The 72,089-nt window shown below is 39.7% G+C and overlaps 2 protein-coding genes across 2 annotated transcripts; both read right to left on the bottom strand.

The window, feature by feature from the left end:
- Positions 1-25,459: 25,459 nt before the first annotated feature.
- On the bottom strand, positions 25,460-26,771 carry LOC145139395 (uncharacterized). Its single transcript, XM_079073233.1, has 6 exons — positions 26,614-26,771; positions 26,339-26,530; positions 26,155-26,262; positions 26,028-26,085; positions 25,830-25,916; positions 25,460-25,552 (listed from the first exon to the last, which is right to left on the bottom strand). Exons 1-6 carry the CDS (start codon positions 26,769-26,771, stop codon positions 25,460-25,462), a joined length of 696 nt encoding a protein of 231 aa, XP_078929359.1.
- A 14,074-nt stretch (positions 26,772-40,845) lies between these two features.
- On the bottom strand, positions 40,846-43,750 carry LOC145139394 (uncharacterized). The gene is made up of 7 exons (XM_079073232.1): positions 42,961-43,750; positions 42,699-42,822; positions 41,994-42,629; positions 41,874-41,913; positions 41,644-41,718; positions 41,339-41,529; positions 40,846-40,969 (listed from the first exon to the last, which is right to left on the bottom strand). Exons 1-7 carry the CDS (start codon positions 43,748-43,750, stop codon positions 40,846-40,848), a joined length of 1,980 nt encoding a protein of 659 aa, XP_078929358.1.
- Positions 43,751-72,089: the final 28,339 nt, after the last annotated feature.

The raw sequence follows: 72,089 nt of genomic DNA, 5'->3' as shown, positions 1-72,089 counted from the left end.
TACTTCAATCATTATAATATATTTTTTATAAAGATATTAAAAGTCTTTATTAATTTAATTCTAACTAAAATTTTACCTATCACGTGTTGTGGTTGCAGTAATATATTTTAAAAGTTATAGAAACTAAGTTGTTACATGTTGAATTAGAAAAACTTAAGTTGAGAAACTACAAAAGTCAGGGTCAAAGACATGCCAAACAAACATAATCAAAATCGTATTATATGTGACACATACATATAAATAAGTAAGTTAGATTTTTTTTTTAAGTTAACGAATCGGAAGTCCAAATAATCAAAAATGTATTATATATCAGACGAACTCAAATTTATACCGAAACTTACATAAAAAACAAATAACGTTTTTAAATCAATGAACGAAAGTTCTAAATTTACATCAAAATGTTGATTATCTCTAATTTATATCGACACATATAAAAGTTTAGAAAGTCAGGGTGGTAACTATAGGAAAATCAGATTATATATATTACAGAAGATAAAACAAACGTTTAGAAAACGAAAATGATGAAATTGATATTTTTCAAAGTTCAAACACGTAGTGAATATGACATTTTAAAAAATAAAGAGTTGAAAATGTCATTTTATAAAGTATAAAGACGATAACGATAGAAACTTAATAGAATGACTAAAATTGCCAAACCAAAGCCGGTTTTGCACCGACTTTAGTTTTTAATTTTTAGTACATATATAATATTAAAGTGTCTTGATACTATTTTCTAAAATAATAATTTTTTTCCCAAACGTAGTTTGTAATTTAAATAACAACACGAATAATAGATACATTGAAAATAATTTTAACTAAAAGCTATATAAAACTGACAATTATATTACATTGAAAATAATTCTTTGAAAAATCTATCATAATCGGAATTGAAAATGATTAAAATAATAGTTTTTAAATTATTGACAACCCACTTATATAAATTATTTTATTAATATAAATACTTTAATTTTCCATTTTCAACATTCTAATAATAGATATCTATTGAATCATATGGTCTACATAATATCTAATTTGTATAAATTTTTTTATTTTAGTACAAGAATTATTATCATAGTTAATAGCGATAAATTAGTTATTCTTTAAAAATATTTGTCTATTAATATTAATTTTACTCTAGCACAATACGCAGACATTCGGTTAGTCTTAATATATTAGCGAGCTAGTTTTGTACTTTTTTTTTGAATTTGTTTAAACAGTTTAGAGGACACTAAGTAATGTCGGTCCAATACACATGCCACATCTTCCAAAATCATTTGCAAATACCATAAAATATTTATAAGCACATACAACTTGTATATTTATGGCTCCATGTACATCACTATGTGGATCCCTAACATGTCATTAGCTATTTCACTTTGTCTAACAAACACTAAAACAAAACATACTTCCATGACAACACCATCCTTCAATAATTAGCGAGGAAGGATTTGTTAGCCTATATGTTATTAGCCCACTTGTTTATGGGTCTATTAAGGTTTTGTCTTAGCTAGTATTTACTCTCCCCTTTCTTCTTTGTAGCCTTTATGCTTTTTCATTGAGAACCTTGTAATTTCTTTCTTTTAATAATCATGTGGCAATATTATCATGGTATCAGAGCGAAAGTTTGATACGTCGTTAGAAGGTTTTGTAGCAGTCATCTAGGGTTACAGTAGCTGTTTCGTTTTCAATATGTTTGATGTTTCTTCGTTACTGATGTTTGTTTGTTTGTTGGCATTCGTTTGCTATTGTTGTTAGTTTGTTGTTGATGTTCGATCTCTTGATGTTCTATTGGTTGCTTCCGCTGGTTTGTTGATCTTCTCATTCTCAGATTGCTTATCTATTGTTGTGGTTATTTATCCATTGCCAACATGACTGGAAAGGATGATTCCCTTCAGTCAATCAGTACCCGACTAGATGGAAATAATTATATGTATTGGAGTTATGTTATGAAGAATTTCCTTCGTGGGAAGAATATGTGGGGCTATGTCACTGGAACTAAATCCAAACCCTCAGTGCCTCAAGTTGATAATTTCGATTTGTTGGTTGATGCTCAGGAGACTGATAACTCCAAGTTTATTACTTGGATTAACAATTCTGTTACACAGTCTATTGGTGTGTAGTTGGCTAAATATAACACAAAAAAGGAAGTTTGGAATCACTTGGAGAGACTGTATACTCAGTTAAAATTTGCTAAACAGTATTATTTAGAATATGATATTCATGCTCTTCAACAAAATGACCAGAGTATTCAAGATTTCTATGCTGCTATGTGTGATTTCTGGGATCAATTGGCTCTTACCGAATCTAAATAGTTAAAAGATTTTGAGCCTTATATTGCTAGGAGGGAAGAACAACATTTGGTCCAGTTTTGATGGCCTTGCGTTCTGATTTTGAAGGCCTACGTAAATTATTCTTCACCGCCCCCTTTCCCTCAGTGGATTATGTTTTTCATGAGATGATTGTTGAAGAGACTCGTATCAAGTCTCACGCGAATAAAGGGTTTAAAGCAACCTGCATTCCTACTTCCACTCCTACTATGCTTGTTGTTTCCTCTAATCAGTCTCGACAAACTCCAATGGTTGCTTATGATGAGTGTGCATTATGCAAACAAAAAAATCATTGGAAAGCTCAGTGTCTACTGTTAGTTAACAAGGGTAAATTTGGTCAGCCTCAGTCGGGACAATAAAATAGGTCTAGTCAACAGAAGTTTCAACCACGTTCCTCTGGTACTCCTCCAAGGACACCTCGTCCTCTACAGTTTGTTGCTACTACTACACCACCAGTTGACATAGAATCTGTTGGAAACATTCCACCATCTGCATTCGATCTAAGGTTTTTGAGAGTTTCAGACAATATTTGGCCTCTAATCACACTTCCATGTCTGCATCTATGTCTCATTCTGGTCCTACTTCATCCAGAACCTCAGGTATTCCCTAATCGTTGTGGATTTTAGATTCTGGTGCAACCCATCACATGACTCCTCATTTTCCATTATTTACTTCTTTGTCACATGTGTTATCTCTCTTTGTTATGTCTGCTAGTGATATATCTACGTTAGTCGAGGGTGTTGGGTTTGTCTCTATATCTCATATCACTCTCCCTGATGTTTATTACCTTCCCAAACTTACTTTGAATCTTGATTCAGTTAGTCAGTTGTGTAAGGATGGTAATTGGGTGTTCTTTTCTGATTCTGTCTGTGTTATATAGGATCAACACACCCAGGAGGTGATTGGGATCGACTGTAGGTTGGGGGAACTGTATGTCTTGGAGGTTCTCAAAGTATTTGTTGTTGTGCCACCAACATTGACTTGTCTTTTTTCGTTTGAGTCCTTTGTCTTCTGAGTTTTATCTTTGGGATTCTCGTTTGGGACATGTGTTTGTATCACGTTTGATCTTTATAGAATCTAGTGGTGTTTTTGGTCATTTGAACACTTGTGATATTTCTGATTTTAGTGGTTGTAATTTGGCAGAATTCTCTGATTTAGCTTTCAGTAAAAGTTTGTCTTGTTCTATTGCTCCTTTTGATATTATTCACTCTGATGTGTGGGGTCCTGCACCGGTATCCATAAAGGATAGGCCAACCTATTATGTATCTTTTATAGATGATTATAATTGATATACCTGGGTTTATCTTATGAAACGCAAATCTGATTTCCTTAGCATCTACAACAATTTTAGAGCTCTTATTAAAACTCAACATTCGGCTGTGATCAAGTGCTTCAGGTGTGCCATAGGGGGTGAATATACCTCTAATGATTTTATTCAGTTATTTGCTTCTGATGGTACCATACACCAGTCATCATGTACTGACACTCCTCAGCAAAACGGTGTGACAGAACGAAAACACCGTCATATTGTTGAGACAGCCCGCTCATTGCTCTTGTCTGCGTAGGTCCCTGGTGCCTTTTCGGGAGAAGCTGTCTTAACCGCTATTTATGTGATTAACCGTATCCCTACTTCATTAAAATCAGGAATGTATCCTTTTGAGAAGCTATATGGTCACCTACCAGACTACTCTTCCTTACGAGTTTTTGGATGTACTTGTTTTGTTCTTTGTCCTCATGTTGAGAGGAACAAGTTGGGGGAAAAATCTGCTATTTGTATTTTTGGGGTATGGTGTTGGATAGAAAGGATATCGTTGCTATGATCCTGTGAGTCAGAAGTTATATGTTTCTCGACATGTGACTTTTTTGGAACGTATTCCTTTCTACTCGATTCCTGCTACAACCCATAATGTAACAAACTTAAACCTTCTACATATTGATCCTTTCGATGAAGAGATAGAGGCTCGAGACCCATCTATGCCACCTGATCCTTTAGTTCATGACACACCCACTTCTTCAGAGAGTTCCTCGACTCATCCTGCTCCTGAGTCTTCTCCTTCGACTGTTGAAATTGAAGATCCATCTCCACCACCACCACCCTTCAGGATGTCTACTCGTCTTATCAAGTCAACCAAGCTTCCATATTTTTCTTAATCTACATACTTAAGACCATTTGCTTCATTTTTAGCAAATATCCATCATCTGTCTGAACTTGAATCATATAGAGAAACTGTATTATATCCTATTTGGCAGAATGCTATGGTTGAGGAACCCACTTCTCTTCATCAGACTCATACATGGGATTTGGTTTCCCTTCCTCCTTGGAAACATACGATTGGTTATCATTTGGTGTACAAGATAAAAACAAAAGTTGATGGGTATGTTGAGCGGTACAAGGCCAGACTTGTAGCAGAAGGGTATTCCCAACAGTACCGTTTTCATTATGAGGAGACCTTTTCCCCAGTGGCAAAGATAACGGCAGTCCGTACTATGATTGCATTTGCATCCATTCTACAATAGAATATTTTTCAAATGGATGTCAATAATTCCTTTTTGAATGGTGACCTCCATGAAGAGGTTTATATGTCTCCTCCCCTAGGAATTCGGCACCAACCAGGCGAGGTTTGTTGGCTTCGCAAAGCTTTGTATGATCTCAAGCAAGCACCTCATGCTTGGTTTGAGAAATTCTCCACATTTATTACCTCTCATTGATTTTTCCAGAGAAATCATGAGTCGACTTTGTTTGTTAGATGCTCGAGTTCTAGACGGATTCTTTATCCTTATATGTGATGACATGATTATTACTAGTGATAGCCATGGTGGTATTGAGTCTTTGAAGCATGATCTAGCTCATCGTTTTGCTATGAAGGATTTGGGGTTGTTGTGTTATTTCTTGGGTATTGAGGTTGCTCAGTCTAAGAAAGGGTACCAATTTCGTCCAGTGAAGAAGACCACCCTGAGGTGGATTTTCCGGTGAGCAATATAGGAAACAGCCTCCCATTTTCCTTCATGTTTTTCCTGTCAAAAAGAAACAACCTGTTTTTCTCTATTATTCCTCTTTTTTCCATCAAGAAACAATCACCAAAAACACGTCCTGCCTTCTTCGATGTTTCAACCAAGAACAAATACCCATTGGATCGTTTTTTCTACCTGCTTTCATTCTCCCTCATTTGTTTTTGTCAAAACAAAACAAAAAAAAAACAGAACAAGAAATGAAAAGGAGGCTACCAGAGCAACCCCCCTCACTGCCATCACCGACGGCGACAACAACCTTGCTGCCTTCGTCTTTCTTTCCATCAATCAAGTGAATCATTGGAGATGCTCCTCCCTCCCCTCGCAACCTTCTCTTCTTCTCCCGTCGAGCAAACACCACCAAAGCCACCACCTGCGACGTATTGTTGCCGATCGGACCCTTTCAGATCCACTTTCCTTTGCACCTCGCATCCAGAAGTGAAGAGCGCAACCTCGCTGCCTCTCCCTTCCTTCCCTTTGGAATTATCGACCCTTGTAGATGATCCTTCTCGCGATCAGTTAAAGAAACATCGCACATACAAGCCTTCGTGCTTCCCCCTCTTTGTTCGTCTGCCTTCGTGCATTTCCCCTTTGCTCAATCGATCAGTCAAATAACGAATGGGGCATAAGAAAAAAGCCCAAAGTTATTAAACTCTTATAAAAATGCCCAAACTACCCTCCCTATTAAACCATTTATTCAAAATAAGTCCCAAACCCCCAAACATTAAACCTATGTATTCAAAACAACCCCTCCTTTGGTATTTTTGTTACCAAAATAGTCACATTTATTTAATTTAGTATAGTTACAAAACAACCCCTATAGTGTAAATGCATTACAAAACGGTCCCGAAAGTATTTCGAAGTTCAAGAATTGTGGCTTTGTGGTTTCTCATGTGAAATTTCTCAAATAAACTGATTCCGTACAAATAGAAATCACGCATCAAGGGTGAGTGTTTATGACCCATTTTTAATAATTTTAATTATTTCAAAGGGGGGGGGGGATACATGTGCCTATATACTATGTTTATACAAATATATTATCTTTTATGCGAAAATACAATAAATCTTGTGACAACCCGATACTTTCCAAGTCAAACCCGATACATAAAATTTTGTGTTTTATTTACTTCGTTAAGCTCGTAAGGGTTATTAAATGATTTAAATTATATAAATAAAGTTCATATAATTTTTCGGAATGAAACACGCTAAAAATCATCATTTTTCTCCTTTTTGGAACCAAGGAGCCTCAGACCGAAAACTCCCTTTTCAGCCGAAAACCCTCGGACAGCAAACCCTCAGACTGAAAACGTGATTTCGGCCGATAACTCTCTTTCCGACCGAAAACACCCCTCGATATATATATTTCCACCCGAAGACTTAGTCATTTCTTCACTTTTTCACTTGAAAACACTATCTTTTCTCTCTCAAACATCATCCAAGAACATTCATATCTTCAAGATCAATCCTTTGAATCTTCATATTTTTCCTCATGAACACCAAGAACACCGAGAACAACCTTCATATCTTCAAAGGGCCGAAAACACCAGTAGAACCGAACACCTGATTTTGGCCGAAAACCTGTGTTCAGCCGAAAACCAGTTTTTGACCGAAAACACATCCAGACCGAGAACCTGGTTTTCGGATCTGGCCTTGACCGAAAACCTTCCCATTCACTCCAAATCATTTTTGGTAACTATTCCTAACACAAAACCAAGTGTTTTCTAACACTTTAATTAATGGTTTCACTAATTTAAATACAATTATGTGTTTAATTATCATTAGGATACCGTTAATTCTGCGCACTTCAACTCGAGGGTCATCTTTCCAGTTTCGCTGTCAAGCACGTGCACATAACCAACCGTGAGTTCATACCCCTACATTTTTACTGTTTTTAACGTTTTCAGGGGGGAATACAAGCAAAACACAAGAATTTTTGTGTTCTCATACAAAGGAATTCAAACGGATTTAAAAATTATGCAAATGATACAAACAAGGAATCACTACGTTTTATAAAATATTCAGATATTTTATCCCTTTTGTAACATGCTGAGCATAAAGGAAGTTTTCAACATATAACCATAATTATAAAGATTTTCAGTACAATACATAACATACATGCACACTATAATAAGTATAGTTTGGGATTCATTACATAGTTTTACCAATTCAAGAACTTTATACAGATACGAACATATAAAATATGGAAGATATAGTTTATGGTATACTATACTATCCTCCAAATACAAGAGTACAATACTAAATAATTATTTAAGTACAATTATTTTTACTCTACAAGTTATACATACAGTCTCAAGTACAAGAGAACACTACAACACTACACGTAAACTAGTTGATACAGGGTTGTGAGGCACTACTTCAATTGTACCCTTCAGGGTGTGGAACTAAATCCTACCACAGTATAACCAGAGTCTCGTGGAGGGAGAGCATGAGATTTGTGTATAGATCTATACGGGACTGACAATCCCACACCTAAACTGTTAGCTACAGTTAGAAAGGCATGCCTGGGGTGACAAATATCATACCGTTCCGACGCCTGAAGAACGTTGTAGAGGTCACTAGGTCATATCAAGCATGGTTATACCAAACTCACAACAGTATAAACTAACCATTTGTTTACGGGATTTCATTCTTCATTAGTTTTATTTTAATTAATAGAACTACTATACACTATAACTAGAGGATTCCAGGGGATACAAACACATGGTTTTATTTTAAGTAATAAGACTACTATACATTACTGGTGGTAGCCAGGTTTTTCATACAGAACATAATATACATTACTGGTGGTAGCCAGGGTCTTTATACAGAACATACTATACATTACTGGTGGTAGCCAGGGTTTTCCTAAAGAACAATTCTATACATTGCTGGTGGTATCCAGGGTTTTCATACAAAACAACACTATACAATACAGCTGGTGATAACCAGGCATACAAACTAACTCTTTCATATACCATTATAGAATATAGTAACGAACATACATTTTGGTCTTAAGGCTTAAGACTGCTTTACACTACTAAAAAAATATTGGATTTTCTTGGGAAACTTACAAACATTTTCACAGATTTCAAAGACCAGTTTGCAGTACAAAAACATTCTTATGAACTCACTAACTTAAATGTTGATACACTTTCAAAATCGCTTGTATTCTCAGGGAACCAGTAGATAGGTACACCCGCAAGCTTTTGAGAAGACGGAGCTTATAGAGTCGCATCTTTTATAATTTTGTTACACTTTTGTTGTTATACAAACTATGTATCGAACAATTGTAAATACCTTATATATTCAATGTAATGGTTGTGTTTACTTTAATTACTATGATGCAGTTGTTATGATACTGTACATGACGTCCTCCACCCCCGAACGTTTTCGCCGTCTCGATTTGGGGGTGTGACAGATTGGTATCAGAGCATTATTTATAGTGAACTAAGTATATCAAACCTTACATGATATACAACTATAAACTCTAAGGGGCCGAAGCGCTCTGAACTTTTTAGTTATACTTTTAAAAATCTAAGTATTTTATAAGAAGTATACAAGTATACATACATACCAGAAGCAGTATCACAAGAAGAACAAAACAAAAGTATTTAGATATTGGACACTGCTGTTAAACCTGGACAGTTATGTAATCATATCCGGGATAAATATAGCCTGATCAACTATATTTATTTGAGATACGACCAACATGTGTTTAGGAGTGATAATGGTGTTGCAGCAAGTCTAAAACTTACCAAAACTCTATACAAAAGGGAACAATAGAACATAACATACAAACTAAAATACTATAGGAGTATTTTATCGCATTATAATACTAGAGCCAAACACATTGTAAAGATTTCATTCCAAGTGTTGCTATTTATTTTCTGGTGATTGTTTACTTGTATTAGTAGACTTCCACTGTAAATCGCTTAATAGAACACTATATCTGTCAGGATGAGATGTATCTTGTTCAATATCATCTGACTCAAAATCATCATAGGATACTTACCATCCTTTTATCTTAATTTATCTTAGAGAAAGATTCCTCCGAAAAAGAAGTCCAACAGAATGAACAACAATCCTCCAACAGATCCGCCGCCACCACCTCCTTAGTACGATCCTGCTGTCTTTCAAGCAGCAGTAACAGCCGCCATGGCTACCGCCATGTCCCAGATTAACGCAAGTGGCACTAGCGGGGCGGGTAGTGATGCCCACCCATCTAACCTCGGTGACAGTCATGGACACACGAAGGAGTGTTCGTACAAGGACTTCACAAACGCTAAACCTCGGTATTTTGATGGCACTGGAGGTGTCATTGCCCTAACCCGTTGGTTCGAGAAGACCGAATCAATCTTCGAGATCTGTGCATGCCCCGAATCCAACAAGGTGAAGTTTGCCGCATGCACCTTCACTGACAAAGCACTAACTTGGTGGAATAGCCAAGTCAAATCCCTAACTCTTCCGGTGGCTAACGCCATGATTTGGGACGATCTGAAGGAGTTGATGCTCGCCGAATACTGCCCGCGGGGCAAGATGCAAAAGCTGGAGCAGGAGCTCTGGAGCCTAAAGATGAAGGGATCCGATATTGGTGCTTACACTGAGAGGTTCAGTGATCTTGCTCTTCTATGTTCCGATATGGTTCCCTCGGAGAGCAAGAAGGTAGAGAGATTCATATGGGGATTAACTCCCCCAACACAAGGGAACGTTCTGGCTGCCAACCCGCTTACGTTTGATAGTGCTAAACGATTGGCGCAGACATTGATAGACCATGGGGATCGTCAAGACCCCGTGCCAGCCGCTCATGAACCACCCAAGGAGAGTGGTGGAAAGAAAAAGTTCTGGAATAAGCGCAAGGGAAAATCTTCGCAAGATCCCTCCAAGAAGCAACAAATAGTGGTAGTTCACGGTGCTACCATTCCTGGTGATGTTCCCACAACTCAAGCACCTTCCAGTATATATGCTGGAACTCTTCCAAGGTGCGACAAGTGTAACTTCCATCATCACGGATCCTGCCATGACATGCAATGCACGAATTATGGCAGAAAGGGGCACACAAACTGTTTTTGCAAAGCACAAGTCCAACCAACCAATCAGGCTCTTGGAGCTGGTGTAAGCCAATCCTGCTATGGTTGTGGTGAAACCGGGCACTTCAAGAGAAATTGCCCTAAAGCAACGACTACTGGTAACACATGGAGATTGCTAGCTATGGGCTAGGAGGAGGCAGTCGCTGATCCCACCGTAGTTACGGATACGTTCCTCCTTGACAACTCTTATGCATGCATTCTTTTTGATAGTGGTGCGGAGAGGAGTTTTGTCAGCCACAAATTCAAGTATTTACTCAAGCATAAATCCCAACCTCTAACAGAAACATTCACCGTCGAGATGGCTAACGGAAAGAAAGAGAGCACTAACGATGTATTCATAGGCTGTACCCTTACCCTAAACGATTATTCCTTTCCCATTGATCTTATGCCTGTCTCCATAAAAAGTTTCGATGTCATCATCGACATGGACTGGCTAAGTCTTCATTTTGAGGATATTCTTTGTTTCGAGAAAGCCATTCGCCTCAATCTGCCAAATGGATAAGCCCTCATTATATATGACGATAAACTCAACACAAACCTTCGTATCATTTCGTGCATCAAAGCCCAGAAATATCTACGAAAGGAGTGTCTTGCATTCCTAGCCCATGTCATAAACGAAAAGCAGGAAGTTAAAGACCTCGAGAGCATCCCCGAAGTCTGCAACTTTCCTGATATCTTCCCCGAAGGTATTCCAGGAGTTCCTCCCGAGCGTTAAGTCGAGTTCCGAATCGACTTACTCTGGAGCTACCCCCGTAGCCAAATCCCCTTACCGTCTAGCGACGACAGAAATGCAGGAGTTATCCAACCAGCTGAATGAACTGCTCAATAAGGGATTCATCAGGCCAAGCTTCTCACCCTGGGGAGCACCGGTCTTATTCGTGAAGAAGAAGGATGGATCCTTCCGAATGTGCATAGATTATCGTGAACTGAACAAGCTCACCCTTAAAAATTTCTACCCTCTACCCAGAATCGACGACCTCTTCGATCAACTCCAAAGAGCCAACTACTTCTCAAAGATAGACCTGAGATCAGGGTACCATCAATTACGAGTCCATGAGGGCGATATTCCTAATACAGTGTTTCAGACTCGATATGGTCACTACGAGTTTGTAGTGATGCCCTTTGGTCTAACCAACGCACCCGCGGTATTCACGTATGTGATGAACCGGGTGTGCCGCCCCTTCCTAGACAAGTTCGTGATAGTATTCATAGATGATATCCTCGTCTATTCATGAAGTGAGGAAGAATATAGACGTCACTTGAGGCAAGTGCTAGGAACTTTAAGGGCGGAGAAACTATACATAAAATTCTCAAAGTGCGAATTTTGGATTAGAAAGGTAACTTTCCTTGGTCACGTGGTTAGCGAAGAAGGCATACATGTGGACCCCTCCAAAATTAAGGCAATTGAGAATTGGTCAGCACCGAAGACGCCCACAGAAATCCGTCAATTCTTGGGTCTTGCTGGCTACTATCATAGGTTCATTCAAAACTTCTCCAGGATTGCTAAGTGTGACAACCCGAAACGTTTTCCGTTAACATTAACCGATTCCGTTAAATAAATTTTGAATTTTTATTTAGTTCCATCAAATTCTTATGGTTTGGAAAATCATTTAGGTTATATAATCAAATTTTATATAAGAGTCGGAACCAAAATCACGCGAAAACCCGAGTTTCCTTCGAAAATCAGCAGATTCCGGCCTGAGTGGTGTTCATGGCCGTGAACCCGATCACGGTCGTAAACTGTTCACGGTTGGTGGACCCCACCACCGACCATACACCCAACCTTTAAATATGTGCTCCTACCCCTCATTTACACTTTTCTGGCCGAAAACTCCCCCATTCTCTCTCTAAACCTCTGAACCGCAAACACAAAAATACCCTCTTTTCTTTCGAAATTCATGAAGAATCACCTTTGGGTGTTGTTGTGGAGCATCTAAAACACGTTTTTCATTGAATCCAATATTGTTGTTCTTGAGTTCACGACCGTGAACCCTTCAAATCTTCATATTTCACAAAGAATAGGCCGTGAACCCTTCAAACCTTCAAAGACCGTAAGCTCTTCAAAGGCAGTAAATTGTTCACGGCCGAGAACAGTTCACGGCTGGAAACCCTTCACGGCCGCAAACCTTCCCAAGTCGTGAACTTGGCTGAAATCCTGTTTTTTTCTGATTCATTCGAGTCCCGGTAACATTCCTAAACCGAAAGCAAGTGTTTTTCCAACTCTATAATTAATGGTTTCGCTAATAAAATGCATATATGTATTTAATTTTTATTAGGATCCCGTTAAGTGCCGCGTACATCAACCCGAGAGTCTTCATTCCCAGTTTTGTTTTCCGACACTTTCACGCAACTAACAGTGAGTTCATACCCTATGCTTTTACTAATTTAACGTTTTCAGGGGGGATACTAGCCAAACACAAATGATTTTGTGGATTTATACAAAATGGATTTCAACACACATAAAACTGATGCAATTGATACAACCATGCGATTTCCATATTTTATAAAATATTTAGATATTTTATCCCTTTTGTAACATGCTGAGCATAAGGGAAGTTTTCAACTCACAATTATAATTGCATAGTTTTTAGAACAATACTTGAACTGAGTACTTAATACACACGCAAACTATAATAGGTATAGTTTTGGATTTCAATACATAGTTTTATCATTCCAAAATTTTACATTAACTATCGTGTAAACTATGACAGATATAGTTTATGGTATACATTACTACTTTTTGAATACAAGAGTACCATACTAAATAATTATTTAAGTATAATTATTACTACTATGTAAAGCATATATACAATTTCAAGTAGAGAGAATGATACTAAACAACACGTAAACTAGTAATACAGGATTGTGAGACACTACTTCAATTTGTACCCTTTGGGGTACTGAACTAAATCCTAACATAGTAGAACTAGAGTCTCCTGGAGGGAGAGCATGAGATTTGTGAATAGATCTATTCGGGACTGACAAGCCCACACCTTAACTGCTAGCTACAGTTAGGCAGGCATGCCTGAGGTGACAAATGTCATATATCCGACACTTAAAGAACGTCGTAAAGGTCACTAGGTCATATCAAGCATGGTTATACGACTCACAATAGTATAAACTAATCTTTTGTTTACTGGATTTCATTCTTCATTAGTTTTATTTTAATTAATAGAACTACTATACATTATACTGGAGGATTCCAGCGGATAAAATACGTGGTTTTATTTTAAGTAATGAAACTACTATACATACTGGTGGCAACCAGGGTTTTCCAACATAACATTCTACTGATACTGGTGATAACCAGGGTTTTCATACAAAATGGGTTTTACATTCAAAACAGTATTATACAATTCATCTAGTGGTAAACAGGCATTCAAACTAATACTTATGGAACACTGTAACGATCTCATATGTTAGAAAATATTGGATTTTCTTGGAAACATACAAACATTTTCACTGATTCATTAACAGGTTTTCATTACAAAAACATGCTTATGAACTCACCAGCTTAATGATGATACTCTTTTCAAAACCGCTTGTATTCTTAGGAAATCAGTAGACAGGTACTCCTGTAGCTTTTGAGAAGACGGAGGATATAGAGAGTCACGTCTTTATATTTTGCTACTTTTGATGTATATAAATATGAATTAAATAGATGTAAATACCTTTTATATATTCCATGTAATGGTTGTGTTTACTTTGATAACTATGATGCAATTGTTATGATACTACACATGTCGTCCTCCACCCCCGAACGTTTCCGCCGTTTCGGTTTGGGGGTGTGATAGATTGGTATCAGAGCTATTGTTTATAGTGAACTAAGTATACCGAACCTTACATGGTATACAAATATAAACACTAAAAGGGCCGATGCGCTCTGAAACTAAAAGTATACTTTAAAATATAAGTATTTTATAAGAAGTATACAAGTATATATACATAAAAGAATCTGTAGCATAATAAGAACTACATAAAAGTATTTAGGGCGAATTGGGCACTACGGTTAAACCTGGATAGGTATGTAGTCATATGTGGGGCCAATATAACCTGATCAACTATATTTGTCCGAGATATGACCAACATGTGTTTGGGAGTGACTGTGGTGTTGCGACAAGTCTAAAACTCACCAAATCGTATACTAATGAAGCACATAGTTAAAATACTATATGAGTATTTTATAACACTGCACAGAATTGTTACAAGTAGTACTAATCCTCACAACTGAAAGACCTGCAATTCCTTGTTTATGTTAATAAACCTTTTTTTTGTAGATCTTTGTTACCGCTGTAGGGTTAAGATATATCTTGCTCGAAAATATCCGATTCATGATCAGTATAAGGCTGATCGTCATTTTCCCCTTGTATCTTTTAGAGAAAGATGCCTCCCAGGAAGAGACCCAACAGAAAGAGCAACAACCCTCCAAAAGATCCTCCGCCGCCACCTCCTCAGTTCGACCCAGCTATGTTCCAAGCAGCAGTTACGGCCGCTGTGGCTGCCACAATGTCGCAGATAAATTCTGGCGGATCTAGTGGGTCTGGAAGTGGTACCCATTCCTATAACCTTGATGGCGGTCAGGGAAACCAGAAGGAGTGTTCCTACAAAGATTTCATGAATGCGAAACCTAAATCCTTTGACGGCAATGGAGGTGTCATTGCCCTAACCCGCTGGTTCAAGAAAATCGAATCAAATTTTGAGATCTGTGCGTGCTCCGAGGCAAACAAGGTGAAGTTTGCCGCCTGCACCTTCACAGATAAAGCACTGACTTGGTGGAATAGTTGAGTCAAATCCCTAACTCTGCTGGTAGCCAATGCTATGAGTTGGGAAAGTCTGAAAGAACTAATTCTTGTTGAGTACTGCCCAAGGGGCTACATACAAAAGTTGGAACATGAGCTCTGGAACCTGAAGATGAAGGGTTTCGACATTGCTGCGTACACTGCTAGGTTCTGCGACCTAGATCTTCTGGGCCCAGGATGGTCACCCCAGAAAGCAAGAAAATTGAGAGGTACATTTGGGGATTGACACCCCCGACTCAAGGGAACGTCTTGGCTGCTAAACCTCTCACATTTGACAGCGCCAAGTGTCTAACGCAGATTCTTATAGATCACGGGGTTGATCATGAAACAGTGGCAGCCGTTCCTGAACCACCAAAGGCGAGTGGTGGGAAGAAAAAGTTTTGGAACAAGCGTAAGGGCCAGTCTTCGCAGGAGCCCTCCAAGAAACAACAAACAGTGGCAGTCCACGCTGCTACTACTCCTGCTGCTGTTCCAACCGCCCAAGCACCTGCTAGTAGATATGCTGGTTCTCTTCCAAGGTGCGAAAAGTGCAACTTTCATCATCATGGACCCTGCCGTGATTTGCAATGCAACAGATGTGGCAAGAAGGGACACACAACTCGTTTTTGCAAGACTCCAACACAACCAACCAATCAATGTCCCGGAGTAGGAGTAGGCCAATCCTGCTATGGTTGTGGAGAGACCGGGCATTTCAAGAGAAATTGCCCAAAAGCGATAGCTGGCAACACAGGGAGAGTGCTAGCTATGGGCCAAGAGGAAGCGGTCGCTGATCCCATCGTAGTTACGGGTACGTTCCTCCTCTACAACTCTTATGCATGCATTCGTTTCGATTCTGGTGCGGAGAGAAGTTTTGTTAGTCATGCATTTAAACATCTACTCAAGCGTAAATCCCAACTTTTAACCAAAACATTTACCATTGAGATGGCTAATGGAAAGAAAGAGAGCACTAACGACGTATTCATAGGCTGTACCCTTACCTTAAATGACGATTCTTTTCATCATTGGCATGGATTGGTTGAGCCCCAATCATGCTGATATCCTTTGTTATGAAAAAGCCATTCGCCTCAATCTGCCCTCTGGTGAAACTCTTATTATCTATGGTGATAAACTCAGCTCAAACCTTCGTATCATTTCATGCATCAAAGCCCATAAATATTTGCGAAAGGAGTGCCATGCATTGCTAGCCCATGTTGTTAATGAGAAACAGGAAGTTAAAGACCTCGAGAGCATCCCCGAAGTCTGCAACTTTCCTGATGTCTTCCCCGAAGATATTCATGGAATTCCTCCCGAGCGCCAAGTCGAGTTCCGAATCGACTTAATCCCCGGAGCTACCTCTGTAGCCAAATCCCCTTACCGTCTAGCGCCGGCAGAAATGCAAGAGTTATCCAGCCAGCTCAATGAACTATTCAACAAGGGATTCATCAGACCAAGTTCCTCACCTTAGGGAGCTCTGGTCTTGTTTGTGAAAAAGAAGGATGGGTCCTTTCGGATGTGCATAGATTATCGTGAACCGAAAAAGCTTACTATAAAAAACCGTTATCCCCTACCCAGAATCGACGACCTCTTCGATCAACTCCAAGGAGCCAGTTATTTCTCAAAGATAGACCTGAGATCAAGGTACCATCAGTTACGAGTCCATGAGAGTGATGTTCCTAAGACAACATTTCGGACTCGCTATGGTCACTACGAGTTTGTAGTTATGCCCTTTGGTCTAACCAACGCACCCGCGGTATTCATGGATCTGATGAATCGGGTGTGCCGCCCCTTCCTAGACAATTTCGTAATAGTATTCATTGATGATATACTTGTCTACTCTCGGAGGGAGGAAGATCACAGATAGCACTTGAGGCTAGTGCTAGAAACTTTAAGGGCGGAGAAACTATATGCAAAATTATCAAAGTGCAAATTTCGGATTAGAAAAGTAACTTTCCTCGGTCACGTGGTCAACAAAGAAGGCATACATATGGATCCTTCCAAAATCAAGGCGATTGAGCATTGGTCAGCACCGAAGACGCCCACAAAAATCCGTCAATTCTTGGGACTTGCTGGCTATTATCGTAGATTTATCCAGAATTTCTCCAGGATTGCTAAACCTCTAACCGTCCTGACTCAGAAAGGTGTAGCCTTTAGTTGGGGAGAAAACAAGAAACTGCGTTCCAAACATTGAAGCATGCTTTATGCAACGCACCTATCTTGTCTCTGCCATAAGGGACGGAGAACTTCGTTGTCTACTGCGATGCATCCAATCAAGGCCTAGGTTGTGTGCTCATGCAGAGAGGAAAGGTTATTGCCTATGCATCGAGACAACTGAAAGCACACGGAGTCAATTATAAAACTCATGATCTGGAGTTGGGAGCAATGGTCTTCGCATTAAAGATATGGAGACATTATCTCTACGGAACCAAGTGCGGCATCTTCACCGACCATAAGAGCCTACAACACATTTTCGATAAGAAAGAGTTGAACATGAGGCAACGACGATGGGTAGAGCTACTCAACGATTATGAGTGCGAAATACGCTATCATCTCGGCAAGGCCAATGTGGTAGCAGATGCCTTCAGCCGGAAGGAGTATTCAGGTCGCAGAGTGAAGGCGCTGATAATGATCATCCATTCCCATCTATCCGCCCAGATCAGAGAGGCTCAGCTGGAAGCCTTGAAACCAGAGAACATGTTGGATGAAGCTTTGAGGGGAATGGAAAAGAACTTAGAAATCAAGGGAGACGGAGTCTATCATTTCATGAACCGGATCTGGACCCCAAAGTTCGGAGGTTACTGAGAAGCTGTCATGAATGAAGCTCATCAGACTAGATACTCCGTTCACCCAGGTTCGGATAAGATGTATCTGGATCTCAAAAAGCTATATTGGTGGCCAAACATGAAAGCAGAGATCGCTACCTTCATGGGCAAGTGTCTGACTTGCGCCAAGGTGAAGGTGGAATATCAAAAGCCCTCAGGTCTACTTCAGCAGCCAGAAATACCTGAGTGGAAGTGGGAAAGGGTTGCAATGGATTTCATCACTAAGTTACCCAAGTCTCCGAGTGGGTACGATACCATCTTGGTAATTGTCGACCGATTGACTAAATCCGCCAACTTCCTGCCAATCAAAGAAACCTTCAAGATGGAGAGACTGACAAGAATCTACATTCAAGAGGTAGTCCGTCTGCATGGTTTTCCTGTGTCCATTATCTCCGATCGGGATAGCAGATTCACCTCAAGATTTTGGGAGTCACTACAGAAGGCTCTTGGAACTAAGATGGATATGAGCACAGCTTACCACCCACAAACCGATGGGCAGAGTGAGAGGACCATTCATACATTGGAAGATATTTTGAGAGCATGTAGTATTGACTTTGGAAAGTCGTGGGACACCCATTTTCCCTTGGTCGAGTTCTTCTACAACAACAGCTATCACACTAGCATCAAGGCTGCGCCGTTTGAAGCCCTTTATGGCCGTAAGTGCAGATCCCCTCTGTGCTGGGCTGAGGTGGGTGACATGCAGTTAATCAAAGGACAAGTCCCTGATAGCACTCTCATTGGCCCATAAATCATCCGAGAAACCATAGAAAAAATCGTACAAATCCGAGAGTGACTAAAGGCTTCAAGAGATAGAAAAAAGAGCTACGCTGATAAGAGACGAAAACCTTTGGAGTTCCAGGTTGGTGATCGTGTGTTGTTAAAGGTCTCACCGTGGAAGGGCATGATACGCTTTGCAAAGCGTGGAAAGCTGAATCTGAGATACATAGGACCATTCGAGATCCTCGCTAGGATCGGTCCCGTAGCTTACAAACTTCGTTTACCATAAGAGCTTAGCAATATTCATCTTGTCTTCCACATATCGAACCTTAAAAAGTGTCTATCCAATGAAACCCTTGTGATCCCTCTTGATGAGATCGAGATCTACGAGAACCTTAATTTCGTGGAAGAACCAGTCGAAATCATGGATCGGGAAGTCAAACGAACGAAACAAAGTCGCATACCAATAGTGAAGTTCCGCTGGAATGCCAAGCGGGGACCTGAATTCACTTGGGAGCGCGAAGATCAGATGAAACAGAAGTACCCGCATCTTTTTCCGAGTCCATGATTGTATTCTACGTTTAAATTTCGGGACGAAATTCCCTCTATCGGGGGGATGATGTGACAACCCGAAACTTTTTCCGTTAACGTTAGCCGATTCCGTTAAATAAATTTTGAATTTTTATTTAGTTCCGTAAAATTCTTATGGTTTGGAAAATCATTTAAGTTATATAATTGAATTTTATATTAGAGTCGGAACGAAAATCGCGCGAAAACCCGAGTTTCCTTCGAAAATCAGCAGATTCCGGCCTGAGTGGTGTTCACGGCCGTAAACTGTTCACGGTTGGTGGATCCCACCACTGACCATACACCCAGCCTATAAATATGTGCTCCTACCCCTCATTTACACTTTTCTGGCCGAAAACTCCCCCTTCTCTCTCTAAACCTCTCAACCGCAAACACAAAAATACCCTCTTTTCTTCTGAAAATCATCAAGAATCCCCTTTGGGTGTTGTTGTGGAGCATCTAAAACGCGTTTTTCATCGAATCCAGTATTGTTGTTCTTGAGTTCACGGTCGTGAACCCTTTAAACCTTCAAAGACCATAAACTCTTCAAAGGCAGTAAACTGTTCACGACCGAGAACAGTTCACGGCTGGAAACCCTTCACGGCCGCAAACCTTCCCAAGTCGTGAACTTGGCTGAAAACCTGCATTTTTCGATTCAATCGAGTCCCAGTAACATTCCTAAACCGAAAGCAAGTGTTTTTACAACACTATAATTAATGGTTTCACTAATAAAAAAATATATGTATTTAATTGTTATTAGGATCTCGTTAAGTGCCGCGTACATCAACCCGAGGGTCTTCATTCCCAGTTTCGTTGTCCGACACTTTCATGCAACTAACAGTGAGTTCATACCCCTATGCTTTTACTAATTTAACGTTTTCAGGGGGGATACAAGCGAAACACAAATGATTTTGTGGATTTATACAAAAAGGATTTCAACACACATAAAACTGATGCAATTGATACAACCATGAGATTTCCATATTTTATAAAATATTTAGATATTTTATCCCTTTTGTAACATGCTGAGCATAAGGGAAGTTTTCAACTCACAATTATAATTGCATAGTTTTTAGAAAAATACTTGAACCGAGTACTTAATACACACGCAAACTATAATAGGTATAGTTTGGGATTTCAATACATAGTTTTATCATTCCAGAATTTTACATTAACTATCATGTAAACTATGACATATATAGTTTATGGTATACATTACTACTTTCTGAATACAAGAGTACCATACTAAATAATTATTTAAGTATAATTATTACTACTCTGTAAAGTATATATACAATTTCAAGTAGAGAGAATGATACTAAACAACACGTAAACTAGTAATACAGGATTGTGAGACACTACTTCAATTTGTACCCTTTAGGGTACTGAACTAAATCCTAACATAGTATAACCAGAGTCTCCTAGAGGGAGAGCATGAGATTTGTGAATAGATATATTCGGGACTGATAATCCCACACCTGAACTGCTAGCTACAGTTAGGCAGGCATGCCTGAGGTGACAAATGTCATGTATCCGACACTTGAAGAACGTCGTAAATGTCAATAGGTCATATCAAGCATGGTTATACGAATCACAATAGTATAAACGGACCTTTTGTTTACTGGATTTCATTCTTCATTAGTTTTATTTTAATTAATAGAACTACTATACATTATACTGGAGGATTCTAGGGGATAAAATACATGGTTTTATTTTAGGTAATGAAACTACTATACATACTGGTGGCAACCAGGGCTTTCCAACAGAACATTCTACTCATACTGTTGATAGCCAGGGTTTTCACACAAAAGGGGTTTTACATTCAAAACAGTATTATACAATTCATTTAGTGGTAAACAGGCATTCGCACTAATACTTTATGGAACACTGTAACAATCTCATATGTTAGAAAATATTGGATTTTCTTGGAAACATACAAACATTTTCACTGATTCATTAACAGGTTTTCATTACAAAAACATGCTTATGAACTCACCAGCTTAATGCTGATACTCTTTTCAAAACCGCTTGTATTCTCAGGAAATCAGTAGACAGGTACTCCCGCAGCTTTTGAGAAGACGGAGTGTATAGAGAGTCACGTCTTTATATTTTGCTACTTTTGATGTATATAAATATGAATCAAACATATGTAAATACCTTTTATATATTCAATGTAATGGTTATGTTTACTTTGATTACTATGATGAAATTGTTGTGATATTGCACATGACGTCCTCCACCCCCCAACGTTTCCGCCGTTTCTGTAACACCCCGTTTTGGAAAGTACTTTGGTTGTGGATTTCAGAGGCCAAACTAGGGGCGTTTTGATCTTTTATGGGTCTTGAAGTTTTAGTCGGAAGATTTTTGGGCCGGGGTGTGTCGTTATAAGCGTAGGGATTCTCGCCACCTTTTCGTGGATATAAAGTTCGTTGGAAACGGGACCTCGAATAAGGAAGATATGACACTTGGAAGTTATTGACATTAATGGTCCCTAATGGAAAAAGTTGACAAGGAAGGACCATTCATGCAATGTGGAAGGCGCGTGGGTACGCCCATCGTAAGCTAGGTTACACCCAACGTATAAAGGGAAATGGTCGCGGGTTCCTTAGGCGTACGCCCAACGTACAGGAAGTACGCCCATCGTACGTCCAGTGTCCAGAAACCTTAACTTTAGGGCTAACCTCTATATAAAGAACATAATGGCTCAAACCCTAGCCTCCTTATCTGTCCCCCAACCTCAGAGAATCCCTAGAACGCCTCATCTCTTCATCCTTGGGTGATTTTTGACTTCAAGAAGCTCATTTTGGTGGTGTAAGCTTGGAAGAAGAAAAAAGGAAGTTGGCAAGGAAGAACTTGGGAAGTTGGAGCTTATAGATCTGGAATAGCATCATCATTTGGAACTCTTTAGAGGTATAAAGTTCATAACTTTACTTAAGAATGCTTAGATCTAGTGTAGTGTGGTTTTGGAGTTATTTTGATCCCAAGAATGGACCTTTATGATGAAATCTCATTTGTGAGCTTAGGGTTGCCACCCTCAGAGCTAAAAGGGTCCCATAAGCAATAAAGTCTCCATCTTGAATGACTTAGTGGGTTCATTCATGAGATCTAGCCCTCTTTATGGAAGAGGAATATCATTTTTGGGAGTTTAGGCTTGTTTGGGCCAAGTTAAGTCACCAAGTCAGTGACTTTATGGATTAAGACATGGAAAAGGACTTGGATCTGTGTTTGTAGCTTCTGGAGTAGAGTATTAAGCACTTAGTGGGAAAGTGACTTAACAGGGGGAGCACCCTGAGCGTACATGCAGGTACGCCAAACGTACACACCATTGGCTAGTACGCTTAGCGTACGTGAATGTACGCCCCTCATACTCTGTCAGTTTGGGCTTCGTGTTATTGGGCCTCAGATTGGGCCATGCTTTGGACTTTGGGCCTTAGTGGGCCAACAATGATGTGGGCCAAGAAGATGTTTGGGCTTAGGGTAAGGCCCATTAGAGGGATTGGGCCTGATTTAGCAAATTGGGCCATTAGTGGGCCACTAGTGGGTTTGGGAAGCTTACCTAGTATTGGGCCTTAGTTCTGGGCCTTACATATGGACCAACTTGGACTAGGGGTAGAATGGTCATTTTACCCTAAGAAGGATTACTGTATTGGACTAAGTGATGTTTGGTATTGGTAGTTCGGGAAGCCGAAGGGTCAGCAGTTCGGGAATTTCCAGTCAGCAACCAGAGGAGTATCAGCAGGGTTCAACAGTGCGAGGTGAGTCTCCTCACTGTGTGAATGGGTCTAAGGTCACAATGCCGCCCCATGTAGTTTATGAGTACGAAGACCCAGGGATTAGCCCTAGGAACTATATGCTATTATGTTATTCCGGACCAAGGTCCGATGTCGGGCGGGTGCTCGAGGAAGGGTTATATGTATGTGATTCCAGACAAAGGTCCGATGCCGGGCGGGTGCCCGGGGAATGTTTGTATGTTAGTTTATACTTGTTGTTTGTGTGATACTTGTATGTGCCTGGTAGGGAGATGAGTGTGGGCGAGGTCCCGTATCTCATCACTAGCTGAGTGTGGACGAGCTTCCATAACTCATTAGTAGCAGAGTAGAGGCGGGGCCCAAGATAGGCAGGGCCTTGAGAATAACAGTTATTGTATAGTGATTGTTTATTGTGTATTAGCATGATTATGTGATAGTGTTTGTACGTGTATAGCGGGCGGGGCCCGGAGACAGGCGAGGCCTAGTAGAAACAAATATGTTTACCGAGCGGGGCTCGAAGCCATGCGGGGCATGGGGTCAGGCGGGGCTTGATGCCAGATTCGTCCGGAGCCGGGCGGGGCCCGGTATAGCGGGCAAGGCCCAATTCTTGCAGTATGTAATTATGTATGGTATGTGGTAGGTTGGGGAACTCACTAAGCTTCGTGCTTACGGTTTTCAGTTTTGGTTCCAGGTACTTCCGGTAGCGGAGGGAAGAGCTCGAGATGATGGCATGGCACACACCAAGAAGAAAAGGGTGTGGTGCATGCAATTTTCAAAAGAAAATCATTTTTATAAAAACGAGCTTTGAGAAAAAGAAAAGGGTTTCGAAAAGAGAAAAAAACTTGAAAAAGAAGAAAAGGGTGTGGTGCATGCAATCAGCCGAGCTCAAGTAAGTTCTCCCAAATTACCCATACATGTTTTCTTAGATATTTATACTTATGAGAACTGCATGCTAGATTAGGACTAAGGATCTAGGAGGATGCCTTATGTGTCTGTTATGTGTATGAGCCTTATGAGTTGCATGCTAGTACAAATTCTTGAGTAGGGGATAGAACAATATGATTGGATTATGTGGTTAGATTTTCCTTTTTGTCTGAATGCTACTTGATTTGTGCTTTGTGGGACTCTGAGTGATGGGAGTTAGCCATTAGGTGAATACGCCAACTCACATGTGATCAGGGTTAAATAAGCTCAGAGTGCTGGGTTTGGCCATATTGCGCAGCTCTCGTCTGAGTCTAACCGTTGTAGGGACGAGTCCTTTACTCAAAGGATTATCTGAGCCTCGTCACATGTGATGATACTCAGGTAGTGGCTAATTGGCATTACGAAGATACCTTCAGTAGCTGAGGACTGGGTTTGAGTTGGAGGTTACCCTAGGACAAGCCTAGGATGAGAGTAGTGTTGGGAGCAGTAGTAGTAGTGAAGGGGACTTGGTGGAGTCGAGGCAATTCTTGAGGAAAGTACGGATAGATGTGATTATCTTATAAGAAAGAAGATTCTTACTTTGAGATGTTAGCTTAAATCTGAGAAGATTTTCATTCATGTATGTTTTCTCCCTTGAAAACTCACTTACTCTTTATAGTCAAACTATATCAATGAATATTAATCAAGCCCATACTTGATAATCATACATGAATCACTACTAGAAAAATAGCCTTTTACGACGCGCAATGCGTGTCATAAAACGCTCAGACGACGCGCAAATGCGCGTCAAGGAAGGCCCTGTCATAAAGATAGACAACACGCTTTTGCGCGTCGTCTATAGATGACACGCTTTTGCGCGTTGTCTATAGACGACGCACATTTACGACACGCATTTACGACGCGTAGTTATGACACGCAATGCTTATCAAGGAATGCCCTGTCATAAATGAAGACGCCACACATTTGCGTGTCGTAACCTTACAACGCCCGTGTTTATGACACGCAAAGCATATCAAGGAAGCCCATGTCATAAAGGAAGACGACACGCCGTTGCGTGTTGTAACATTACGACGCGCCTTTACAACTCGCAATGCGTATCATTAAATCTACTGTCATAAACGAAGATGACACGCATTTGCATGTCATAAATTCTAGCTGCCAGTGACTGTACACCTTTACGACGTGCATTTACGACACACATTTACAATGTGAATACACATAATAAAAAACAAACATATATACCAAAATATTCATTTTCATCGTCAAACAAGTTACCTAACAACATTACATATATGTCGAATTACCTAAGTTACACTACATGTCAAGTTACCTAAGTAACATTACTAAAAGGTAACAAAAACATGTACACATGGGTGTCAAAAGACTACCTAGCATTACACCACATGTCAAAAGACCATACCTAGCATTTCACTGTTAACCATAACATTGTTTTGCGGATACATTGTCAAAAGACCATACATATCATCGATAAATGAAGCCTGTAACAAACTCTAACCATTCTTCACGAATCTCATCTATATCATCAGTTGTGTACTCAACTTTGCCATCCCCGATCTGTGAAAAAATTTGCATATTGTTTTTATTAATAAAAAATAGCATATTAACATATTCTATAACAGTAAGTTGCTATATTTAACAAATAAGCATAAAATGTAAATTATTATTTCTTAATAGAGCATTGTACTTTCAAATGAATGAAAGCACATTGTTATTTTTGCATGTAACCTAATATTTCAATTATAATTGTGAGAGTAGGATGCCATAAAATGATCCTTTTTCAATTCCTTTCCTATTAAAGTATAGTAATGAAAGTAGAATGCTATATCCTTACATTGTCTTTGACCAACACTTCAATTCCTTCTTCCACTATCTCCTTCATGAACCTTAGCATGTAGTAGCCACATTCGGTAGATCCGGGCTAAACTGGACACTACACAATTACATATAAAATGATCATTGCAATTGATCCAAAAAATAAAGTCAAAACTGCAATTTCAATAAGGAATTAAGTATTGACCGTAACATTAACCCAATTTAGTTTAACCGTTTTGTTGGATCCACTTTGTGTAGCGTACATAACCTTTGCCCTATAAAACATTAACAAATGGGTGTTTATTGTATTCACATCAAATGTTTTGATAATTTATATTACTTACAAATCAATAATTTGCTTCAACTGCATATTGAAATTGCCAGAACTCAAGGAATCAAGATAATAGCAAGTATCCGATTTCATGTCTAGTACACCCAATAACCAATGTCTTCTACAAAAACCACAAACAAAATGAAGTCAAATAACATAATTGCAGTCATTTTCAAAATAAAATGTCAAAATCAAACATGGGATTGTAGGGCATAAAGATGATGTCGTTGCCCTTTCTAATAGACAACCGATCTGCTAAACCTCTGCTTGCATCGTCAATATTCTTAGATTTCCCTTTACGCGTACTTGGCGAGATTAATGCCGGGTTCACAAAGCAAATTCCATGATCTCTTTCTGGGGGGCCATACTTCATTTTGTTAAACAACACCCTGTTATCATACAAACACTAAATTCATTAAAAAAATTTTGTTTTAAGACACAATGTTATTTAAATTAAATTTCTTGTACTTACATCATATAAGACACAATGACAGAACCAGTCAGCTCATCCATTGTAAGAACCGCTTCAAAATCATCCCAAGTTAAGTACGTGTAACTATCGTACCCAAAAAGATCGTTCTCACTCTGCACTTTTATAGAATCAACCTTTTTAACTTGTCCATCAGCCATCATTGCAGTCATTTTCAAAATACTACTCTTCTCAATCCATATCCTTGTCTTCATCTGTGCTTTGGTCCACCTTCTTTACAAGGTCACATTTTGTTTCTCCTTCTTTTTAATCTTCTTTTCTATTCCATTCCCTTCTTCCATATCATCCCCTTCTTCCACATCACATGGTTCTTTTTGTCCACCAACCATTTTTCATGTCCCCTTTTATTTCTTACTACTTCCTATTTCTTCTTTTAAAGGTGTTGCACCTTCCTTCACTGGTGTTGCATCTTTCTTCACTGGTGTTGCATGTTTCTTCACTGGTGTTGCATGTTTTTTCACAGGTTTCGCCACCACTTTTCCCAACAAAAATTATCAAAAATACAGAATGAATATTGAATCATTTACTGAAGCTGAAAAAGAACTCACTCAAATATCAGAAAAAATAAGAAAACCAAGGGCAAATCTGTGAAAACTTTATATGTTTTAAATATGTGAAAATTACCAGGTCAGAGCATCGAATAACTAAATGTCTTGGCCAACTTAGTATGTGTCCCAGTTCATCTTTGACCTTCACAATGAACTCCTCTTCAAGTGGAATGGGTATTAAAGCTTCTCCTTGTAAAATTGTTTCCATCATAACTTGAATGTTTTCATCTATTACATAAACGTAAAAATAATTAAGATCCAATCTTCTAAAAAATGAAAATATATAAATAGTAACAATGCAAATATTTTTCAAAATACCCGATGCACTATACTTCATTATGGTTCCTTTAGCGACTACATTTGCATCAAATTCAACCGCAAGAAGACATGAATTATCCTACCGAAATATAGTATATTTGTTAGTTTGTAGAAAAAGAAAATACTTTAAATATATTTTTCATAATTGTCTTCAAGGACTTACAAGTGATTCATCACGTGGTTCTTTTTCAACATCTTCAATGACGCCCCCTACTTGGCAACTTGCGGCTTCATAAACATTAAGTGCACCTCTTTTTAGTTTCTCCAAGTCATCTTGAAGTTTGTTGATTCATTTATCCACCCTCTCGTTCTCAATCTCCAAGTAATACTTAACATTCTTGGGTAAATAAAAGTATTGTTGTGGCATTATAAATTTACCCATCCCTCGTACACGCCCACATTGTTCCTGAGTACCCAAGGCCTCTGTAAGCACATCATGTGTTCCACAAGTAACCTCTCAAAAGCTTCCCGATTTCTGCAACTCATCCTGTAGAAAAATTGGGACAAATGTTAGAAAAAAATGGGACAAATGTTATTTTTTTTTCTTATATATTTGGCATTCAATGAAACTTACAATTTTATCAACAATCATCTTGACATCTGATTCGTATCCTCCCGTCTTCAACTCCCTTGCTTTTTTCCACAACAGTGTCCTATCAATCTCCTCTTCCGTCTTGCAGGTTTCTTGTATCTAAATTATCAAGAATATCCAAGTCAATTAACGTAAATATATACAAATAAAATAATCAATACTTAGTGAGAATCATACAATGTCATTAATGAGTCCAACATATCCTTTTCTGCTCAAACGATGATTGTATTTATGATGTGCACGGGTATCTTTAGCTTTCGTACTTTTCTCCTGCATTAGAAACATTAAAATTGTAACTACAAACTGTTAATTTTCCACTTTTTTGTAATTCTATGAGATACAAATGCATATAAGAAAAGTTTAACAAACCTCCCACTTTTTTGTAACTCTATGGGATACAAAAACTTTCCAGTATTCTTTCTTTATAAACGGACAATCTTTCGGAGGTTTGAATAGATTTTCCTTGGGATCTTTACTTCGGTTCTTAATGAACTTAGCATATAGATAATGTTTGAAGTTTCTCCACTTCTTCCCGATCGATTGGAGAGTTTGCTTCCGGCTCTTTGGGTCAACTACAAACTTTTCCTGAAACATAAAAAGGGTTGTCCATAACCAGGGACAAAATCAGATCTGAATAGGGACACAAACAGATCTAAACAGGGACAAAAACAGGGACAAAAACAGAAACAGTGGATAATATAACTTGGTTCAAAAACTGGGACAAAAACAAGGACAAAAACAGATCTGAACAAAGGTAATAACAGGAAGAAACAGAGACTTACCAAAACATATTGCCATAACCCTTCCCTGACTTCATCACTAACTTCCAACCAAGACTCATAGGTTATGGGAACCATTTTTCTTGCAGCCAAATCCTCAAAAGTAGATAGTTTTGTGGCTTCCTTTCCAATCGGGACACCTTTTTTATTGTGTCACACCCCAAAACCGGAGCGGCGGAAACGTTCTGGGGTGGAGGACGTCATGTACAGTATCACAACAATGCATAATAGTAAAGACAAGCAACAACATCCATTGCATTAATATAATAATTGTAATACAAGCGTGTTCCGTATAGTTTGTAAGACACCAAAAGTATAATCAAAATAAAAGATGGGTCTTGCATATGCTCCATCTTCTCAAAAACTTCATCTGTACCTGTCTACTGATGACCTGAGAATACAAGTTATTTTGAAAGAGTTTATCAGCATAAAGCTGGTGAGTTCATAAGTCATTAGTGTCATTGCTTGTATAAAAATGTTTGTAACAACGTACTGTAGTAATTGATTTCAAATGGTTGTAAATAGTATACTCCCTAGAAAATCGTATATTTTCCAGTAAAATGTAGTCTTCTACTAAGACCCGATTGTTTGTATGTTTGTTCTTTCGTAAATGTAAGGTGATTACAAAATAAATGTGTTAGGGGAAAAATAGAGTTTTTCCTCAGCAGTGACACTGCTGGTCGTAAAGTGATAAAACACAGACTCCAGGCAATACTAAATGTACAGTACACCTCGGGGAGTCTAAGGAGATAAAAATGTAGACTTCAGGTGGTATTAAATGACAATACGCCTCGGAGAGTCTAATTTGTCTTTAATTCTTAATTGGTTAATTAAAGATTTGAATGTGAACTCGTATGTAACCATGCTGATCGACGGCTGAATAACTGATGACCCTCCAGGTCATATGTAGTGAGGTAACATTCTGTCACCCCTTGGCCTTTCGGCTGGGACTGTAGCTAGCAGTCGGGATGTGGGAGTGTTTGTCCCGTATAGATCTATACACACAATGCCCGCTCTCCCTCCAGGAGACTCTGGTTACAAAGTGATACCATGATGAAGTGTCGTATCGAGAAATAGTATGTCACATTCGGTTTATAGTATTCAAAAGGTTGTATAGAATGTCATAGTATATGATGTTTTCTCTTTACTAGTATATAGTATGTTCCCGTATAGTGTATAGTATGTTCTCTTGTATAGTGTATAGTATGTTCTCTTGTATAGTTTTCTCGATGTTATACTTATGAAGTGACTCGTAAATGTACTGAATCTTGTGTGTATCGTTGTAGCAGTAATAGTAAGTAGTAATCCCTTAACTATACCTATTATAGTTAAATAGTAATGTTGTTTGTATGCCTTCATTACACAAAGGCATTGAACTGAAGTGAAAGATTTTATATCTAACACCTATACATATGATATATAACTAAGAGTTCAACGACATTCGGACAAATAACAGGATACCCTAAGTCCACAACCAAACAAGGAACAGGAAATAAGGTGAGCTATCAGTCCTAAGTCCTTCAAGTCTTACTTATATAAATATGTTAGTGTAGATATGAGTTTGAAAATAATGCGAGTTTAAAAGGGTTTGGAAATATTTTTATAAAAAGTTTAACATGAAAATGAGTTTGATAACCTTTTTGAAGTAGTTTTGTTGACAAAGCAATTAAAAGTATAGAAAGTCCATTTGTTTGCAAGTTATAAATCACATGTGATTGATATTATAACTAGTTTGATTCAACTTGTATCCCCCCCATAAAAGCATTTTAAAAACATTTAAAAGGTTGATTAAGGGGTATGAACTCACCTGCAGTGAGTATCTCGAATGAAAGATCGCTATAGGATCGTTGGGTGTCAAATGGAGTCTCGAGCACAAACGAATCCTATTTAACATATAATTACACATATGTGAATACATTAATGTATATAACTACTAATGGTGATAGGGACATGCCTTAAGGACATAAAAACACTTAGAATTTAGTGATACCAACTCATATGGTTGCACATAAGGGGTGTATGGCCCTATATTGGAGTGTAAGGCCACAAAAGCATGGGTTTTATGTGTGTGCGGCCAGAGTGTGTGGCCAAGCCTATGTGCGGCTGTACACTTACTATGAAGTGTGTCAAAAACGTGTTTCCAAGCCTTAGGAATGTTCTAGTAAGGGTGCTTTGACCATTTCTTAGCCGGAATGGAAGTTTGTTGATATTTTGGACCCTTAAAAGGGTGTGTGCGGTTGCACATGGCGTGTGCGGCCAGGTGTGTGCGGCCAGACCTGTGTGCGGCCATACACTCCCATACAAATGTGTCCAAATCGATTTTCCAAGGCTTTGTGATGATCCTAAGAAGGTGATTTGGTCGATGCTATGCTTGGATGAGTGTGCGGTCACACATGATGTGTGTGCGGTCACACATGATGTGTGTGCAGCCGTACACACATGAAGATCATCTAGAATGATGATTTCATGGATCAAAATCGAGGAAAAGGATTTCTAATGTGTTATAGTAACGATCTAAGGATTTTTACTTACTTGTGTTGTCGATTGGAGGAGAAAACTTGAAGAACTCTTGAGAGAAAATGTTCCAGCTTTGAAGGAGTGTGAAAAGGGGTGTAAGGTTGACTTAGGGTCCTTTATATAGGCTAGAGTGTGAGGCTAGGAGGGTGTGCGGTCGGCTGTATGCGGCTGGCTGGCCGCACACTCGGGTGTGTGGCCGCACACACCTTGCTGGGTGTGTTTGGCTCGATTTGGTGATGCTACACACTTTCTCACCCTTCTTAAGACCCATATCTAGGTTATACTAAGCCTCAATCACTCATATAGACCCTAAACTTCATTGTAAAATAGCAAAATGAGGCTAACTTTGATAAAAAAAATGAAGAATGTACAAGTTAGAAATCTCGGGTTGTCACATCATCCCCCCGTTAGAGGGAATTTCGTCCCGAAATTAGAGTTTAAGCGACTAAGTTATTACAAATAATTAAGTAAAAAGATGAGGATATTTAAGTTTCATTTGATCCTCGCGCTCCCAAGTGAACTCCGGTCCTCGCTTGGCGTTCCAGCGAACCTTCACAATCGGGATACGACTTTGTTTCGTTCGCTTGACCTCTCGGTCCATGATCTCTACAGGTTCTTCCACGAAGTTGAGGCTCTCTTTGATCTCGATCTCGTCGAGTGGGATTACAAGAGTCTCGTCGGATAGACACTTTTTTCAAGTTCGAGACATGGAAGGTAGGATGTACGTTACTCAGCTCGTGGGGTAGGTTGAGTTTGTAAGCTACAGGGCCGATTCTAGCGAGAATCTCGAAAGGCCCTATGTATCTTGGATTTAGCTTTCCACGCTTACCGAAGCGTATCAAGCCCTTCTCAAGCCCTTCCAGGGCGAGACTTTCAAAAGGACTCAGTCTCCCACCTTGAATTCCAAAGGTTTCCTTCGTTTGTCAGCGTAGCTTTTCTGTCGGTCTCTAGAGGCTTTCAATCGTTCACGAATCTGAACGATCTTCTCTGTCGTTTCCCGAATGATCTCCGGACCCGTGAGAGTGCTGTCAGGAATTCGTCCTTTAGCTAACTGAGTGTCACCCACCTCAGCGTAGCACAGAGGAGATCTGCACTTCCGGCCATAGAGGGCTTCAGATGGAGCAACCTTTATGCTCGTGTGATAACTGTTGTTGTAGGAGAATTCAACAAGGGGTAAGTGGGTATCCCATGCCTTCCCAAAGTCGATCACACAGGCTCGCAACATATCTTCCAAGGTTTGGATAGTTCTCTCACTTTGTCAGTCGGTATGTGGATGGTAGGCTGTACTCATGTCCAACCTCGTTCCTAAGGAGCTTTGTAGTGTCTGCCAGAACCTCGAAGTGAATCTGCTATCTCTATCGGAGATAATAGATATAGGAACACCATGCAGTCGTACTATCTCCCGAATGTATGTTCTTGTGAGCTTCTCCATCTTTTCGGTCTCTTTGATGGGTAGGAAGTGCGCGGATTTGGTCAATCTGTCGACGATGACCCAAATGGTATCAAGCCCACCCGTTGTCTTGGGTAGCTTGGTTATGAAGTCCATAGTGATCCGCTCCCACTTCCATTCAGGTATCTCCGGTTGGTGGAGTAGACCTGATGGTTTCTAGTATTCGACCTTGACCTTGGCGCAAGTAAGGCATTTACTTACGAAGGTAGCGATCTCTGCTTTCATGTTAGGCCACCAGTATAACTTTTTGAGATCCAGATACATCTTATCTGAACCTGGGTGGACGGAATATCGAGTGTTGTGCGCTTCATTCATGACCAAGTCTCTGAAGCCACCGTGTCTCGGTGTCTAGATCCGGTCCATGAGATATAAGGCTCCGTCACCCTTGACTTCTAAGTTCTTATCCATTCCTCTCAGGGATTCACCCGCCACATTTTCAGGTTTCAAGGCCTCGAGTTGTGCCTCCTTAATTTGTGTGGACAGATGTGAATGAATAGTCATGGTTAATGACTTGACTTTTCGACCAGAATATGCTTTCCGACTTAGGGCGTCTGCTACTACGTTGGCTTTACCCGGATGATAACGAATTTCACATTTGTAGTCATTGAGTAGTTCGACCCACCGTCGTTGCCTCATATTGAGTTCTTTCTGGTTAAATATGTGTTGTAGGCTTTTGTGGTCTGTAAAGATAGTGCTCTTCGTACCATACAGGTAGTGTCTCCAGATCTTCAGAGCAAACACAACTGCTCCTAGTTCAAGATCGTGGGTGGTGTAGTTGACCTCGTGTGTCTTCAGCTTTCTTGAGGTGTAGGCGATGACCTTACCTCGTTGCATCAGAACACATCCGAGCCCCTGATTGGATGCATCGCAGTATACCACGAAGTCGTCTATCCCTTCGGGGAGGGATAGTATCGGTGCGGTGCATAAGGCTCGCTTCAGCGTTTAAAACGCCTTCTCCTGTTTCTCTTCCCAGTCAAAGGCCACGCCCTTCTAGGTCAATGTCGTAAGAGGTTTCGCAATTCGAGAGAAGTTCTATATGAATCTGCGGTAGTAGCCAGCGAGGCCTAGAAATTGACGAATTTCTGTAGGCGTCTTCGGTGCTGACCAGTTCTCGATGGCTATAATTTTGGAAGGGTCCACGTGGATTCCTTCTTCGCTAACCACGTGTCCTAAGAATTCGACTCTTCGGATCCAAAATTCGCATTTAGAGAACTTCGCATAGAGCTTCTCCGATCGTAAGGTTCCTAGGACTTGTCGTAGATGATCGCTATGTTCCTCCTTACTTCGAGAGTAGATAAGTATATCATCGATGAAGACAATGACGAACTGATCCAAGTAAGGACGGAACACCCTATTGATCAAGTCCATGAATACTGCGGGCGCGTTAGTCAATCCGAAGGGCATCACTACGAACTCGTAGTGTCCGTAATGAGTTCGGAAGGCCGTCTTCGGAACATCCTCCTCAAGCACTCGTATTTGGTGATACCCTGATCTCAGATCAATCTTAGAAAAGTAGCTCGCCCCTTGCAGTTGGTCAAATAAATCGTCTATGCGCGGAAGAGGGTAACGATTTTTGACCGTAAGCTTGTTGAGTTCCCTATAGTCGATGCACATACGGAACGATCCGTCTTTTTATTGACGAACAAGACTGGAGCTCCCCAGGGTGAGAAGCTTGGTCTTATAAAGCCCCTTCTGAGCAGTTCGTTAAGTTGACCAGACAGTTCTTGCATCTCAGCAGGTGCTAGACGATAGGGCGATTTGGCTACGGGGGTAGCCCCTGGAATTAAGTTGATCCTGAATTCGACTTGACGTTGGGGAGGTAAGCCCGGTAGTTCTTCTGGAAAGACGTCGGGGAAGTCGCGTACTACGGGGAGGTCTTTTAGGTCTTTTGTTTTCTGGTTCACATCGACCACGTGTGCAAGGAATGCGTGATATTCCTTACGCAAGTACTTCTGGGCTTGAATACTTGAGATGATACGAAGGCTCGTACTGGGTTTGTCTCCGTAGATCAACAGGGTTTCATTATTTGGTAGTTTCAGGCGGACTGCTTTTTCGAAGCACAGAATGTCGGCACGATAAAGACTCAGCCAGTCCATGCCTATAATGACGTCGAAACTCTGGATAGCTACTGGTATGAGGTCGATTGGGAATGAATGATTATCTAGCGTGAGGGTACAACCTATGTAAATCTCATTAGAACTTTCTGTCTTGCCGTTAGTCATTTCTACGACGAGCGTTTCTTTTAGTGTTTGCGGTGATTGTTTAAGTAAATGCTAAAATTTTTGGTTTACAAAGCTTCTTTCTGCCCCACTATCGAATAGGACACAAGCATAAGAGTTATCGAGAAGGAACGTACCCGTGACCACTGTGGGGTCGGCCACGGCTTCATTGTGGCCAATAGCAAGTAGTCTTCCTGCTCCTCCCGCATTCCCAGCTTTCGGACAGTTTCTTTTGAAGTGCCCTGTCTCGTCGCACCCGTAGCAGGCTTGACTCACTCCGGTACCGGGAACCTGGGTGATGGGTTTGGGTTGTGTTCTGCAAAACCGGGCGGTATGGCCCTTCCGGTCGCAGTTAGTGCAGTGCATTTCACGGCAGGGGCCGTTATGATGGAAGGAGCACTTGGCGCACTTGGGTAGGTTCCCTGCATAAGGTTTGGCTGGTACAGGGGCAGCAGGAGTAGTGGCAGCATGGACAGCCACAATCTGCTGGTTCTTGGAAGAGGGTTGAGCTGATTTGCCCTTCTTCCGGTCCCAACGCTTCCTCTTGTTGTCAGCAGTTTTGGTTGATGCGGGGGCAGTCGTTGTAGTTGTTGATGGAGTAGAAGGAACCTCGTGATCGATGAGCCTTTGGGCCAATTCCTTGGCACTATCAAAGGTCATAGGGTGTGATGCTAGAACATTCCCTCGATACGGGGGTACCAAACCCCAGATGTATCTCTCGACTTTCTTGCTTTCAGTGGGGACCAGGTTAGGACATAGAGTCACCAGGTCGCAGAACCTGGCTGTATAAGCCACTATGTCGGAACCCTTCATTTTGAGGTTCCACAACTCCTCCTCGAGTTTCTGAATTTCGACCCTCGGGCAGTACTCCCTTGTCATAAGGTCCTTCAGTGTATCCCAACCCGTGGCGTTAGCTGCTACCAGTGAGAGGGATTTGACATGGCCATTCCACCACGTCAAGGCCCTTTCGGTGAAGGTGCAATCAGCGAACTTAATCTTGCTTCCTTCGGGGCATGAGCACATCTCGAAGATTGCTTCTGTTCTCTCGATCCATTGGGACAGCGCAATGATCCCTCCGGTTCCATTGAAGTACGTAGGTTTGCAGCTGATGAAATCTTTATAGGTGCACTCCCATGCATGCGGGTGGATTTCACCATGGCTAGAGTTGGTGTCAGTCCCCGTTCCACTAACACCACTAGAATTTACTTGAGCCATGGCGGCTGTCATAGCTGCGGTCACAGCTGCCTAAAACATCACCGCGTCGAACTGCGGAGGGGGTGGTGGTGGTGGAGTTTGATTTGCAGGTCTGCCCTTGGTCGGACGAGGACGAGGCGACATCTTTTACTAAAAGCTGATAGGGATGATAACCATAGTAAGAATCAATTGTAAGTATGATGAGAGTGTTTCATAGACTAAATCACCATAGTCTAATTATTAGATAGAGGTATGACACTAGAGTAGGGAAACGCAAGGGAAAAGACTTTCCCATAGATTAGATAACTGCCTAGATTACTGGTTTTACTGATGTAAAATGAGTTTGGGAAAAATGACCTAACAGTAGGTCTTACATCAAACCATAAGGGAAAATGTTGGCAGTTTAGTAGTCTAGTTAGAGTACTTTTAAAAGTTAGGAATATTTTACAGACAAGTGTTCCATAGAGCACAAAAAAGAAAGGCTATTCCTTATCCCAAAAGTAAAGATGAGTCGACATCTTCTACCGGCGACGGGCACCCGTTGGGCAAACCCTTAAGTCAGCCAGTTGGCGTTCCATGTCGAGTAGGCGCCGTTCGTACACTCGTTGGCGTACGCGATGCTCTATGACTTCCGCCCTAGTTTTAGCTAGCGCCTGAAGTAGAGACTCGCGGTCACTTCGAGTCCTTTCGTTAGCATCTTCCAAACGGCGGATGTTGATGTTACTCATCCTTGCGTTGGTGACTAGCTCCGGGATTCAGTTAAGGGCGGTTCTCCCCTGGATCTCGTTTCGAGCAACCCTGCGGACTAGAATAGGCAGGACTCTGTTCTCAGTGCTTCCTTCACTCACATTGTAGAAATCTTGGTCTCCATTGTAGGGGATGGGTTGGTCTAGTTCCTGACTCCAAGCTTCCAAACTCTCCACCCACAGAGGTGTCGGGCCTTGAAAAGTTGGGCGTTGGTTAGGGTTTGGAGCTACTGGGGGTAGGTTCTTGACCTTTGGTTTGGAGTCAGAGCTATCCGAAAAGCCTTCTGCACGGTGATCATCCAAAGGGATTGGGTGATCGTCTTCTGGCTCATTACCGAGCCACCCACCATTTCCTTGGTTGGGATAGTACGGATCGTCGGGGAGATGGAAGCCAGCCATGCTATCTACGCGAGAATAGGGGAAAGAATAGTTAATAGACGTACTAATCTAAGATAATTATAAGATGATCGTTATTAGTTAAGTCAATACTTGCATCGTGCATACCAATTACATGCAACCAAAACAGGATAGACCTTCGAATGAGTGACCCTAACTCTAAATCCACAACCAAACAAGGAACAGGAAATAAAGCAAAGATCACAAGTTCTAAGTCTATAGCGCCTTAGTCACACGTAACCTTAGAGTATCCACCTAGCAACTATTGCCCTACTAGTAACGACCTTTTTAGTTCTCACATATGTAATTTATAGTAACACAAAATACTCCTATAGTATTTTAAGTTTATGTTCTGTTCTAATGTTCTCGTTGTAGTGGTGTTGGTAAGTTTTTAGACTTGTTGCAACACCACGATCACTCTTAGGCACATGCTAGTCACTCCTCTGAAAATATAGTTGATCAGGCTATATCCCCCTAGATTTGACTATATATCTCTAAGACTAATCGTGTTGTTCAACAATCGTAATACTTTTGTTCTGATCTAGTATGATACTGACCCTGGCATGTATAGATGTATGTATATACTTAGTTAAATATTTAATTATTTAAAAGTATATATTCTTGGTCAGTGTTTTTTAATCCCGATGCGTTTATAGTTTGTATATCTTTTATGGGTTGATATACTCGATTCACTATAAACAATGCTCTGATACCAATCTGTCACACCCCAAAACCGGAGCGGCGGAAACGTTCTGGGGTGGAGGACGTCATGTACAGTATCACAACAAAGCATAATAGTAAAGACAAGCAACAACATCCATTGCATTAATATAATAATTGTAATACAAGCGTGTTCCATATAGTTTGTAAGACACCAAAAGTATAATCAAAATAAAAGATGGGTCTTGCATATGCTCCATCTTCTCAAAAACTTCATCTGTACCTGTGTACTGAGGACCTGAGAATACAAGTTATTTTGAAAGAGTTTATCAGCATAAAGCTGGTGAGTTCATAAGTAATTAGTGTCATTGCTTGTATAAAAATGTTTGTAACAACGTACTGTAGTAATTGATTTCAAATGGTTGTAAATAGTATACTCCCTAGAAAATCGTATATTTTCCAGTAAAATGTAGTCTTCTACCAAGACCCGATTGTTTGTATGTTTGTTCTTTCGTAAATGTAAGGTGATTACAAAATAAATGTGTTAGGGGAAAAATAGTGTTTTTCCTCAGCAGTGACACTGCTGGTCGTAAAGTGATAAAACACAGACTCCAGGCAATACTAAATGTACAGTACACCTCGGGGAGTCTAAGGAGATAAAAATGTAGACTCCAGGTGGTATTAAATGACAATACGCCTCGGAGAGTCTAATTTGTCTTTAATTCTTAATTGGTTAATTAAAGATTTGAATGTGAACTCGTATGTAACCATGTTGATCGACGACTGAATAACTGATGACCCTCCAGGTCATATGTAGTGAGGTAACATTCTGTCACCCCTTGGCCTTTCGGCTGGGACTGTAGCTAGCAGTCGGGATGTGGGAGTGTCTGTCCTGTATAGATCTATACACACAATGCCCACTCTCCCTCCAGGAGACTCTGGTTACAAAGTGATACCACGATGAAGTGTCGTATCGAGAAATAGTATGTCATATTCGGTTTATAGTATTCAAAAGGTTGTATAGAATGTCATAGTATACGATGTTTTCTCTTTACTAGTATATAGTATGTTACCGTATAGTGTATAATATGTTCTCTTGTATAGTGTATAGTATGTTCTCTTGTATAGTTTTCTCGATGTAGTACTTATGTAGTGACTCGTAAATGTACTGAATCTTGTATGTATCGTTGTAGCAGTAATAGTAAGTAGTAATCCCTTAACTATACCTATTATAGTTAAATAGTAATGTTGTTTGTATGCCTTCATTACACAAAGGCATTGAATTGAAGTGAAAGCTTTGATATCTAACACCTATACATATGATATATAACTAAGAGTTCAACGACATTCGGACAAATAACAGGATACCCTAAGTCCACAACCAAACAAGGAACAGTAAATAAGGTGAGCTATTAGTCCTAAGTCCTTCAAGTCTTACTTATATAAATATATTAGTGTAGATATGAGTTTGAAAATAATGCGAGTTTAAAAGGGATTGGAAATAGTTTTATAAACAGTTTAACATGAAAATGAGTTTGATAACCGTTTTGAAGTAGTTTTGTTGACAAAGCAGTTAAAAGTATAGAAAGTCCATTTGTTTGCAAGTTATAAATAACATGTGATTGATATTATAACTAGTTTGATTCAACTTGTATCCCCTATAAAATCATTTTAAAAACATTTAAAAGGTTGATTAAGGGGTATGAACTCACCTGCAGTGAGTATCTCGAATGAAAGATCGCTATAGGATCGTTGGGTGTCAAATGGAGTCTCGAGCACAAACGAATCCTATTTAACATATAATTACACATATGTGAATACATTAATGTATATAACCACTAATGGTGATAGGGACATGCCTTAAGGACATAAAAACACTTAGAATTTAGTGTTACCAACTCATATGGTTGCACATAAGGGGTGTATGGCCCTATATTGGAGTGTAAGGCCACAAAAGCATGGGTTTTGTGTGTGTGCGGCCAGAGTGTGTGGCCAAGCCTATGTGCGGTCGTACACTCACTATGAAGTGTGTCAAAAACGTGTTTCCAAGCCTTAGAAATGTTCTAGTGAAGGTGCTTTGACCATTTCTTAGCCGGAATGGAAGTTTGTTGCTATTTTGGACCCTTAAAAGGGTGTGTGCGGTTGCACATGGCGTGTGCGGCCAGGTGTGTGCGGCCAGACCTGTGTGCGGCCGTACACTCCCATACAAATGTGTCCAAATCGATTTTCCAAGGCTTTGTGATGATCCTAAGAAGGTGTTTTGGTCGATGCTATGCTTGGATGAGTGTTTAAGCCCATTTTAGGACCAAAAGATGTGTGTGCGGTTACACATGATGTGTGTGCGGCCGTACAGACATGAAGATCATCTAGAATGATGATTTCATGGATACTCGAGGAAAAGGCTTTCTAATGTATTGTAGTAACGATCTAAGGATGTTTACTTACTTGTATTGTCGATTGGAGGAGAAAACTTGAAGAACTCTTGAGAGAAAATGTTCCAGCTTTGAAGGAGTGTGAAAAGGGGTGTAAGGTTGACTTAGGGTCCTTTATATAGGCTAGAGTGTGAGGCTAGGAGGGTGTGCGGTCGGCTGAGTGTGCGGCCGCACACATCTTGCTGGGTGTGTTTGGCTCGATTTCGTGATGCTACACACTTTCTCACCCTTCTTAAGACCCATATCTAGGTTATACTAAGCCTCAATCACTAATATAGAACCAAAACTTCATTGTAAAATAGCAAAACGAGGCTAACTTTGATAAAAAAAATGAAGAATGTACAAGTTAGAAATCTCGGGTTGTCACATATTGTAAGGTACTACAAGTTTCACTTTATTAGCTTTTGCCTTTGTTGTCAGACCTCTTTGTTTGGAGTCCTCATCGTGATCAGAAGCAGAATCCGATTCCATGTCACAAAAACACAACCTGTTTCAACAAGATTCAAATAAAATTAAGTACATTGTTATTTGCTGCAGTTGGAAAAAAATTAATCACATTCAAAATCAGAAATAAAAACATACCAAAAACTTTATTATTCTGCAAAAAAATATTTAAACTATTATTCCCTCGCCATCCGGGCACGTACACAAAAAATCATCATCAAGGTCTAATAAAGCGGAGTCTTGTGTTAAATCAAAAGTAGCATCAAATTCCAACATATCATGAGTTTCACCATTTGATCCATAGTTGTAAATCCTATGTGGTGTGAATCCAACAACATGCAAATTCTCGTCTTGTTGATCTTGAACATAAAAAACCTATTTGGCTTGACTAGCTAATACGAAGGGTTCAGACTTCTGACCAAGCCTATCAAAGTTAACTACCGTGAATCCTAAATCATCCTTTTTTACTCCACGACTATCAACCCAATCACACATGAATACAGGAATAGTAAACATGTGATAATCAAGATCCCATATGTCCTTTATACGACCGAAGTAAGTAACAACACCATACACATGATTGGAGTCTTTTGCACTAGCAATCTGCATAGTATGTGCAAATAAAGATACTCCACTACATTGAGTTGTTCTAGACTCATCTCGAGATGTTGTATGAAAATGATATTCATTTATGGCAAAACCGCTATATTTACTAACAACAAAATTAGGCCCTTTGGCCAACCAACGAACATCTTCACAAATATCTTCCCCGTTAGCCAAACGTTTTCCAACCTATTAGAAAAATATCTAATTAATCTAATTCAAACAAAATAATTAAAAATATTGTAATTCTAACAATCTTATTTTAAAAATAAACCTCTTTCTTAAACCAACTAATAAATGTCCGACTATGTTGGCTCTGCAACCATGCATGTACTCTTGCGAACGTGACGGGGGTTGAGATCCTTCAATTCCAACATAGGTTGCCTGAAGTGTATTATAAGTTAGAAGAATGTTTTATATGATAGATAATGGTATAAGAGTATACAGTTTCATGTAATTCTTACTCTATATACGGCTCCACAACATCAGTGTTTCGTAATACATAAAGATGAGCTTGATCAAGTAACTGAGCATCTATAACTTCGATTGTAGCCTTTGATAAAGGCTTGCTGCTGCGGATTCTTTCATCAACACGTTCATGAGGATTGCCAATTGATTTCATGTTTTTTAAGTAGTTTGAACAAAATTCTAAGGCCTCCTCCGCCACATAACACTTTGCAATGCAACCCTCGGGTCGATGATGATTTTTTACATACCCTTTAAGTGTTTTCATGCATCTCTCAAATGGATACATCCACCTAAAATGAACCGGGCCACAGAACCTCACCTCTCTAACTAAATGCACCATCAAGTGAGTCATGACAACGAAAAATGAAGGAGGAATGTACTTCTCTAACAAACATAATGTTAATACAATGTCACTTTGCAACTTGCCTGGCTTACTAACATCAACAACTTTACTACACAACTTATTGAAAAAATGACACAGGCTTAGGATTGTTCTCTGCACCTTCACATCTAACACCCCTTTGATTGCAAAAGGGAGAAGTTGTTGCATTAGTACATGAAAATCATTAGACTTCAAACCATTCATCTTTGAAACATCATCCGACACGAGATTCTTGAAATTAGAGCAATACCTATAAGGAACTTTTATGTTAGATAGGGTATTATAAAATAGATGTTTCTCTATGGAATTCAATGTGTACTTGGCAGGCGGAAGCCAATGTCGATCCCCTTTTGGTTGAGGTCGTAATTCAGTCTTAATGGCCAACGCTTGAAAATCTTGTCGTGCTTTTAATCCATCCTTCGTCTTGTGAGGCAAATTCAAGGCTGTCCCATAAAGACTCTCGATCACATTTTTTTTCTATGTGCATGAGATCTAACTGATGGCGAACAGGCAACTTCTTCCAATATTCAAGTTTAAAAAAATCGATTTTTTATGCCAAAATTTAGATCTCTCGTCGATACTTTCTTTTTTCTTCTTTGACTTTTCCTTCTTTGGGGTTTCCATCTTTGACGCTCCCTTCTTTGACTTTATCTTCTTTAACTTTATCTTCTTTAACTTTATCTTCTTTGATCCTACCTTCTTTGACTTTATCTTCTTACCCCATGTAGTCTCAAATCCCGCCAGATAGTCATAAATATCTTCACCTGATGATGGTTGTGGCATAAAATCGTGCTCCTGTTGATTGTTGAAATGTTTTTTTCTTTTACGAAAAGGATGTTCAAGTGGTAGGAATCTTCTATGACCAAGGAAGCATACTTTTTTGGACTTTGGCAACCATTGTGAACAAGTATTCTTTGAACATATTGGACAAGCATAATAACCTTTGGTAAGATACCCCGAAAGATTACCATATGCGGGAAAGTCACTTATAGTCCAAAGTAATATTCCTCTTAGATTGAAGTATTCTTTCTTATAGGAATCAAAAGTCTCAACGCCAGTTTCCCACAAGAGCTTTAGATCTTCTATCAATGGTGCTAAGTAGACATCAATATTGTTACCAGGTTGGGTTGGCCCGGATATCAACAAAGTCAACATCATGAATTTTCTTGACATACACAAATAAGGGGGTAGATTATATGTTATTAGGATAACCGGCCAACAACTATGCTTGGAACATAATGAGTTGTGAGGATTGATACCATCAACAGACAAGGCTAATCTAAGTTTTCGTTTTTCTTGTCCGAATTCTTTCCACGTGTTATTAACAAGCTTCCAAGAAAGGGGTATCGCGAGGATGAGTAAGCTTCCCATTATTGACCCGACCTTGTCCATGCCAAGTTAAGTCATGTGCAATTTGTGGTATTGAAAACATTCTTCTAAATCTAGGGATGATAGGAAAATATCACAAAACTTTTGAAGGTACATTTTTGGTATTCTTCTTCCAAGGAGAAGTGCCACAAGTTGGACATTGAGAAGCATCTTTATGTTCTTTCCAGAATAGAACACAATCATTTTAACATGCATGAATCTTCTCATATTGTAGACCTACTCCTTTTAGCAACTTCTTGGACTCATATATCGAGCTAGGGATGGTATTGTTTGATGGTAAGATATCTTTTAGGACAGACAAAAAAGCATCAAAACTAGCATCAGACCATCCAAACTGACCCTTCAAATGTTGGAATTTAAATAATCCACTATGTGCATTATACTTTGACCCTACATAAAGTGGCTTATCACATTCTTCAAGAAGTGATTTCAATGAATCAGGTTCTTCGTCTACATATTTGAAGGCATCATGTAGCATATCCTTTGTATAAATAGCATCAGGAGGAATGGAATTGTTAGGGCATCTAAAATCACTCTTGGGTTGTTTTTCTCCATGGAAAGACCAAATCTCATAATTCTCATCGAATCCGTGGGCAAACAAATGATAACGGACATTGTCAATTGAGTGGTGACACAAATTGATGCAATTTACACAAGGGCATGGAATAACATCTAACTTTGGATTATTACTTTGTGCAAACTCTAGAAAAGCATTCACACCTTCATCATATGCATTTGATAATCTACTAGAGGAAAGCCATGATTTATCCATTAAACATTTGTTTCCAACCTACATAATTATTTACCATTTAAAGCAACAATGATTACGCATGTTTAGGGACAAAAACTGTGCAAAAACAAAACTGTACTAGGGCCAAAACTGTACAAGGACGAAAAAACTGTATAGGGGCCAAAACTGTACAGGGACAAAAAAACTGTACATGCACCAATCTTGACAAAAAAACTATTCAGGGGCCAATCAGATGTCAAATACATGTTCAGGGGTCAATCCTTTACAAAATTTTATATTTGTATTTTGTTGTACATGTGCACGCTGATGCAAAAACTATGAAATTCATAGACAGGGTTTTTAAAACAGGGACAAAAAGGAGTAAATGATTTTTTTTGTCCTTATGTAACTATGTTATAATAATTAAATAACATCAATATTTAGTAGTACTAACAAGCGAAAACTGTACAGGGACAAAAAAACTATATAGTGGCCAAATCCCACAGAATCCGGCAAACCAAACACCTGAAATCCTGATGGAATATGCATTTTTCATGAACTTTGTTTGGATAAATTATCAAATTCATTAAGGTTAGGGGTAATCTGTTAGTTTCAATAAGCTTAGGGGTTTTTCATCTCTTTGAAGTAGTAGGGATTGACAAAGGAGTTTTTCTGTATGATAGGTAGTCTCAAGGATTGACTCATTCAATGAAACTGATGAAATCCTATCTGCTCTTGCTGTATAAGTACTATAAATGTTTCAAGAACATAATTATGCTAGTTGTTTGTCATCTTTTATACTATCGACTCATGATCTTGTGAAGGCATATATGTATGTTTGAGGATTCATGTCCATAATATTTAGAGTGAGAGATACTTTTAACCATTTTACTTGGTTTTAGCTTCCTTGTAAAAAGCCTAACATTAGTTCTATTTCTTGACCCTGTTTGTTGGTTCAACATTTGAATGATGTTGGTTCCATACCATTACAATTTACTTTAAAAGGTTGACATATGGGATCAAAGGAAGGCTTTTGGATCCCGTGGTCAGAATCTGAAAGATGAAATGCTTGGTAAAAGTCCTCCCACTCCATTGACTACCATCAAGATAGTGAAAAGGGATGCCAACTCACTGAGACTTGTGAGTTCTAGATTTCACTTATATATATATATATATATATATATATATATATATATATATATATATATATATATATATATATATATGTATTGTAACATCTGTCTGGCTTGATTTGATATGAGTATTTAATAATATTGGTAAAATAAAATGAATGAAATCTTGCAGAAATTGGCAGTGGGGGATATCCCAGAAAAGATAATGACTGTTATGCATGCGGTACATGATGATAATGGCATGGAAGATATGGCCTTAAACAACCGTGAAGCTGTTGCTGGTCGTTTTGGAAATTTGGAGAGAGATATTGAAACTCAAGGTAATACCTAGATAAGTTGCTATAGAATTTAAAATAGTGCTTGATGAGGGCGTTTACATCTTTTGCACATTTGAAATCCCACTGTGTTTAATCTTTTTGGGTGAGAGTGGACAAAAAGGACAGTACAACCATGGCTGTAGACATGATTGGTGTATTGTTCCTGATGTTTATTTATAAATATGTTTTTTGTTTTTAGGAGTTGCACTAGGACCTTGAATGATCTGATAAATGAGCAACTTGCATATCTTCTAAAAAGAGGGTATTATCATCATTTTGACTGTTATGCCCCTGAACCTCATTTTAGACATATTTCCAGGTGAGGCTGTCAAGTTGTCGCAACTGGTATGCCCTTGAACCTCATTTTAGACATATTTCCAGGGGTATTATCGTCATTTTGACTTGTTTTGCAGAACCTCATAGATCTAGCTGGCTTCGAGAGCTCTGAAGCTGAAACTATTAGTATTCGTAGAAAAGAAGGGGCCTACATAAATAAAAGTCTGCTAACTCTTGGAACTGTAAGTCCTCAATCATTCTCATTATTTTATCAGTATAGTCTCCAAGGGTAAAAAAGGAAACAAGATTTGTGATAAATAATAAATTGTCACAGATTATGTCAAAATAATCAGATGGAAGGGCTGCTGATATACCATACAGAGACTCAAAATTGACCAGACTTCTTCAGTCTTGTTTAAGTGGTCATAGAAGGGTATCTGTAAGTCTTTTATGCAACTTCCATATTTATTATTTAATGCCCATATATATTTTATTTATTTATTTATTTATTATTTTAGCTTATTTGCACTGCTACTCTCTCATCAAGCAATTCAGAGGTGACACACAACACATTAAAGTTTGCACATCATGCAAAACACATTGAAATTCAAGCAACACAGAATAAGGTTATGAGCATTTGAATTATTTTCACTTGAGAGTTAAATCTCTAATCAAGAGTTTTGAAAGTAAAACGTTATATTTTCAGATCAATTCAACAAAATCCCTTATCAAGGCTGGATCTCGGGTAGGATATAATATATTTATACTCCTTCAGAATAAAATATATATTCTCAATTTATATTTTAATAAATTCCAGAGGTCATTTCCTAATGGGAAGTTAATGAAAAGGATAGTGGTGCATCATCATCATGGTATCTGAATCTTTTTACATAATAAAGATTAAAAATGTAACATGTTTTAATGGGTATTAATGTTATTAAAACAGTATGTCCAAGGGATACTGGTGGGAAGGGTAGAAGTGGTAAAGAAAAGTCAACATATGTTCAGGTCCATAAACGTGATGATCAATAGCCTGTTTCTGGAAGTGTTGTACTGGAGGAAGGACGGGGTATATTATATATTGTTACTCATCACTGTTTTTTTCTCCAAAATTAATTTGTTAACATGTTTATAAATTTGTAAAGGTTCTTCTGGAACTCCTGATAGTGGGAAAAAGAAGATTCTGTTGTTGAAGGGAAAAGAAAAGGAAATACCCCTTGTAAGTTTTGAATGGCTAACTCTTTTATTAATTTAAAAAGAAAAAAGAATAGTAATAAGTAATTAAGTAATAACTACCATTTTCAGATAAGCAGTGGTTTGTCATCTGTGAAAAATTCCCATGGTTCTGGTGCTCCAAAACAAAGGGAGGGTCAGGGGAGTAGTGGAAGGTTTACTCTCTATTTGATTAGTATGGGTGGGGAGTTTCCCTCACTTTTTATAAAAATGTTAGATATATATATATATATATATATATATATATATATATATATATATATATATATATATATATATATCATAAGTTTTAGTTTTACAACTTTTACTTACTTGGATTGTTATTTGTGGTGTTAAAGTTATGTTGATTTAGTGATAAGTTGCTTGGGACTCCACTGGACAAATGATCTTCCTGGTGCAATGATACAGGTAATGATACTTATGTGAAAAGACGATTATGCCCTTCTCAATAGCAGCCTACATGAACTAATGTACTGATAATTGGCTACTTGCTCTATATGTGTGACATAGTAGGTTGGCATTGAAACCTAATGGCTTGTTTTTAGCACCTATTTTTTGTGGAGAATCACTAAAGTTAGTTTTATTTTTTGTTTTTCTTGCAAAATGGAAGTTTACACAAGACGAAACCATGAAAAGAGAAGCTATAATCGATAATCGGAGGAGAAAACCTAACTAAGCGCAAGCATATACATGAGGAGAAAACCCAACTAAGAGCATCAGTTTTATTGAAATGTTACCTTGTGTTCAACTTGAGAAGCTTCAGAAGGTGAGAAACCCTTGAATGTGTTCAATTTATCATCGATTTCATGGATACCAGGCGCTTCTTCCCCTCATTTTGCTCTTGCTCTTCTGTCACTTGGTTCTAGCAAATAGAGATGAAAGTTAGTTCTCTGGCCAACCGGGGAAGTTTCAGTAGGAACACCAAGCTCAAGTGACTTCTCCAATACCTTAATCGGACCTGGGGTACATAGAATTGAATAGTCTCTAATGATGGCAGGAGAGCCGAAGCTCGTCGGCGATGCGAAGTCAGCCGGAAGAGAAGGAACCTAACGTCGTCGGAGGGGATGTTGTCTGTAAGTCAAGTCGACGATCGATTGTAGAGAGTGTATTGAGTGATGACCAGTGAGTGTTTTGATCTTTGTTGAAAAGCCCTAGATATTTTAGCAGATACCTCGATTTTTGAAACAAGAGCGCGTCTCGTTAAAATTAAAAGGCGACGGTTATAGAGAAGCGATTTCTCTTTTAGTGTCCAGTTTCTTCCACAATATAGATATCTGAAGTCTTGTCCAAGTTAGACTTCTTCAGCTTAATGAGATTAGAGAAGCAATTTCTCTTTTAGTGTCCAGTTTCTTCCATAATAGAAACAACACTAATCATTTGGTCCTTTCTTGATTTATGGATTTATGCTGTATCTCCCTTAACTAAACTATAATTCTATTTGAGTACACAATCTCTTAGACTTCCGTTATTCAATTCTTGAATAGACTTGAAGCAATTTCTAGTGTTCTGATTGAATATCTGTTTTACTTGATGATACATTTGATATGTTTCATAATTATCCAAAACTTTCTGCAAGTCAAAGTTAATTATTCCAGTATGATGTGAGACACATCAACATCATCACAATAGTACTTTCATCAAAGTATCATGGTCAGACTGACTGGCTTGCAAAGGTTATTCAGGTATGGGATCTTTCGGTATATATAATTTCTATTTATCCTTAAGGTGGGACCTTAAGATATTATACCAGTTATTGAAATTATAACCATCAAATGTAACTGTCGCTTGAAACTCAACAAGAGTGAGATTTTGCAGGGCGTAATAGTATTAACAGAGTTTAACAAAGTTTCATTTAGTATTTTCAATATTTATTATTTAAAAATGAATACCTTTTATTGTTTCTTAGAATATTAATTTATTAAAGTCTAGGATCCAAGTAACGAAACAAGTAAATGGTTAGGTGACCTTTATCCCATAAACTTAATCAAACTTGATAGGTAGCGATTACCAATCACATACGATATGTAACTACTAGATTATGGGATCCTAAAAAAATATTGATTAGCTTGGCATGTTTATCTCATCTATGTGTTGGACCTCTCATTCTTGGGTGACCATTATCACACAAGATTCCGATCAAGTCATTATACTTGAAACAACTTGTAGTATTGTAACTAACCAATGACAAGGTGACCGTTTAGAAACCTGAAACTATAAAACATCCATGAACATCATAATCCTATCCTAATGACCAGGTGACCCTGTGACACTAAGACCATACAAATGATAACAAGTGTTCTTCAAAACGACGGCAATGACTTGCATTTTAGAAAAGGTTTTATATATGTTTTACACTTATAGTTTATAAAAACATATTGCACGCATCCAACAATTCATGCACCTTTTGTAAAATTCATATAACTTGTTATGAGGTTCTTTAGGTGCCAAATAAAACTTCATTTTATTTTCCATTAGCCGCGATCAATGATAAACTAAAATCCGATATTTTAACGTTTAGTCGTAGATCGGTTTTAAGAACCAATAATAGTATTAATAAAACTATATTTTATACTTAAGACTTGGAGTTTTGGATGAGTTATAAAGTCTCTATTTTAAATCTCATTTTAACAGTCCAAAACTTATGACTTCATGAATTTATAGAATAAACTCATTTTATTTTATATACTCAATTTTATGCATCTTATGATAAAAGCCATATTTTGATAAACCAAAACTTGAATGATGATACTTACGTTTTAAATCTCATTTGGCATGCATAAAACATAATATCAACATGTTGCGTTATGTTTAAAACACAAATTTCATATATTAAGTTTTGACGCAAAAATAATCACTAGTTTTATTATTTGTCGTTAATGCTATAAACCTATTTTTGTCTTTTTAATAAAACTCTTATTTATTATAAATACATGGAGTTTATATAATGTTTAAACATATTTGATACCATTTTAAATATTTTAAAGTTGGTTATTTATAAGTTTTACGATAAAACAATTTTCAACGAAAATCGATTTTTAACCGGTAACTGGTAAAAACGTTTTTATAAATATCCATTTATAAACATCTTATGTTATATTTTAAATATTTTTTACTCAAACTCCAAGTGATATTATCTTATGTTAAAATGTTGTTTGACATGTAAAATTCATTTTCATACCCAAAACATAACATACAATAACATAAAATAAACATCACATCCATGCATTATAATGTGTATAAACCAAGCCATGTCTAGTAATAATTTTTGTGAGTGATCACAAGAATTATTAAGTCTTTCCTAAAGGACTTAAGGGACTCTTCAAAAGGTGTTCAAGCTCCTACCTGCCAAGGCAAAAGGACTTCAAATCTTCACGTTGTGAAAGTTGGAACACTTAAACCATTAAGACTATAATTAAGCCCAAAACCAAAAGTATAAGATTTTGGTTGGGATTATGGTATTAATTGGTTAATTCATCTTCAAGAAGGTCATTTCTTCATCTTGTTACATTTAAATGGAATACAACTAGTCTATCTGTAATGCCTTGTTTCGCATTGTTACCCATTTGGGTGTGGATGATGAAATGTAGATGATTCGGGCATTTGGATTGGTTTTGGTGCCAAGGGGTATTTTGGTAAAATTGCAGTGAGCTTTTATGGAAATGGGATTTTATGTTCGGGAAACTTTATGAAATATACGAGTTGATAAAAGTGTAGAGCTTCTCATTACCTTTTCATGGATATAAGGATCGTCGGAATCAGAGTTGTAATGAAGAGGATATGGCCTTTGGAGTATTTTAGGGTTTGAGAAGAAAACCTAGTACACGGGGCGTACATAGGGAGTATGCAAGGCGTACTGATGCGAAGGGTGATACTGATGAGTTTTGAGCATAACTACAAATCCTATGTGTTCATGCAACCCTATAATTAAGGATCTAGGTTTTCACTAATTGAACATGCAAACTTGAATACAAAAGAGAAACCCTAATATGCATCCAAATAAATCGAATTTGATCTAATACTAGGGTTTAGATTCATACCTCAATTGTTATGTAATAATAACAATTAATCCTTGTAGATCTTTAGCTCTTGAAAGCAAGTGCCTCAAATATGACACCTCTAATGGCTTATAAACACTCTTTACAAGTGGATGATAAGGAGAGAGGAGGAGGCACACCAAAATTTCGGCTCTAATCGGGTTAGGATGAAGTGGCCAGAAATCTAAGGAGCTATGCTCTTTTTAGACTTGTGGTTGCTTAGTCCCAAAGCTAGGGTTTGTAGGTGGAAACCTTAATTTCCTGGTTAAGGCCTAAGCAGCCCATGGACTCCCTAATTAGAAGCCATGGACGAAAACTTATAGTTATTTCCTATAATTTTCATCCACTCCTATTCAAGGGGTCCAAGATCCTAATTTCACAAATATGAATTAATTGCAAAACAGCCCTTGTATATTTAATTCATTCTTTTAATCCCAAAATTAATTCAAAATTAATTTATCACTAAATATGAATTAAATAATATGATTTCTAATTAATATATTATTTTTATAACATATTAATAAATCATTTATATCAATTTATTATTCCAAATAATAAATTCCAACTTCTCTCCAAAAGTCATCCTATCAAGTTGCAAGAGTGAAGGCAACCCAAAAGGACTTGTGCTTTTATCAATTCAAATTTACACCAATTATAGTTATGGGTTTAGACACCTAATTCAGCAGTCTCCCACTTGGATAAGTCTAATAACTATAATTGCAAGTACAACTTCAAAAATTGACCAACACATTGTAGCTTTCAAAAGCCGTTGTCGAACTCTGACCTAGTCAGTTATGTGTCCTAAGATATGGGATCATATAATCCTCCGTTCGACAAGATATCATGTGGAAAAATAACATGGAACATAATCATTCTCATTGTCCAACAATATGTTTCCCGATTTCTGATGTGTAATGACATAGAACTTAATTGAACACATCAACTTAGTCCTGACCAGGCCTGACACATAAGTGAACACCAAGTCATCGAGGGGCCCAAGATATCGCTTTTCCCCTTAGGGAAAAAGGAACATATAAACTTTAACTTATATGCTTGTAGTATTTACTCATCAAATCGTACACAACAATACGTTTTATAACATCAAGTTACTGATGTGTTTACACATTATCAATACATAACCAACATGTAAACAACAAATCATATATCTCGGCTTAAATATTATACGATATAATCATCTCATAATTACTCGTGATAAATTCCATGAAGTAATTCTATGAGTGTGGGTTTAATCCAATACTTAAATCCCCATTTCGAAAGTACTCATGAACATTGCAGAAAACCATTGCTATGTCTAAGCACTTAGACAATCCAATTCATGACAGTCTTAATTCACTACTTACTTCCAAAGTATGATCAACTGTGGATGTTTTGAATAATCCAATTATTCAGGAAGTAAAACATGCAAAGTTGAAACACAAAGATAAACAATTGACAAAAGATAGTAAACAGTACTCATAAATAAATCTCCATTACTTAACCATCAAATATCAATTACATTTATTTGCTAAAAGTTTCTAAAATATCTATCTAATCACTAAAACTAATATCATCCTTTAGACCAATGTTCCTCGCATGCTGAACATGCTTAATCCTACTCAGACCCTTTGTGAGGGGATCTGTAGGATTCTCTTCTAATGATACCCTCTTAACGACAAGGAGTCCTTTTTCTACTCGAGGTCTGAAAAAATGATATATTATGCCGATATGCCTAGATCTTCCATGATCCCTTGGTTCCTTGGTCAAGGCAACCGTTTCTTCATTATCGTAGAAAATCTCCATCGGCTCCTTAATGGTTGGCACAACTCCAAGGTCTCCAATGAAGTTCTTCAACCATATAGCCTCCTTTGACGCTTCGTTCGTAACTATATACTCTGATTCACATGTTGAAACAACTACGGTCTTCTGCTTGAAACTTTTCCAAGTCACTGCTCCTCCATTAAGTGTAAACACCCAACCAGACTGAGAACGGAAGTTATATATGTCTGTCTAAAAACTGGCATCACTATAACCAGTAACTCTCAAGTCATCACTTCCACCAACCACAAGGACCCAATCCTTAGTTCTTTGCAGATACTTAAGAATATTTTTGACCGCTATCCAATGAGCTTTACCCGGAAATCCCTGATATCGACTAACCATGCTCAAGGCAAAAGCCTATGGGGTACTTAAATCCATAGATTGATTTCTCAAGCTTACACACTCTATTGGGGTACTTAGCATCCACAAAACCCTATGGCTGATTCATGTATACATCCTCAGCCAAATTTCCATTAAGGAAAGCGGTCTTGACATCCATCTGCCATATTTCATAATCATGAAATGCATCTATGGATAGCATAACCCAAATAGATTTGATCTTAGCCACCGGTGAGAATGTCTCACCATAGTCAACCCCCTGGGTTTGACTAAAGCCTTTCGCAACCAGTCGTGCCTGGAACGTATGCACCTTTCAATCGATGTCGTTCTTCTTCTTGAAGATCCATTTGAACCCAACTGTCTTTCGACCTGGTACATTGTCAACCAAGTTCCAAACTTGATTGTCATACATGGACTGGATCTCGCTGTCCATTGCCTCTTTCCACTTAGCTGACTCAGGGCCTGCCATAGCTTCCTTGTAGTTAGCAGGTTCATCCAAATTTACTAGTGTATTATCACTGATAAACATATCACCTTCTGCAGTTATATGGAAACCATATAATACAGGTGGAACAATGTAACACCCAGTTTTAAAAGTAATCGATTGTGGTTTCATAGGCCAAAGGTATAGGCGTAATGTGACGATCCAGTCTTTTATGCGTTTCAGGTCATATTCGAAAGGTTTTAGGTTTGGGGTGTAGCTAGGAGTGTAGGGTTTCCCGCCACCTTTTCGTGGATATAAGGTACGTCAGAAATAGACTTAGAATGAAGGAGTTATAGCACTTTGAAGTTATTGAAATATCGATCCCTAATGGAGAAAAGTGGCAAGAAGGTACAATGCATGCAAGGTGGCCAGCGCGGAAGTACGCCCAACGTAGAGGAGTAAGTGGACGTGGTTGTGGGAGGAGTACGCCCAGCGTACGCTTAGAGTTCCTAAACCCTAATTTTGGGGCTAAGCACTATATAAAGAACATAATGCCCTAGATATCAGCCTCCCTCTCATTCTTTGACAGCCATCACGAAACCATAATCCTTCCCTGAGTGTTCTTGGAGCTTAGAAGTCCATTAGAGAGCATTTTGGTGTTGTGAAGCCATTTTCCAAGCAAGTGAAGAGCAAAGTAAGGTGCGGGTTCAAAGGAGAAACTGTAGATCCAAGATTGTTGTTCCATTTAAATCATCTTGAGGTATAAAGCCTTGAACTTTCCTCAAGTATGCTTAGATCTAGTGTAGTGATCTTTTGGACCTTTTTGGTCCCAAGAATGGAGCTTTATGGTTCAAATCTAATTATTAGGCTTATAGTTGCCACTCTCAGTGCCAAATGATTCCCTAATACAGAAAGTTGTCATCTTGGATGTCTTTATGGGTTTATGCATGAGTTAAGATAACTTTCATGGAAATAGAATACCATTTTTGGAGTTGGACTTATTTGGGTCATGTAAAGTTTATAAGTCAGTGACTTTCTGGATTAAGACGGTTGAAGAGGACCTAGATCTGTGATTATAGCCTTTGGAATAGAGTATTAAGTGCTTAATGGAAAAAGTAACTTAACAGAGAAGTACGTCGGGCGTACATTCATGTACGCGCATCGTACATACCATGCAGCCTGTACGCCTAGAGTAAAGAGGAGTATGCACCGCGTACTCAGCAGAAGTGTGCTTTGCGTGTTTTGGGCCTTAGATTGGGCCATACTTCGTACTTTGGTTCTTTGGGCCTTAGTGGGCCATAAGAAGTCAGATAATTTGGGTCAAGAATAGTTTGCGCTTAGGGTAAGGCCCATTAGAGAGATTGGGCTCAATTTAGCAAATTGGGCCATTAGTGGGCCACTAGTGGGCTTGGGAAGTCTACATAGTATTGGGCCTTTCATATTATGGTTTTTGGGACATAGTTTTGGACCAATTTAGATAAGGGGCAAAATGGTCATTTTAACCTAAGGAGGATTGTTGGTTTGGACTAATTGTCATTTTGGTAATGGTAGCTCGGGGAGTCGAGAGATCAGCAGTTCGGAGATCTGTCAGCTAGTAATGAGAGGTTTATTCGCAGGATTCTATAGTCAGCTTGTGAGGTGAGTTTCCTTCAATAGGAACGGGTCTAAGGCACCAATGTCGGCCCATGTAGAGTAGTTAAGTGTGGGATGGGCCCGTATCTTAGAATGATTATGTTTAGTAGTTAAGTGTGGCTTGTGCCCGTATCTTAGAATTGTTATGATTAGTAGCTAAGTGTGGGTTGGGCTCGTATCTTAGTATTATCTGAGTATGTTATGGAACTGGTAAATTATAGTTATACTTGTTGTCTGTGACAACCTGAAATTTCCAAGCTTCTTTAATCAATTAAACCTATCAGTGTTAGACTCATTTTGCTTCCAGTTATCACTGTTTGGAACCTGATTTGAGTGTTCTAACCCTAGTACATCAAAGGAATAAGAGTTTGGAAATAGCAACTTAAGTTATTAACTGCCTGCAACTGTAAACCTCCTCAAAAAGGGAGTTTACGGTCAAGACCAATGAGTTTACGGTCAAGACCAATGAGTTTACGGTCATGGTGACCGAAAACACCCTCCTTGCCTTCAAAATCGTAAGTACCATCCTCTTTTACATCTATCTAGTTACAATCCTTCATTTTGGACTTAAGATCATCACTTTTTGCATGAGCAAAAGAGTTTACGATCTATGAATCTTCATAGACCGTAAACCCATATAAACGATGTTCTTATAGCCTTTACCCTTCCTAAGGCTAAGCATGGTCCCTAGAATCCGATGCCTTTGAATGAAGCCCTTGAAAACCTTCATTTGTGCAAGATTTGATGAGTTTACGGTTGAATCTCCTTAGACCGTGAACTCCATGACCGTAAGGTCATTGGACCGTAAACACCTAAGACCGTGAACACTTGGACCGTGAACTCCAATGGTCATATCTCTTTGACCGTAAACTCTATAGGGTGGCCATATACCCTAGTTATGCAATCATATGTGATTATATCCCATAAATATAAGAGTTTCCTAGCCAATAAGGGTGTTACCCTTCTTATTTAGTCGTCTATACACTAAATTCATACACATACATGTCTATATGTGTCTATTAGGATCATTGTGTGCTCAAGGTTACACCTGACACTCTGCAATCCTCTTCCAACCACACGTCAGAACCACTCACTACAGGTGAGTTCATACCCCTGAATCTACCTTTTAAATGATTTTAAATGCTTTTATGGGGGGGGGGGGGAATACAAGTTGAAACATTGTAGTTATTATATCAATCACATGTGATTAATAACTAGAACAAATAGATAGATCTTCTTATACTTTCAAACTGTGTTATCAAACATCTATTTCAAAAACATCTTTATCAAATTCTTTTCAAACTAAAACTACTTATTCAAACTCTTTTACTTATATTGTCAAAAATCATGTCTATATAGATATAGTTATATAAGTAAGTTTGAAAGGACTTAGGACTGATAACTCGCTCTATTTCCTGTTCCTTGTTTGGTTGTAGACTTAGAGTATTCGGTTGTTTGTCCGAGTGTCGTTTGAACCTTAGTTATATATTATGTATATGTATATAGATATAAAGGCTTTTATTTTAGTTCAATACGCAAGTAAGCATTTAAACAACATTACTAGTAAAATATAATAGGTATAGTTTAAGAGATTACTACTCACTATTGCTAGTACAATGAAACATACAAGAGTCAGTTCACTTATGAGTCGATATAAATTTACTATTATGAGAAACAGAAAGAACATACTATGATGAGAAACTAAGAGAACATACACTATACTGTACAAGAGAACATACTATACACTAGTACAGCGAGAACATTAATACGCTATAACTTATTATACAAACACTAGGATACGATAACTAGAATGTGAAAATACTATTTCATGATACAACAATACATTGTTGTATCACATTGTAACCAGAGTCTCCTGGAGGGAGAGCGGGCATCGTGTGTATAGATCTATACGGGACAGACACTCCCACACCCCGACTGCTAGCTACAGTCCCAGCCGGTAAGGCCAAGGGGTGACAAAATGTCACCTAACTATTTCATGACGCCAGAAGGTCGTCGGGTATTCAGTCGTCAATCAACATGGTTACAAACTAATTCACATCTAAACCTTTAATTAACCAACTAGAAATTAAAGGCAATAAGACTCACCAAGGAGTATGGTACATTTAATACGACCTTGAGTCTTCATTTTTATCATTTCATAGTCAGCAGTGTCACTGCTGAGGTAGACCACACTATCTTCCTAGTAGATGATATAAATAATTGGGAGGAAACATACTTTTGCACAGTAACGAAGTATTACTATATTTTCCCTACTATTACAAGTACATATGTAAACATTACATTTTTCATACAAAAACAAACATGTAGAACAGTCGAGCCTTGGGTTAGAGGCTACATTATTTTATAAGCAGGAAATATAGGATTTTATGGGGAAACTTTATAAACTTTTCACGGTTTCAATACAAACATTTCGAGGTCTTTAACTACTAAATGACACTAAATACTTATGAACTCACCAGCATTTTATGTTGATACTCTCTTTCAAAATAACTTGTATTCTCAGGGAACCAGTAAGACAGGTACACCCATGCAGCTTTTGAAGGACGAGTTGGATCCAAGACTCGTCTGTATTTTGATTGTACATTTTTGGTGTCATTTAAACCTTACAAAAGAAAACACATGTATTTAACTATTCTATTAATGCAATGGATGTGGTTGCTTGTTTTTACTATTATGCATTGTTATGATATTGTACATGACGTCCTCCACCCCCGAATGTTTCCGCCAATTCGGTTTGGGGGTGTGACATTGTCTTTGTGATACTTGTATGTGCTGGGTAGGGAGGTGAGTGTGGGCGGGGGCCCATATCTCATCACTAGCTGAGTGTGGGCGGGGTTCCATATCTCATTATTAGCATAGTAGGGGCGGGGCCCAAGATAGGCGGGGCCTTGCGACTAGTAGTTATAGTGTTGTGTTTGTCTGTTATGTACTAGTATGATTATGATTATATATTTGTATACATATAGCGGGCGGGGGCCAGAGACAGGCTGGGCCTGGTAGAAACAGATATGTATACCGAGCGGCGCTCGATGCCAGGCGGGGCCTGATGCCGGATTCGTCCGATATCAGGCGGGGCCCGAGGTAGCGGGTTAGGCCCAATGTATGTGGTTATGTGATTATGTGTATGGTATGTGGTAGTTTGGGGAGACTCACTAAACTTCATGCTTACGGTTTTCACTTTTGGTTTCCGGTACTTTGAGTAGCAAAAGGAAGAGCTCGGGATGACTGCATTGCACACACCATGATGATTTAGCCTGGGATGATTACTCTAATGTTTTGATACGATACTCTGATAATGTTTTGAAATGCTTGACTTATATTTTGATGAAATGATTGATAACTATGGTTTATTAAATGGTTTAAAACGAAATTTTTGGTCTAGAATTTTGGGATGTTTCAAGTTGGTATCAGAGCGTAGGTTTGAGGGATTCGGGCACACTCTCGGGTGTGTCTGGACTGAAACTGAGGACTTGGTATGAAATTTTTCAGAAGGAAATCACTTTTATAAAATGAATTTTGAAAAGCAATTTTAAAAGAGAAAAGAACTTTGAAAAAAGAAAAGGGTGTGGTGCATGCAATCAGACGAGCTCAAGTAAGTACTCTCAAATTACCCATACAAGTTTATGTTATGATATGCTTATGAGAACTGCATGCTAGATTAAGGTTCTAGGAAGGATGCCTTATGTTCCTGTTATATGTATATCAACTTTATGAACTGCATGCTAGTACAGATTAGTCAGTGATATGATGGTCTGATTAGAATATGCTTGATTATATTACTCAATGCTAGAATGCTGCTTGCTTTGTGCTTTTAGGAGTTCTAGTTATCTTTTACTAACTAGTAAATGAATATGTTAAGTTACATATTGCAAGGACTAAATAATTTTAGAAGGTTAAGTCTATCTCTATTTCACAGCTCTTGTCTGAGTCCAACCGTTGTAGTGTAGTATCTCTCATTCGAAGAATTATCTAGTCTTAGCGGTACGTAATGGTATTCACAAGCTATTTAGAGGGAGATAGCAGGGCTTTCTTATGCAGCTGATGGCGGAAAGTGGGATGGTGATTACCCTAGGGAAAGCCTAGGATGAGATTAGTGTTGGGAGCAGTAGTAGTGAGAAGGGACGTGGTGGAGTCAAGGCGGTTCTTGAGGAATGTACGGATAAATGTGGAAGGTAGTATGGGCCCGTACTACTGAAAGCAGAGGATCCGTACTCGAATCAAGGAAGGCTGAGATGAACCCATGAAACTTGTAGTGTGTGTATGATCCCTCCATAGTGATGAGTATTCTGATGGTTGTTATGATATGTTGCAGCATGGTGACGTTACGTGGCAGACCAGTAGGCAGTTCAGGTGCTGGTGAGGGATCAGGCTCAGGCTTTGGAGCCGGGTAGCTGGATAAGCATATGAGAGAGTTTATTTCCGTTGAGATTACATGCAGTATTTTAGACCAGACTCCTGTGATCTTTGATACGGTCAAGGAGGGAATTATGGAGATTTTGGACGAGAGATTGGGTGTGATCTGCACCGAGATGGTGGCCATGATGGGGGCGTGCACATTGACATTCAGGGAGTTCAGAGCCTGTGGAGCTCCATACTATCATGGGGCCATGGATCCCATTGCTAGCAGTCGGTGGTTGGCAGATGTCGCCAACGCCTTCCGTTCTAGCCGGTGTCCTGAGGGGGACAAGGTCTGAATCGCCTCTTATCTTCTGAAGTACAGAGCGCGTGATTGGTGGGAGGAGGTTGTACATGCTATTAGAGATGATGTCGCATTGGACGCGATGACATGGAGTGACTTCTCGGCCTGGTTCAAGGCCGAGTTTACACCCGTTATTGAGGTGTAACAGTTAGCGCGAGAGTTCCAGAACCTCTAGCAGACAATAGAGACAGTGGCAGAGATCACCGCCAAGTTCAGAGAGAGAGCCCTTCTTGTTCCGCAGTATGTGGCGGACGAGGAGATGAAGAAGGCTCAGTACCACGAGATGTTGTGGAGCGACATTAGATAGTCCATGAGCCAGTCTAGCTGCAAGTCGCTGGAGGATATGATCGCTCGAGCCAGGGAGAGGGAGATTGACTTAGAGGCGGATAGGAAGAGGAAAACAGACGATGTGTAGACATCCGCGGGATCGGGCAAGAGGCCCAAGACATCAGATTCTAGATCGAGAGGTCATTAGGACCGTAGCCGCTATGGAAAGTGCGGCAGGACACACGAGGGCGCGTGTAAGAGCGGTAGTGGTGGTGATTATGGTTGCTTCAAGTGTGGCCGAATGGGTCATTTTAGCAGGGATTGTACCGCTACCACCACACAGGGATTAGACCTGATCTGCTTCCATTGCAGTCAACGGGGCCACAAGAAGGCACAATGTCCAAGTTTGGCTGCAGCGGGACAGGTGATAGCACCTGCCCCTGCAACATTGACGATCATAGACGACCGTCAGGGCCGGGCAGAGGCGGCTGCGGCGAGGAGCATGGATTTCCAATTAACTACAGAAGAGATACAAGCAATTACCGATGTTGCAGGTGTTTAACTTTTGCTTTTCTAACAATTTTTATTTATGATTTTATTGCTATTTTCTCGCATCCATGTGTGTAGTTGTATCTTGGGATTATACTTCTTTTTTATGTTCAGATTATATGTCATCTGCATACCATGCATGGGTCTTAGGGTAGTAGTGTGGGGACGTCTCCGTATAAAATGGGTTTTCAGGATGCGGTAGCTGTAGCAAGTGTGATTGGAACCCGGGAAGTGTTCCGAAAGTCTTCAGGGGTCTTACTGCTTTAGTGTTGGTTAGTTTTTGGAACACTAACAATGGTTAGCGTTGGTTGCCAACAAGATTGATCACCGGATTATACGAAGGATAGGGGATCTTTCCAGTCGGGTATGCTGTAAGATGTTATTTGAACCAAAGTGGGGGAGGGTTCTCCAAGGGCTTAGGACCAGAAGGAAGTGTGGATTTAGGATGAGTTCGCATTCTCGTTAGGACGGAAGGCCGTCTAAGTGGCGGATTGGATCGAGGGGTATGTGAGCTTGGAGTTTGGGAAACTTTCCAACGTAGGGTTCACGTCCTTTTTGGTGTTCGATAGTTGTCTTTAGGGACCAGGTTGAGGAAATTCTTCTCAGGATGCAAGTTCAGCCAGGATGTTAGCCCGTATGCATGATCAACGTGGGAAGTGTTGTAAGACTGCGGGATAGCCGTAGCATTCATTAGCAGCCAGGCAGCATAGGAAATGTTGTAAGACTACGGGATAGCCGCACCATTTATTAGCAGCTACATAGCAGAGTGTGGGAGGGGGGGGGGCATTTCTCCTAGTTAGTAGAGTGTGGATGGGGGCCCGTATCTCCTAGTTATAGAGTGTGGACCGGGGCCTGTATCTCCTAGTTAGCGGAGTGTGGGCGGGGGCCCGTAACTCCTAGTCAGCGGAGTGTGGGCGAGGCCCGTATCTCCTAGTTAGCATGATCATAATCAGGATAGGATAGGTAGATAGGATTCGAGGTGAAGTGCTACCTACGTAGCCCCAGACAGGTGAGACCTGGGAGCAAGGTCACTCCATAGTATGATTTGGGTGAGACCCGTGGGCGAGGCCCATGCGATCATATCGAGGCAGGTGGGACCTGGCAGAGACTGAGGGGTCGAGATATAGGATCGAGGATTCTAGGATTTATAGAGCCAAGAGTGGCAATGTGGATAGAGCACTTTCGATAGCCTAAGTTTCGCCGGAAGTCGTTGGGAGTGACTGAGAGGGTGTTCATTGGTTCAGTAACCAGGTGGAATCCGGTATTCCAGATAGTGGACATATATGTTTGGACCTGGGAGGTCCTGGTTCATTCGGAAGGTAGATAAGAGACAGCGTGATGTTCGAGCAAGAGTAATGATTATGAGGTTTCTTGTGCGTAGGGTAGCTTACGGATTGGAAGAGCGAAGACTCTTACAGCTGGATTAAATAATCACAGAGTAATTGATTTGACTCTGTTGCACAGCTCTCGTCTGAGTCTAACCGTTGCAGGAATGAATCTTTTACTCGAAGGATTATCTAAGCCTTCTGTCAAGTATAATTGTCTTGCGGATGGTTATTCGGAGGCAGTCTGTCAAGGAGATAGATCAATATGGATTTGGACTTTGGAAGGTCAGAAGTGAGTTGCTGAAGCTTGAAGTTCGCTTTCTTCGGGATGGAAGTTCGACTGATTTTTCGGTTGTCTAGAGAAGAATGGATTACGTGTAGAACCATCAGTTGCGTTCCTTAGATCGTTAGTTGGATTCGGGTGTGAGTAAGGAGCGATTTCGAGGACGAAATCCAATTTAAGTGGGGGAGAGTTGTAACACCCAGTTTTAAATATACTCGGTTGTGGCTTCGGAGGCCAAGGGTATAGGCATAATGTGACGATTCGGTCTTTTATGGGTCTCGGGTATTATTCTGAAGGTTTTAGGTTTGGGGGTGTAGCTAGGAGTGTAGGGATTCCCGCCACCTTTTCGTGGATATAAAGTTCGTCAGAAACGGACATAGAATGAAGGAGTTATAGAACTTTGACGTTATTAGCAATATCGGTCCCTAATGGAGAAAAATGGCATGAAGGTACCATGCATGCAAGGTAGCCAGCGCTGAAGTACACCAAGCGTAAGTTCGGGGTACGCCCAACGTAGAGGAGTAAACAGACGCGGGTGTGGGAGGAGTACGCCCAACATACACTCAGAGTTCCTAAACCCTAATTTTGGGGCTAAGCACTATATAAAGAACATAATTCCCTAGATATCAGCCTCCCTCTCATTGATAGACAGCCACCACGAAACCATAATCCTTCTTTGAGTGTTATTGGAGCATATAAGGCCAGTAGAGAGCATTTTGGTGTTGTGAAGCCATTTTCCAAGCAAGTAAAGAGCAAAGCAAGGTGGTGGTTCAAAGGAGAAGTTGTAGATCCGATATTGTTGTTCCGTTTCAGATCATCTTGAGGTATAAAGCCTTGAACTTTCCTCAAGTATGCTTAGATCTAGTGTAGTGATGTTTTGGACCTTTTTGGCCCCAAGAATGGAGCTTTATGGTTCAAATCCGATTCCTAGGCTTATAGTTGCCACTCTCAGTGCCAAATGAGTCCCTAAGACAGAAAGTTGCCATCTTGGATGTCTTAATGGGTTCATGCATGAGTTAAGATAACTTTCATGGAAATAGAATACCATTTTTGGAGTTGGGCTTATTTGGGTCTTGTAAAGTCACTAAGTCAGTGACTATATGGATTAAGACATTGAAGAGGACCTAGATATGTGATTATAGCCTTTGGAATAGAGTGTTAAGTGCTTAATGGGAAAAGTAACTTAACAGAGAAGTACGCCGGGCGTACATGCATGTACGCGCCGCGTACACACCATGCAACCTATACGCCTAGTGTAAAGAAGAGTACGCCCCGCGTACTCAGCAGAAGTGGGTTTTGCGTTTTTTGTGCCTCGGATGGGGCCGTACTTTGGAATTCGGTTCTTTGGGCCTTAGTGGGCCATCAGAAGTCATATAATTTGGGCCAAGAATATGTTTGGGCTTAGAGTAAGGCCTATTAGAGGGATTGGGCTTAATTTAGCAAATTAGGCCATTAGTAGGCCACTAGTGGGCTTGGGAAGTCTACCTAGTATAGGGCCTTTCATATTATGGTTTTTGGGACATAGTTTTGGACAAATTTAGATAAGGGGTAAAATGGTCATTTTACCCTAAGGAGGATTGTTGGTTTGGACTAATTGTTATTTTGGTAATGGTAGCTCGGGGAGTTGAGAGATCAGCAGATCGGGGATCTGCCAGCTAGCAACGAGAGGTTTATTCACAAGATTCTACAGTCAGCTTGTGAGGTGAGTTTCCTTCAGTTGGAACGGGTCTAAGGCACCAATGCCCGCCCGTGTAGAGTAGCTAAGTGTGGGCTGGGACCGTATCTTAGAATAATTATGTTTAGTAGCTAAGTGTGGGTTGGGCCCATATCTTAGTGTTATATGAGTATGTTATGGAACTGGTAGATTATAGTTATACTTGTTGTCTTTGTGATACTCGTATGTGCCTAGTAGGGAGGTGAGTGTGGGCGGGGGCCTGTATCTCATCACTATCTGAGTGTGGATGGTGTTCCATATCTCATTATTAGCATAGTAGGGGGAGGCCCAAGATAGGCGGGGCCTTGAGACTAGTAGTTATAGTGTTATTTTTTTCTATTATGTACTAGTATGATTATGATTACATGTTTGTATGTGTATAGCGGGCGTGGCCTAGAGACAGGCGGGGCCTGTTAGAGACAGACCTGTATACCGAGCGGTGCTCGATGCCAGGCAGGGCCTGATGCCAGATACGTCCGATGCCGGGCGGGGCCCGAGGTAGCGGGCTAGGACCAATGTATGCGGTTATGTGATTATGTGTATGGTATGTGATTGTTTGAGGAGACTCACTAAGCTTCGTGCTTACGGTTTTCAGTCTTAGTTTCAGGTACTTCTAGTAGCAAAGGGAAGAGCTCGGGATGACTGCATTGCACACACCTTGATGATTTAGCCTGGGATGATTACTCTAATGTTTTTATATGATACTCTAATAATGTTTTGAAATGCTTGACTTATATTTTGATCAAATGATTGATAACTTTGGTTTATTAAACGGTTTAAAAGGAAATTTTTGGTCTAGAATTTTGGGATGTTTCAAACGCTAACTCTATTAGAACGTCTAAGAGGTAATGACTCGTTAACTGGTTCAACATGAATTTCTTCCTCAGGTTGAGCGCTATTGTTAGAGGTTCCTTCGTCGCTTGACTCTTTAATTTCTTCAAGATCAATTGTACTTCCACTGTCCTATTTTCATATGATTTCTCTCTCGCCAAAGACTCCCCTTCGTGCTACAAAGACCACGTTTTCACTAGTTCTGTAGAACAAGTATCCAAAGGACTTTTGTGGATAGTCGATGAAAATACATCACTTATTTCGAGGTTCAAGCTTGTCGTGAGTCTCTCGTCTAAAGATTGCCTCACAACTCCAAACCTTGATATGTGCCAACGACGGAACCTTCCCTGTCCACATCTTGTGAGGTGTTTTGGCAACCTTCTTTGTTGGGACTAGATTAAGGATGTAGGCGGCAGTCTCTAAGGCATACCCCCAGAATGAGATTGGAAGCGAAGCTCGATTATTGGACATGGAACGAACCATGTCCAATAAGGTTATTAGACATGGAACGAACCATGGAACGAACCATGTCCAATAAGGTTCGATTATACCTCTCGGCCACACCATTAAGTTGTGCTGTCCTAGGAGGTGTCAATTGTGAAACAATTCCACATTTCTTTAGATAGCCGTGGAACTAGATACTAAGATACTCACCACCTCTATCAGATATGAGCATGTTGATCTTCTTGCCCAATTGAGTTTCAACTTCATGTTTGAACTCTTTGAACTTTTCAAGAGTTTCTGAATTGTGCTTGATTAAGTAGATATATCCATTTCTGCTATAATCATCAGTAAAAGTCACATAAAATTGATTTGCATCCTTTGTGGTGGATCTGAAGGGCCTACACACATTTGTGTGTATGAGATCCAACAATCCTTTACCTCTTTCACAAGAACTAGTGAAAGGTGATTTAGTCAGCTTACCAAGCAAACTAGACTCGCATTTATCATCTGACCTTAAGTCAAATGATTCCCGTTGAGAGAAAAACTTGAGACACACTTGAACAAACGTTAGAACAAGTATAGTTGTGGAATAGTTTATCTCATAGGATCAAAAGCTCAACAATAATAATAAGTTAGGGTTAGATAATTAGAGAGTTAGATGCGGAAATGTAAGGAAATATAAATGACAGCAGGTGTTATATCAAGTATACACATAAGCTGATTCTTAACATGGAATGCATTCAAACCAAGTTAGTGTGACAACCCGATATTTCGAATCAATGTAATGACCTAAAAAGTCAAGAATTGTAATCTCTTATGATATAATAAAATTAGCGTCAAAAATAAAATGTTCAAAAGTCTCTATTGGGTTGCATAGAATGATAAATATCGTATCAAGGGTTTCAGAAATATAAAGAACACTAAAATCCGATTTATAACGAAGAAGTTATGACCAATCTAAGATTCGCGGAAAAACCGGCAATAATGTTACACGTAAAACGCGAAGTTTCTGTCACACCCCAAAACCGGAACGACGGAATCGTTCGGGGGTGGAGGACGTCATGTTTAGTATCACAACAATGCAAAATAATAAACAAGCAACAACATCATCCATTGCATTAATAATATAATTTCATACAAGTGTGTTCTGTCAAGTTATATAGACACCAAAAATATACATCAAAATAAAAGATGAGTCTTGAACGAGCTCCATCTTCTCAAAACCCTGGCTCCGGTACCTGTCTATTGGCGACCTGAGAATACAAGTTATTTTGAAAGAGTTTATCAGCTTTAAAGCTGGTGAGATTATAAGTATATTAGTGTCTGTGTTTGTATGAAAGCATTTGTAAGATGTTTGTAATGTATAAGTTTTGTAAAAGTTTGTATTTGTTTGAACTCTCCTAGAAACCCCTATGTTTTCTACTAACAGTAGCCTTGACTCTACGACCAGAATATTCTTTCCGACTTAGGGCGTCAGCTACTACATTGGCTTTACCCGGATGATAACGAATTTCGCATTCGTAATCACTGAGTAGCTCGACCCACCGTCGTTGTCTCATGTTGAGCTCCTTCTGGTCGAATATGTGTTGTAGGCTCTTGTGGTCTGTAAAGATTGTGCTCTTTGTACCGTACAGGTAGTGTCTCCACATCTTCAGAGCAAACACAACTGCTCCTAGCTCGAGATCGTGGGTAGTGTAGTTGACCTCATGTGTCTTTAGCTGTCTCAAGGCATAGGCGATGACCTTACCTCGCTGCATCAGAACACATCCGAGTCCTTGATTTGACGCATCGCAATAGACAACGAAGTCTTCTATCCCTTCGGGGAGGGATAGTATTGGTGCGGTGCACAAGGCTCTTTTGAGCGTTTGACCTTACCTCTCTCCTGCTTCTCTTCCCAGTCAAAGGCGACGCCCTTCTGGGTCAGTGTCATAAGAGGTTTCGCAATGCGGGAGAAGTTCTGAATGAACCTGCGATAGTAGCCAGCGAGACCTAGAAATTGACGAATTTCTGTAGGCGTCTTCGGTGCTGACCAGTTCTCAATGGCTTTAATTTTGGAAGGGTCCACGTGTATTCCTTCTTCGCTAACCATGTGCCCCAAGAATTCGACTCGTCGGATCCAAAATTCGCATTTCGAGAACTTCGCATAGAGCTTCTCCGAACGAAGGGTTTCTAAGACTAAACGCAGAGGTTGACTATGCTCCTCCTTACTACGAGAGTAGATAAGTATGTCATCGATGAAGACGATGACGAACTGATCCAAGTAAGGACGACACACCCTATTCATTAAGTCCATGAATACAACAGGTGCGTTTGTTAATCCGAACGGCATCACTATGAATTCGTAGTGCCCATAACGAGTTCGGAAGGCTGTCTTCGGAACATCCTCCCCTAGCACTCGTAGTTAGTGATATCCGGACCTTAAGTCAATTTTTGAAAAGAAGTTCGCCCCTTGAAGTTGGTCGAATAAATCGTCAATCCGAGGCAAAGGATAACGATTCTTGATGGTCAGTTTGTTGAGCTCCCTGTAGTCGATGCACATACGAAACGATCCGTCTTTCTTCTTGACGAACAAGACTGGAGCTCCCCAAGGTGAGAAGCTTGGTCTTATAAAGCCCTTGCTGAGCAGTTCGTTAAGTTGACAGGACAGTTCTTGCATCTCTGCATGTGCTAGACGATAGGGCGATTTGGCTACGGGGGTAGCCCCTGGAACTAAGTCGATTCTGAACTCGACCTGACGTTGCGGAGGTAATCCTGGAAGTTCTTATGGAAAGATGTCGGGAAAGTCGCGTACTACTGGAATGTTCTTAATGTCTTTCGTTTCTTGGCTCACATCGACCACATGAGCAAGGAATGCGCGACATTCCTTTCGCAAGAATTTCTGAGCTTGAATGCTCGAGATGATACGAAGGTTCGTGCCGGGCTTGTCGCCATAAACTACTAGGGCTTCGCCAGACGGCAGATTAAGGCGTACAGCCTTTTCGTAACACATGATGTCGGCACGATGAAGACTCAACCAATCCATGCGGATAATGACGTCGAAACTTTTAATTAAGACCGTCATGAGATCGATCGAAAATGAATGGCTATCTAGTGTTAGGGTACACCCTATGAATATATTGCTAGTGCTCTCTGTCTTTCCATTAGCCATTTCTACAGTGAACGGTTCTTTAAGTGCTCGTGATTTTTGCTTAAGTAAATGAGCAAATCTTTGGTTCACGAAGCTCCTCTCCGTTCCACTATCAAATAGTATACATGCATACGAGTTATCAATGAGAAACGTACCAGTGACCACTGTGGGGTCGACAACCGCTTCCTCGTGGCCTATGGCCATCACTCGTCCCACTCCACCGGCATTTCCTGCCTTCGGGCAGTTCCTTTTGTAGTGGCCCACCTCGCCACAACCGTAGCAAGTTTGGCTCACACCAGCGTCGGGGACTTGGGTGATTGGCTTTGTCGGGGCTTTGCGGAAATGGGCAGTGTGCCCCTTCCTGTTGCAGTTCAAGCACTGCATTTCCCGGCAGGCTCCTACGTGGTGGAAGTTGCACTTGTTGCACTTGGGCAAACTTCCGGAGTACTGCTTTATTGGAGCCGCAGCAGTGGCAGGTGCTATCGCACTATGAACTGCCACGATCTGCTGCTTCTTGGTAGCCTTCTTCTTTTTCTTGTCATCCCAGAACTTCCGCTTGGAGTCAGCGGTTCGGGCGGGTTCTGAGATGGCCAGGGTTGTTGTTGCGGCCGGGGTATGAACCCCATGGTCTACTAGCCGCTGTGCCAATCGCTTGGAACTACCAAATGTAGTGGGGTTTGAAGCCAAAATATTTCCCTGGAATGGAGGCACCAACCCCCATATGTACCTTTTAATCTTCTTCCCCTCTGTATGAACCATGTTGGGACAGAGGGCCACCAGTTCACAGAACCTGGCGGTGTAGGCGACTACGTTGGAGCCCTTCATGGTTAGGCTCCACAGTTCTTCCTCCAGCTTCTGGATCTCGCCCGTCGGGCAGTACTCCTCAATCATGAGGTCTTTCAAGGTATCCCAGCCCATAGCATTTGCCACTATGAGAGATAGTGACTTAACATGGCTATTCCACCATGTTAGGGCTTTTACTTCAAAGGTGCAAGCAGCAAACTTGACCTTGCTCTCCTCTGGACAGGAGCAGATTTCGAAAACCGATTCGGTTTTCTCGAACCATTGCGAGAGGGCAATGACTCCGCCAGTCCCTTTGAAGGACAATGGCTTGCAGTTGGTGAAGTCCTTGTAGGAGAACTCTCTGGAGCGCACAGGGATTTCACCATGAGTAGATAGGACAGGGGTTCCTCCTCCAGTGGAACCAGATGAATGATATTGTGCCATGGCTGTAGCCACAGCCGCAGCTACAGCATAATTTAGGGCTGCTGTATCGAATTGAGGAGCAGGTGGTGTCGGTGCCGGAGGATCACGTCTTGTCGATTTACGTAGAGGCATCTTTTAACTATAAGTTTAGAAAGATGAAGATATTGATAAGAATTTAATAGAAAGTAGATAGGAATGACTCATGGACTAACTCTCCATAGTCCAACAGCACAAATGAATAGCACGATTGAATAGTATGATTGAATAGTATGATTGAATAGTATGATTGAATAGTATGATTGAATGAAGATCTAGTACTAGCAGATGATAGCAATTGGATATTGATTTCCATAAGATTAGATATCTGTCAATAAAACTGGAATTACAGATGTAATGAGTTCAGGAAAAATGACCTAGAAGTAGGTCTTACATCAACCAAGATGGAAAATTTTGACAGACTACTACCTAATCAAGACCTAACAGGCCTAAGATATACAAGGATAGGAAATTTGACTAGAGTTGTTACACAACTAGGTTATATCCAAAAGAGAAGTCGATAAGACTCTATCGGCGACGAGAACTACTAGAGTGAGTTCTTGAATCCGACAGAAGGCGTTCTATGTCCCTCACGCGCCTATCAGATCTTGCTTGCTAAGCTCGAAGTTCCCTGACTTCAGCTTGGGTTTCAGCAAGTTCCCTCTGTAGAACTGCATTGCGGACCTGAGTCCTTTCATGAGCAGACTCTAGTTGGCGAATGCGAACGGTGTTAACGCCAGAGTTGGCGTCAATCTCCATTACTCGGTCGATAGCTGCTCGACCTTGCTCGGTGTTCTGAGCAATCCTACAGACCATTATGGGTAGGACCCTGTCAGCTGAAACTCCCTCAGTGAGGTTGTAGAAGCTTCTGTCCCCATTGTAGGGAATGGGTTGACCCTGTTCTTGACTCCATCTGTTCAAGTTTGTGGCCCACAGCGGAGTGGGTCCTTGAAATGCTAGACGAGGGTTCAGGTTTGGGTCTTGAGCAGCTGGGGGTAGGTTGTTGACTTCAGGCTCTGAATCAGAACCATCAAAAAAGCCTTCAGCTTCGTGATCATCCAATGGGATTGGGTGATCATCTTCTGGCTCTTCTCCAAGCCATCCCGCATTGCCGTTGTTGGGGTAGTACGGGTCTCCGGGGATATGGAATCCAGCCATGAAATCTACGCGAGAAAAGGGATAAAGAAATAACTAAATAGACGAACTAATTAGATAATTATAAGATGATCTTTATTAGTTATTTCAATACTTGTTTAGTGCATACCAGTTATATGTGCTCAGGACATGATAGACCTTCGAATAAGTGACCCTAACTCTAAGCCCACAACCAAACAAGGAACAGGAAGTAAAGCAAAGATCACAGATTCTAAGTTTATGACATCCTAGCACATATAACCTTAGTGTATCCACTAAACAACCATTGACATACTAATAAAGACCTTTAGTTCTCAGATAAGTAATTATAGTAACACAAAATACTCCTATATTATTTTAAGTTTATGTTCTGATCTACTGTTCTTGTTGTAGAAATGTTGGTACGTTTTTAGACTTGTTGCAACCTCACAACCATACTTAGGCACATGCTAATCACTCCTCGGATAATGTAGATGATCAGGTTACATCTTCCCAGGGTTGACCATATGTCTCTAAGTCTACTTATGCTGTCCAACAATCGAAATACTTTTGTTTTGTCCTAGTGACACTGATTTTAGTATGGATGCAGGTATGTATACTTGGTTAAATATTTTATTATTTAAAAGTATAAACTCTTTATCAGAGTATTTTAATCCCGCTGTGTTTATAGTTCGTATATCTTTTATGGGTTGATACACTCGATTCACTATAAACAATGCTCTGATACCAATCTGTCACACCCCAAAACC

The sequence above is a fragment of the Lactuca virosa genome, chromosome 9 (assembly GCF_052849685.1).
Source record: "Lactuca virosa cultivar CGN04683 chromosome 9, Lactuca_virosa_CGN04683_v6, whole genome shotgun sequence".
Taxonomy (NCBI): Eukaryota; Viridiplantae; Streptophyta; class Magnoliopsida; order Asterales; family Asteraceae; genus Lactuca; species Lactuca virosa.
This window is presented reverse-complemented; position numbering and strand designations above follow the sequence as displayed.

Bases quoted from the DNA above. Each gene is read 5' to 3' on its own strand.
- LOC145139395 (XM_079073233.1), bottom strand. From the start codon at position 26,771: ATGGCTGATGGACAAGTTAAAAAGGTTGATTCTATAAAAGTGCAGAGT. The intron at 26,263-26,338 runs GTTTGATTTTGA...TGGTTTTTGTAG, and splicing joins TTTATGCCCTACAATCCCAT to AAGACATTGGTTATTGGGTG. The intron at 25,553-25,829 runs GTAAGGATATAG...ATTTTTTCACAG, and splicing joins AAGTGTTGGTCAAAGACAAT to ATCGGGGATGGCAAAGTTGA.
- LOC145139394 (XM_079073232.1), bottom strand. From the start codon at position 43,750: ATGGGAAGCTTACTCATCCTCGCGATACCCCTTTCTTGGAAGCTTGTT. The intron at 42,823-42,960 runs GTATCGACGAGA...TTTATGGGACAG, and splicing joins GTCAAAGAAGAAAAAAGAAA to CCTTGAATTTGCCTCACAAG. The intron at 41,719-41,873 runs GTTCGCAAGAGT...TTTTTCTAATAG, and splicing joins AGGATCTCAACCCCCGTCAC to GTTGGAAAACGTTTGGCTAA.